Source organism: Hibiscus syriacus, unplaced genomic scaffold (assembly GCF_006381635.1).
Source record: "Hibiscus syriacus cultivar Baekdansim isolate YM2019G1 unplaced genomic scaffold, ASM638163v2 tig00110239_pilon, whole genome shotgun sequence".
Lineage (NCBI taxonomy): Eukaryota > Viridiplantae > Streptophyta > Magnoliopsida > Malvales > Malvaceae > Hibiscus > Hibiscus syriacus.
In genome coordinates this window covers 333,754-405,842 of record NW_024062641.1, presented here as the reverse complement: position 1 = coordinate 405,842, position 72,089 = coordinate 333,754, and the positions used below count along the sequence as shown (strand labels likewise).

General features: G+C 33.8%; 1 non-coding gene and 1 pseudogene across 1 annotated transcript; both read right to left on the bottom strand.

Moving 5' to 3' along the window:
* Positions 1-28,586: 28,586 nt before the first annotated feature.
* Positions 28,587-28,659, bottom strand: TRNAE-CUC. Its single transcript has one exon. It is a non-coding gene; the product is annotated as a tRNA-Glu (tRNA).
* A 920-nt stretch (positions 28,660-29,579) lies between these two features.
* LOC120114639 lies at positions 29,580-38,726 on the bottom strand (annotated as a pseudogene).
* Between the last annotated feature and the right edge of the window lie 33,363 nt (positions 38,727-72,089).

Here is a 72,089-nt window from a genome sequence, read left to right as displayed (position 1 = left end):
AAAGCTAGAGTCTCTAGGATACCAAAGTCCTAAACTATGAGTGTCCTTAAGGTATCTAAAGATTCTCTTAATGGATTTTAGATGTGATTCTTTAGGGCATGATTGAAATCTAGCACATAAGCAAATACTAAATATAATGTCTGGTCTACTTGCGGTTAGATAAAGCAAAGAGCCAATCATAGACCTATAAAGTTTAACATCTACACATTTACCTCATTCATCTTTGTCAAGCTTTGTAGATGAGCTCATTGGAGTGGCTTAGGGTTTGAAATTTTCCAATCCAAACTTCTTGAGCATATCCTTGACGTATTTTTCTTGATTGATGAAGATTCCATCTTTTTTTTCTTGATTTGGAGCCCCAAGAAAAAATGAGAGCTCCCCCATCATGCTCATCTCGAATTCACTTTGCATTAGCTTTGAAAATTCTTGGCAAAGAGCATCATTAGTAGAACATCATCAACATAAATTTGAACTACTAATAAATCTCTACCTTTTCGCTTTAAAAACAATGTAGTGTGAACCTTCCATTTTGAAAAACCTTTTTCTATTAAAAAATTTGACAATCTTTCATACCAAGCTCTAGGAGCTTGTTTTAAACCATATAAAGCTTTTGTCAAACTTAAAACATGGTTTGGAAATTTTTAATCTTCAAAACCAGGAGGTTGTTCCACATACACTTCTTCTTTTATAAAACCATTTAAAAATGCACTTTTAACATCCATTTGATATAATTTAAATTCATTGAAACATGAAAATGCTAATAACATTCTAATTGCCTCCATCCTAGCTACAAGAGCATATGTTTCATCATAATAAATTCCCTCTTCTTGAGTATAGCCTTGAACAATGAGTCTAGCTTTGTTCCTCGCTATATTACCATTTTCATCTAATTTGTTCTTAAACACCCATTTAGTACCTACAGTAGATTTATTACTAGGCCTTTCAACTAATGTCCATACTTTACTTCTCTCAAATTGATTTAACTCTTCTTACATAGCCATAATCCAATTTTCATCATCTAATGCTTCTTGGATATTCTTAGGCTCTATGCATGAGATAAATGCAACATAATTACATACGTTCCTAAGAGAAGATCGAGTAGTTACCCCTTTGGATGGATCACCTAAAATCTCACAATCCTTGACATAGTTGAATTCTCTTGGGTATGTGATTTCCCTTTCTTCAATGGTTAGATTCTTGAAGGCATCTTGAGTTTCCTCATTCTTCACCTCTTCTTTTGATGATGGTTCTCCAACGTCATGTTCAACATCATTTGTATTTACAATACCTATGTCATCATCAACACAAGAATCCTTCCTTAGAAGAGGATTATCTTCGAAAACAACATGTATAGACTCTTCTACTACTAAAGTTCTTTTATTAAATACTTGATAAGCTTTAGAATTTAAGGAATAACCTAAAAAAATTCTTTCATCACTTTTATCATCAAATTTGCCAAGTTATCTTTACCGTTGTTTAAAACAAAAACATTTACATCCAAAAGGATGAAAATAACTAATGTTAGGTTTTTTATTTTTGAAAATTTCATAAGGTGTTTTCTTCAAAATACGCCTAATCATTACCCGATTTATAATATAACAAGCGGTATTTGTGGCTTTCGCCCAAAAATATTTTGGCAAATTGTTTTCACAAAGCATGGTTCTAACCATTTCTTCTAAAGTTCGATATTTCCTCTCAATAACATCATTTTGTTGAAGAGTTCTAGGTGTTGAAAAATTATGGCTAATTCCATTAGAATTACAAAACTCAATAAATCCAAGATTTTCAAATTCATTACCATGATCACTCCTAACACTGGAAATGGAGTAACCTTTTTCATTTTGGAATACTTTTGAAAATGTGATGAAATTTTCTAATGCTTCATCTTCAGTACTTAAGAATAGAACCCAAAGTATATCTAGAATAGTTATCTACCAATATAAAACCATATTGTTTTCCACCCAAACTAGTAGTCCTAATTGGCCCAAAAAGATCTATATGGATCAATTATAATACTCTACTAGTGGATACATCGTTAATAGATTTAAAGGAAACTTTATTTTGTTTTCCTTTTGAGCATGCATCACATATTTTATCTTTGTCAAATTTTAGCTTTGGCAATCCTCTTACTAAATCTCCTTGAATTAGTCTTTGTAAAACACTCATGCTAGTGTGTCATAGTCTCCTATGCCATAACCAACTATCATGTTCATCCTTAGAAACTAGGCATAAATTAGTCATATTTAATGAATCTAAATGCACCATGTATATGTTTCCTATTCTATGACCAATGAGCATAATCCGATTAGATGAAATGTCAATAACTTTACAACCATTTGATTCAAATAAGACATTGTATCCTTTATCACATAATTGACTAATACTCAATAGATTATGCTTTAACCCATTCACATATAATACTTTTTCTATTTGTATGGAAGATGTATTACCTATAGTACATATACCTTCAATGTAACCTTTTGAGTTGTCACGAAAGGTTACCACTCCCCTATTTTTATTGTTAAGCTCTATAATCCGGCTCTTGTCTCCGGTCATATGTCTTGAGCATCCACTATCAAGGAACCATGAGTTTGAACTTGTATTTTTAGCAATGCTCTTTTTCCTACAAACAAAGATTAATTTTTTATTTTTGGTACCCAAATTCTTTTGGGTCCATATTTATTAGTCCCTAAAATCCTAGTCCCCTTGGGTATCCATTTATTTAGGATATCCTTATCTTTAGTAGTATTGAGTCCTTTAGGAACCCATATACTTCTAATGATTTTACCATTAGAGGTTCTTTGGGGACCTCTATGATTGTAGTTTTTAAAACTCTTTCTAATATAGTTGGATTTTGAACTTTCTCATTTTTTAAAACGTTTTGTTCCAACTTTATCGAAAGAAGCTTTACAATCATTAAGTTTCTTTTGACGATCGTCATTTACTATTGAAAGTAAATTATGCAAATCAGAATTTTTCCTTTCAAAATCTTCAATTTTGATTTGCAATTCTTTTATTTTACTTTTAAGATCATTGTTGGTCTTGGATATGAGACCATTTTCGTTTTTCAATTTTGAAATATCTTTCTTGTATTTTGAAAATAATTTCTCATAATCCGAAGCCAACCCATTGTATTCCTATAATAACTCATTATAAGAATAATCTTCTAAATCAAATGAGTTAGAGGCTACCTGAGAATCTTCCCGGTGGCCATCAAGCATAGGTTCACTACTTCTTGTTCCTCTTCATTCGATGATTCATCATCATCACTCCAAGTAGCCACGTGTGTCTTGTGCTTCTTCTTTGATTAACCCTTCTTCTTTAATTGTAGGCAATCGTATTTGGCATGCCTGGGTTTTTTGCATACATAGCAAATGATAGGGTTCTTCTCATTTAGTTCATTTTTGAAGCCTTCATTTCGTTTGAATTTTCTTCCTCTGTTGGGCTTCATTAATTTTCTGAACTGTTGGGTAAATAATGTCATTTCTTCATCATCGTCATCATCATCAGAATCCCTCTAAATTTTTATGGATTTGAGAGCAACTCCAACATTTTTTTTTCTCTGACTCTTTCTTTGTCTCGTCCTTCTTTTCGAGGTGTACCTCATCTTGAATCATCATTTCATGAGTGAGGAGATAACCAATGAGCTCATCGAGAGTTAAAGACTTTAGGTCTTTAGCTTCGATAATCGTCGTCTTCTTCGATTGCCAAGCTTTTGGAAGAGAATAAATTATCTTCCTCATAAGCTTCTCGTTTGGAATGATTTCTCCATATGCCTTGAGGCCATTGACAATCACAGAGAATCTATCCGTCATAGCTTTGATGTCTTCATCCAGTTTCATCCTGAAATTTTCATAGCTATGAGTAAGAAGACTAATTTTGGATTCTTTTACCTTGTTAGTGCCTTAATGAGTGACTTGTAATTTATCCCATATCTCCTTGGCGGTTGTACAAGATAAAACTCTTCGGTATTCATCTAGTCCAAGTGCACAGAAAATAATATGAATAGCCTTTGAGTTGAGCTGAAACATTCTTGTCTCTTATTCACTCCATAAAATTGGATCTGTGGATGGTTCAGAGTATTTGTTCATCACGATTTTCCATGCTCCCATGTCACTAGATTGAATTAAGTACCTCATCCTATTCTTCCAATAAGCATAGTTAGCTCCATTGAAGAAAGGAGGCTTGTTGACGGGCAAGGACTCAAGAGCGAAATCGAAGTTTGATGTAGAGGCCATTGATGACTTGAATATCGATATAACTCTTCCCGAATCGACTCAAGAGGTGGTAAAACCTTCAAATGAGTGTATCTATGATACCAATTATTGAGTTAATCAATCAGATGAATCGGCTAAGAGGGGGTGAATTGGCAATAAAAATTTCGGTGGAAGCTTTTACAGAAAATTGAAAAGATTTGCACAACGATTTAGAGTGGTTCGACTTTCTCAACCAAAGTCTACGTCCACTACCTTAGCTATCCACACTAAGGATTTTCCACAAATTCACTAATTTGTCTTTCTTTTGAGGACAAAGAGTAACCTTACAAATCCCTCAAGAATTATACCCCAAATTCTTGAGAACACTCTCTCCCAAATAGAAAATTACAAATTTTGTAAACTTACAGAAAAACCTCACAAGGCAAGATGTTTGCACAATTCTAGAATAAAGAAAGAACACTAAAAAATGAATATAATTGAGAATAAATAGTGTTTTTGAAATCAAAATGAATATTGAATGGAAATAGGGCTTGAATTGCTATAACAATAAGTTTAAGGCTTTCTATTTGATTCTCTAGCTTCTTTTATTGATCAATGGCTTCAAGACTTGTTTAAATACACCTTGGATCAATTCTGAACGTTGGGGATCCTTGGTGAATTCAATAGAGCCGTTGTTGTATGTTTTCCATTTAAATAATATGTTGGGAGCGTAGGGGTATCGGTACACCTGCAAAGGGTATCGGTATACCTAGTGTAAAATTCAAATATTTCGACCGTTATTTGACCAAGTGTATCGGTACCTCCCAGGGGTATCGGTACACATATTGCATTCGATGTTTCTCGGAACCATTTATGACATGAGGGGTATCGGTACATTCGGCTGTGTATCGGTACCCTTATTACATTAGAAATTCAGGGGTATCGATACATCCAAAGAGTATATCAGTACACCCCTATTTAAAAATTATTTTTAGCTCGATTAAGGTTCGAAATACTTTATAAAAATTGTATCAAAAATATTTTAAGATTAAAACAATACTTTACACTTAAGTAAGGATTAAAATTGAAATTTGAAAACTTGGAGTAATATTTTTTATATTCGATTATTTTAATCGAATATTATTTTTGAAATCGAATATAAAATTTTAAAATTCATTTACACTTTATTTGTTATATTGAAACAAAATGTTTTCAACAAGGTCACACCCCAATTAAAGTCAAGTGGGTGAACAAGACGAAGACCAACAAAAAGGTAAAATCAAGAAATATAAGATGAGACTAATTGCCAAAAGCTACAAACAAAAACAAGGGATAGGCTCTTATAAAGTATTTGCTCTAGTGGCAAAATTTGAGACCATTAGATCTCTCACAACAATTACAGTACAAAACAAAGGGAAAATTTACTAGATGGATTTGAAGTCAGCATTTCTAAATGGCTACCTGGAAGAAGAAGTTTATATTGAGCAACCACCTCGGTACATTAAAAAGGACATGGATATAATGCTTCGATTGAGGAAATCTCTATATAGATTAAAGCAAACTCCAAGAGCGTAGAACACAAGAATAGATGAATACTTTCGAAAAAATGGGTTTATGAAGAGTTCATACGAGCATGCCTTGTATACAAAGAAAAATGAAGATGGTGGTATCATGATTTTGTGCTTATAGTTGAACAACATGATTTTCACAGGAAACAATCTTGGTATGTTTAATGATTTCAAGGAAGCTATGACTAATGAATTTGAAATGACAGATATTGGTGAAATGTTATACTTCCTTAGAGTCTAGGTGAAGCAAATGCAAGATGGAATATTTACATCTCAAAAGAAGTACACGGAGTAAATTTTAAGCTAGTTCGGCATGGAAGATTGCAATCCGATAGCCACTCCAGCAAAACCAGACATGCAATTAAGTGTTGATTCAATAAGAGAGATGATAAATCTAACGTTGTTTAAAAACATCATTGGAAGTCTAAGGTATATGACTATTACACAACCAGACATAACGTATGTTGTGGGACTGTAAATAGATTCATGGAAAAATCGAAACAAGATCATTGGCTTGTGCCAAAAAAAATTTAAGATATATTAAAGGCACAATGAATCATGGTTTGTTCTACATACATTCAAGAAAATTCAAGGTTACTAGGTTATTTTGATAGTGACTATGGGGAGGTTTGGATGATCAAAAAAACACTTTTTGATATCTATTCCACATTGGCTTTGCAACATTTTTATGGTCTTAAAAAAAGAAACAAACGGTGGCTCTTTCAATATATAAAGCATAATATATAGTCGATGCAGTGTGTACTTGTCAAGCAACATGATTAAATAATATTTTGAACAAGTTAAATTTGGTACAAGAACCAACCACAATCTATGTTGACAATAAGTCTACAATATCTTTTGCCAATAATCTAGTCTCCCATAGTCAAAGCAAGCACATTGATACAAAGTATCACTTTATATGAGAGCAGGTCAAGAAAAAAATATGGAGTTGATCTACTGTAGAACTGAAGATCAACTTGCAGACATCTTTACAAAGCTATTAAAAGAAAACGTCTTCAACAGACTCAAAGAAAAGCTTGGAATGAAAAATCAGGTTTGAGGGGTGTTAGAAATCAAACTAGAATTTTATTTGTCAGTAGCAAACATTTGGCAAAATATGATGGAAGTTCTAAGTCGGTAAAGCTGGAAATTGATAAAGCTTAAAATGTGGCAGCAAAATCATTGAATTTGTAGTAGCAAACTAATTTGGGAGAAACTTGAAGATATCGTGGCAGAAGCACGAGATATTAGCGGTAAACTAGAAACTTCCTTAAGATATAATTTGATGATTTGGCTGGAACAAATGAATTACTTATCAATTAAGTTGAAGATAATGTCGTAAAATTGAAAATAAGACTGCAACAACTAATAATTCCTCCACGATAAGGAAGTTTGAAGCGATAAATCATGTAGCAAATTAGGTGGTTATTTTCCACTATAAATATGTGCTCTAACTTTAGTGCAATGTATGTGTAAAAGAAAAAACACGAAGTGGGGCTTAGCAAAGCTATATTGTTATTAAAGTTTGTAAACTAACTGAAACTAGTGTTTATCAAGTGTCCATTCACATTTCTAACATTTCTAACATTTCATACTTTAAGGTTGCTTCTTCTAATGTGCAAAGATTTAAGAGCCCTTTAAAGGTGCAGTGGGAAAAATCGCAAAATAGAGTCATTAAAATAAATGTAAATGGTGCATTTGTGCATGAAACAAAGACAATATGTATTAATGTTGTGGCTAGAGACTACAATGGCATGATTACCAGGGGATATGCGTAAAGTATTATAGGTTCATAGTTGGCGAAATTGGTTGAAGCGAAAGCTTTCTTGGAAGGTATTATTCTAGCTGATGAAAACGGGTGAATGAATGTTATAATTGAATGTGATGTTTCTATTGTGCACATATTTGCTATCCCGATGTTGGACTTATCAATTATTGCACTTCACTCGAATGAAGCACGTAGAAGACTCACTATAAAAAAAATTAAATTACCAAGGGAAGAATTCTGATAAATTTAAAATCCATCATAATTTATCGATGAAAATAAAATATGTTGTCATAAAATTGTGATTTGATTGTAGTTTTCGACCAAATTAGTTTTTTTTGTTAGAAATTTTGTATATTTTAATGAAAAATAATTTAATTTATGATGGAATAATGATTTTGACAAAAAAAATTGTTTTAATAAAAAATATCAATTTAATTTATGATGGAACAATCAATATGTCAAAAATGTGTGTCATATTTAATAGTCATAATCCAAAAAATATCAAAAACACTGAGTATAGTTTTAATTGTGTGTTATCTTTAGGAGTCGTATTTTAATTTTTCCCCATTATTTTCATCCTTCCCGCTTCTTCCCCTCGATAATCAGTTTGAACCTTAAAATTGTTTCAGGTTCTAAAAAATGACTCAAGATGTGGAGATGAAAGACAACCAGCTCCTTCCAATTCCGTTACTTCCTCTTCTCCATCCACTTTGCACCGTAAGCTCACTTGTGGTAGAACTTTGATTTGCTATTTTCTAATGTTTCTGAAATGGGAACTTGTGGGATTTCTTGGATTTGAATAAATTCTTCTGGGTTTATGTTAGATTTGAAGGAAATTGCATTTTAGACTAGCCATTCAGGATGGTTTCAATCCTGGAGCCATCTAAGGTTGTAAGTTTCCCTTTTGTTTTTCAAGTTAATCTGTTTAGGGTTTTCAATTTTCCAGGAATCTGATTGGATCCTGGTAGATTTGGAAACTGATTCGTTCGTATTTTTTACAGAGTTTTTCCCCGGCAATGAACAATATTGGGAGAATCGCGAATTTATCTCTCACATTTCCCTCAATGTTCGCCGCCTCTTTGAGTTTCTCCTTCAATTCGGTAAACTTTAGTTGTTTTCCTTTGTCTTGACTTTTCATTTTCATGCTCCATTTTCTTTTTCCTTTTTTTAAATGTTAATTGTTTGATTCCAGAGGCTACAACGAAGAGCAAATTAGCATCACTGAACGAGAAACTTGACACCCTGGAGCGTCGTTTGGAGCTTCTTGAAGTTCAAGTTGGAATTACTTCCGCTAACCCTTCTCTTTTCAGTACGTGATTCACTTTGTTTGTGTGTACAATAACATTGTTGACTGGTGAAATTTGTTGTTCGTTTCTTTCGATTCTATCTTATTTGTTAGACATTAGCATCTCGTCGCTGATTTATTCTATAATTTATCTTTCCCTTGATTGTATAAATATTTGTTTGTATAGCTTTCTTCAATATTTTAGTTGCTTAAAAAGCATTAGTTCTTTAAAAGAAGATTTTATGGTTGTGACCAAAACATTAATATAAGGCTAGCCAGATTTTCCTCAAAAAACAACTATTCGAGTTCAAATAATTATTTTTCCAATTTTAATGGTCAAACTTGATTGAATACCCTAATAAATATTGGTTTATTGTATGGCATCTTTGAGGAAGATGCTGAAGTAGTGTTTGGCAGTTGAAAATTTTGACTTCCACCGTGATAGAAAAAGGAAAGTGAATTCAATTGTGATGGTGGGGTTATCTTCTTAACTAGAAGAAAACCAAAATTGTGGACTTGACTGGATTCTAGATTTGGATATAATCCAAGAAAAAAGTAAAAATATTTTCTTTATGCAGAGAACTTGGTGTCAATTAGTTGCACTGTTGTGTTAAAAGAGTCTTCTTCATCTAAATTTAGATCTATTGTACTTGGACTTTTCTTCTTGTATGACTTGCTAGTTAGCTCAGGGATATTAAATAGATAACCAAAATGGCTTCTTTTGGCTCTCTTAGCCATCAGTTCATTCATCTTTGAATTGGTTATAACTTTTAGATGTTCAAAAGGTCTCTTGTATGTTAAATGTCAATTTAAACTTTCTATGTTGGCAATTGCTATAACATCTCCTACAATTGATTTTTCAGTCGATCTGGATTCATAATTGAAGATGCATTTTTTTATAGCATGGTTAGTCATAAGTTGCTTAACTTATCCACAATTAAGATATCATGGTTTGCATATATTGTAGTATATATTGCTGCCCCAGTTGGTGGATTCTAAGATGATGACTTATCAGATCCTGGTAGATTTATCCCAGAGTTTTTGGGTTCCTTCCTACTCAGGTTTTGATTTAATGACTCATGTAGTGAGAAGAATAAGTTGATATTCAAAAACCAATTTCTCAACCCCCTGACACTTTGGACACAATCAAACATGAAGTGGGAGGCGGCCGGGCTTCTGCATAACCATATGCAGTTGTCCCTACTGAAAGAAAATTAGTTTCTAGCCAAGATTTAAAAAAATAGTTTTGGAGATTTATATTCCTTATACCGGTCAATTTGATTAGTTCTTTCTATTACTTATGGCAGCCACTGAACTTAGTAGCACTTTCATGCAAGGAAAGACGTCAAGCAAGTCTTTTGGAGTAATGAAAAACATGCAGAGTGAGTCTGCCCAACCTTCATCTGCTGCAACCTATGGTTCCTCTTTGAGTCAGTCTTCATCCAATTATGGTAGCCGCTCACAAGTAATTGGCCCTCAGAAAGGTATTTTTGAATGAATATTGTCTTGATCAATGTTGTTTTGTAACTTTTCTATATATTGGTAATTGTTGATGAAACTTAGATGGTGTTTTATTGGTTTTATGGCTTAATTGGGTAAATCAAGAGAAACATTGTGGATTTTGTGCTATAATCCTTCTGATACACTAAAAAAAGTTGATTTTTGGCTTTTTGCTAGACTGTACATGGATGCTTAAGTTGTCTCAGTCTAACTTAGATATCAAGATATGTGTGTTATTTGTTAGATATGGTATTTATCTAAATTCACTTAGACCAGGAAAGTTTAGTTTAATGCCCTCCTTTATTTGATTGATTAAGGATGTTCAGAGTTCAAACCCACTATGTTACTCCTTATAATCATTGGAATCTATAACTAATTTTGGTAAATGGATATCAATCACCTTTTTCTCTGAGCGAAATAGAATTCAGTAGCACGTTTGTTGCAAGTTTGAATGAAAATCATCATTATAACTGAGAAGGATGGGTGAATTACCCATATGTAAATAGAAGTATCCCCTTAAATAACAGTGTAACCATGAGAAATGAAAAGTAAAGCTTTTAAAGCTTAAGATACTTTTACCACAAATTTACTTGATTTTTCTTTTTTTTTTCATATTACTTAGTGATGAGTGATGACTTGATAACCATAAATGAAAATGTTTGCTCTTTACAAATGTTTGGACTACTTTATGTTCTCACCTGAAGATAGTTGATGCTTGATTAATATATGCAAAGTATTAATTCTTATATGTCATCAGCAGTTGGTTCAAATAAGGAGTGGAAACCAAAGGTGATCAGCTCTAATTTTGGGAAGGGTTCGGGAACAGTTGGTGCATCTGATCTTCCTACTAGTTCAGTTGAAGCCAATGCTCATTCGCAACCTGTTTCAAGAGTTCTCGACTCTGAAGAAGCAACTTCAAAATTGCAGAAGAAGCTAGAGGAGTTGCATCTCCCGCAACGTCGACATGTTTGATATCCGCAAAGAATGGGTATCTTATGTGGAAAACTTTATTATGCCATGATATTTTGTATCGACGTATGATTACAATATTTTAGATAACTTAATGTTAATATATTGTATACAAATGGATTGCTTATATATAATATGATATATATATATATAGTATTATGACGCATTAAATGTGATTTAGTTTGATTATTTGTCAATCTACAATATATATATATATATATATATATATATATATATATAATTTACGACATACAATCACGACACACGAATGTGTGTCATCTTTTCTAATGACGTGTGCTTCAGTGACACGTAATGTAAGTCATAAATGCATGTCATAAATTTATGACACACAAATGTGTGTCGTCTTTATTTATGACGGGGGCTTCAAAGACGCGCAATGAGCGTCATAAATGCGCGTCATAAATTTATGACGTACAATTGCGTGTCATCTGAGTTTCATGTCGGTGGTTTCAACGACATGCATTTGTGTGTCATCCGTTCCCATAGATGACAAAATACGCGTTATTAAAGGAATTTTTTCTAGTAGTGTCCTTTCATTTCCATTGTTGTTTGCCATTCCTCACCCCTTTGTTACTTTCACTTTGCCATCTACATTCCCCCACCCGATGTCCCATTTGTTGCTTGGAGTAGTGGCATCCCTGGGGACCACAAGTTTTGCTTGAAGACGTGGCACTTCTTGAGACCATTTGCTAGTATTTCTTCAACATGTTTTTGTTTTTATTATATATTTTATAAAAAAAAATTCTTATATTTTCTTCTTCTTTTTGCATAATTTAAATATTTTACAATGATTGAATTTTTAGGATGTAAATTGATTCATGTAAGCCTTTCTTATTGTTATTTTATATTATGTTAAACATTTAATGTTTCTTTTATATGTCCACTTGAAATTATAATATACTGATTTCTATACATTTATCTTTCTTTTACTGATTTATATGCATTTATCTTTTGTTTTTGTTGATTGTTATATTATAATTCTAGATTGAAATCTATCGTTTGTCTTAATGATTTAGCTATTTACTTTCATAGCTTATACATAACATACTCGATCATCTATTCATTTTGTCAATATATTTATCTTAATTTTAAGAGTTTTTGTGTCCATGTTATTTGATATAAAAATTTTGGATTCTGTTGTATTATGAGGAGCTTTATTATTGTTTTTGTTTGGTCTATTGATTGTCAATTGATGACGACTTTGTTAGGTTAAAGTTCAAACTTAAGTTAATGTTATAGAGGATGCACTTGGAATTGAATTTTTGTTGTTGTTAAACATTTATTTATTTTATTATGTAAGTCTGTTATCATTTTTCCATTTGTGAACCGCTAATTAGTTGTGGTTTTTTACTATATTAATAAAAATGAGATTTTTCCTCTAAAAAGGTTACTGTTTTGCATGTTCAATGAAAATATAATGCAAGTTGCTTTTTTTTAGTTAGTGCAAGTTGTTTCGGATTAATTAATGAACATCATTTTAAAGATATTGATAATATATCTATTATTTTTTACATTTATAAAAAATAATATTTTAATTATTTTAATTATTTTTTTGCATAACTCTAAAATTTTCTACGGAATTTACAAGTTAAGGTAAGTTTTAATTTTTTTTAAACACAATGCTATCAATTTTTAGTATTAACCTTTTAATTGAAAAAATGTAAAATATATCAAGAATAAAGAATATATTTTTGCATGTAATATAGTTTAATAATGTCTAAGTTCTACTTGTATAATCTAGAAATAAAAATAAAAATTAGTAATATATATTAAAGTAAATACAATGTTTTTGCATATAATTTAATATAATAATATCATAAGTACTAGTTGTTATTTTTTTAGAAAATTTGAAAACATGTAATTAAAATTTATTATTTAAAACATTATTAATTTAAGTATCTTAAATTAATATTATAATAAAAAACAGGTTTTACATATTCAGTACGAATCGATCTTGGATATACAATATTGTTAGGTTAAAATGAGCACATTACTAGTCTTGATTTTGATCAACCATTGTTGGAGTTTTTCACATTTACGATAATTAATCCTAGATTTACAGATCAATGAAATCTTAGGAGTCCATGTAATTAGCCTAAATACAAAAATAAAAGTTTTCAAGATCTAGAAATGGTTAAAGTCCATGTGATCACTAAAGGTTTGTTCCGAACTATTACAATTTAGTGCATCATCGAGAGTCATGTTTTTTCTCACGGGTTACTATAAACATATGACGGGTTCTAGTACTTCAATTGCAAAGTATGCATATGATCTGTGTGGTAACAATCATGAATCCCATGAAGTAGATGTTGTTCATCCTGAATTAAATGAATTATTGCAGAAGATTATCAACCATTGATGGATTCAACGTAGATGTTATACAACAAACTTGGTGCTTTTTCTGAAACGATATGGCTCAATAGCAATGAGTCCAAGTTATCAATGGTTTTTTAATTAATACACTTGAAAGCACGATATTGGATTGATAATGCATGCTACGATGACCTTTGTTGGATAATACAGAGGTTAATGCCTGAAGATAGTGTCATGCCCTAGAATATTTATGAGACAAAAAAATAGTTCGTGATATGTGTTTATCGATTAAAAAAATCATTATTGTAGAAATGGTTACATGATTTAATTGGGTTGTGATTTTGAATTGAGTGAATATAGGTTTTCTAATCATCCTTAGTACAAGGATAATGCAGACAAAGGATATAATGACAAAAACGCATACTAAAATATGTATTACATCCCCTTATTTCCTCAATTACAAAGATTATATGCCTCCAAAGCTACTGCTAAGCATATGAGGTGGCATAATGAGCATCAAATTGATGAAGTCGATCTCATGTGTCATGTTTCTGACACTATTGCTTGGGAACATTTTAATCAAGAGCATCCAATATTTTCGTATGAGAGTCTTAACGTCAGGCTTGGGTTATAAACAAATGTTTTTCAACCATTTGGTTAACCTAGGCAACAATAATCTATATGGTTGGTTATAGTAACACCATGCAATTTACCTCATTTTATGTGTATGAATGATGAGTTTATGTTCTTGACAATAATTGTGTCGGGTCCTAGAAATAAAAAATATAATGTATTTGTTTACTGTGTATGACATGTTGTTGGGTTTGAGTACAACTGGAAGAATGACTTGTCTATATTACATGGAAGAATTTGAAGCATTTACTCTTTAGCATCATGGGAAACAATCTTGGTTTGATAATCATCATAAACTTTTAACTCATAATCTTCATTTCAAAAGGAATATTATAGCTTTCAGAAAAAAATAAAAAGGTTTTGAACAATTCTCCTCGAATTAAGTCTGGAATGAGATACTAAACAAGTTTAATTATTGGGGTTTTCTAAAAGTGATTGAGTTGGACACAGTTGAAATTATTGGCCAATTGGCATAATTATGCAGTTGAAAAAATGTAGTATCTTTTGGAACCTACCATAATGGTCTTCAAATTTAATCCGTCATAATATTTATGTGATACATGTGGGGAAAATAATTTTGAGAATATATTCAACACAATAATGAATGTTGAAGGTAAGACAAAGGATGATGTAAAATATAAAGTGAACTTACAACATTGTTGTGGTCATCCTAAGTTGGCAAATCAAGATGACTCATAAAGCATGTTACACACTACAAAAAAAATAAAAGACAAAAGTGTTATGTGCTTGGGTGAAAAATTTAAATTTCCCTAATGGCTTTGCATCAAATATTTGTTGATGCTTTGACATGAAAAAGCTAAATTTATTATAATGAATAATCATGATTGTCATATTTTCTTGCAAAGGTTAATTCTTATAGCTTTTCAAGAGTTATTTTTGACAAATGCGTGGGATACATTGACAGAGATGAGTGTTTTTAAAGACTTAACATCAAATGTGATCAAAGAGGAAAACATGAGAATGTTAGAAAAGGATATCCCGACCATTCTGTGCAAATTAGAGCGATTTTTTCTTCTAACTTATTTTATTCACTAAAACATCTATAAATACACATGGTATATGAAACAAAGATTGATGGATTAGTACATTATCATTGAATCTATCTATTTGAAATGTAATTTTCAATGAAACGTCTAATTTTTTTTCATTAACTAATGTAACTTATTTTTATTTAATAAAACAAAATATTTTTTGTAAAACAAGTATTTGAAGACATTAACATCAGTTCAGGAGGTTGCAAGTGTGGATGATTTATCTTCAGCGTCAGTTTACCCAGATAAGATGTTTTTGGAGATTACTGGTGGACTAACCTCAAATGGTCGGGTGTTTGGTGTTGGGTCCGCATCTCTCATATACTATAAACATGTCTCAAACTTGTAGTTCTTCAAAAAGGTCACCGCGAAATCTAGAGCAACAAGAAGAGATCAATACATTAAAGGAGTAGTTTGGACAAGTCTAAGAACGCCAAGATATGCTAATGACATTAATATTGTCACAACAACAAAAACAATAACATGGACCAAAATAGCAACCATACCAATGAACACAACAACTTGGTATGTTATAGGCCAAGGGATTCGTGGATTGGATTAATGAAGTGGAGCGTATTTTTTATTATAAAAAAGTCCTCGATTGTGTGAAAGTAAAACTGATTGCCATCAAACTCAAGGGCAGAGCATCTGCGTGGTGGGAATAGTTACGACGTTCACGTGACAAGCAGGGAAAGACCAAGATCATTGATTGGGAGAAGATGAAGAAGAAGATGAAGGGTCACTTCCTTCCCTTCGGCTACACGTAAACCTTGTTTCAGCAACTTCATGCGTTAAGGCAGGGCGCGAGTTCAGTCGATGATTACACGGAGGAGTTTTACCAATTGGTCGCCTGAAATGATTTTTCTGATACAAAGGAGTAGATGGTGGCACGATATTTGGGGGGTTTACGCTATCCCTTACAAGATTTCCTCAGCCTTCATTCACTGTGGAATGTTTTGGAAGCCTACAAGAATACACTTGCTGTTGAAAAATAGCAAAACAGGAGACCAGTGATCAGGAGCGATCACAACAGTCAGCCAGTTCACCCTCAGGATTCCCGTCCTGCTCAGCAGCCACCGCAAGGTAATTCTAACCCTACTATTAGATGTTTTCGTTATGGTGAACAAGGGCATAGGGCGACTGATTGCAGGAAGCCTGCTAATCAAAAGGGCAAAAATTTGTTGATTGAGGAAAATGCAGAAAACGAGACTGAGGAGATTGGCAAGCCCGTGTATGACGATGATGAGACTAATGATGTACTGTATGGAGATGGTCATGAGACTCTGGCCGTTCACAAGAGTCTATTGACTCCCAAGGGTGATTCAGGGGACGATTGGTTGAGAAGCAATATTTTTCATACGCCTACACAGTTGCAGATAAAGTCTGCAAAATGATCATTGACAGCGATAGTTGTGAGAATGTAGTGTCCGAAGTGGTTGTCCAGAAATTGCAGTTGAAGACGGACCGTCATCCTAGTCTATACAAGTTGTCATAGATAAATAAAGGCAGTGAGATAACAGTTGATAGGCGATTCCTCGTGTCTTTTTCAATTGGTAGAAAATATTTTGATAATGTCTGGTGTGATGTTGTCTCTATGGATGCGCGTCAAATATTGTTGGGTCGACCTTGGCAGTATGATCGCAGTGTCATACATGATGGACAGAAGAATACATATCCCCTTAGCATCAAGGGAAAAAAATATTATGTTGGCACCCCGGCGGAAAGGACTCACTCCTACCCCGGTAACCAATAATACTAATTTGCTTTCTATGTCCAGGTTTTTAGATGAGATTGAGCATGGAGGCGTGGTCTATGCCTTACTACCTTGCGAGAATAGTGCAGTAGACGTGGATACAAATTTACCAGTATAGGTGCAACGGCTGCTAGCAGAATTCTCTAACTTGATGCCAGAGGATCATCCTCTTGGGCTACCGCCTATGAGGGATATACAACATCAAATTGACCTTGTTTTTGGGTCAAGTTTTCCAAATCGACCAGCATATCATCTCAGTCCCAATGAGGCTAAAGAGTTGCAGCGACAGGTGGAAGAGTTATTGGAGAGGGGTTATATCCAAGAGAGTATAAGCCCATGCGTAGTCCCTACCCTTCTAGTGCCAAAGAAAGATGGTTCTTGGCGTATGTGTGTTGAAAGCCGAGTGATCAACATAATTATAGTGAAGTACCGGTTTCCCCATTTAGATGATATGTTAGATCATCTATCCGGTTCTAAGGTCTGCTAAAAAATTGACCTTAAAAACGGATACACCAAATCATAATAAGGCCTGGAGATGAGTGGAAGATGGCATTTACAACGCCACAAAGGTTGAATGAGTGGATGGTCATGCCTTTTGGGCTATCCAATGCACCCAGTACATTCATGAGATTTATGCATAAGGTGTTGCAGCCTTTTATGGGGAAATTTGTTGTAGTTTACTTCGATGATATCCTCATTTATAGTCTGACAAGGTCTTCACACTTCGATCACCTTCGTGCTATTTTTGAGATGCTAAAAAATGAGTGCTTGTTTATCAATCAGAAGAAGTGTTCATTCTTCACTACATCTGTGACTTTTCTTGGTTTTTTTGTGTCTACTGATGGTGTTCATGCAGATCAGTCAAAGATATATACAGTCTTAGAGTGGCCCAGACCAAGGACCTTACATGACATCAGAAGTTTCCATGGATTGGCATTGTTCTACCTCCAGTTCATTAGAAATTTTAGTACTTTGATTGCCCCTATCACATAGTGCCTCAAGGGGCATGATTTCCAGTGGTCTGAGGAGGCATAGTCCAGTTTTCAATTGGTCAAGCAGAAGATGACCGAAGCACCAGTTTTGGTACTTCCTGATTTTGACCAAGTGTTCGAGGTAAATTGTGATGCATCTGGCATTGGCATTGGTGTTGTTCTGAGTCAGGAAGGTTGTCCGGTTGCTTTTTTCAGTTAGAAGCTATCGGGATCAAAGAAAAATTATTCCACTTATGATTTGGAGTTCTATGCCATAGTTCAGTCCCTGAAGCATTGGTGTCACTAGCTAGTACAGAAGGAGTCTATTCTGTTTACCGATAATGGGGCCTTGAAGTACATCAATGGCCAACACAAGCTGAATAGACGTCATGCCAAGTGGGTGGCATACCTGTAAGAATTCACTTTTACGCAGAGGCACCAAGCAGGGAGTTTGAACCGCGTCGTAGATGCCCTGAGCTGTCGTACCTTACTCCTCACCACCATGAGTACCAAAGTTGCAGGCTTTGAGACTTTCACAGATATGTATGCAGCTGATCCTTCCTTTGGAAGGATATTTCATGAGGAAAATGAGGGTCAGAATCATGATTTTGTTTTGCATAATGGGTATCTGTTTCGTGGATTACAGTTGTGCATTCCAGATTGTTCATTGAGGCAGCAAATTATAAGTGAACTTCATAATGAGGGACACTTTGGCCGAGATAAGACCTTGGCCCTTATCTCTTCTGAATTTTATTGGCCCAATTTGATTAGTGATGTGGCCCATTATGTGGGTCATTGTTATGTGTGCCAGCGGTCTAAGGGAGTTATCATCAATGCGGGCTTGTACACTCTCTTACCTGTTCCTGAAGCTCGTTGGTTTGATGTCAGCATGGATTTTTGTATTGGGCTTACCCCGCACCCAAAGGGCCTTAGTTTCTATCTTTATTGTGGTTGACATGTTTTCCAAGATGGCCCATTTTGTAGCTTGCAGAAAGACTATGGATGCTCTCCGGATTGCCCATCTTTATTTCAGGGAGATTGTGCGTTTACATGGTGTTCCTCGATCCATCACTTCAGATCGTGATACAAAGTTCATCAGTAATTTCTGGAAGAGCCTGTGGGGGAAACTGGGAACTCAGTTGAATTTTAGTAGCTCCTACCACCCTAGACGGATGGACAGACCAAGGTGGTGAACCAGAGTTTTCCCCTCCGAATCACTAGTTTTATTTATTTTTTTACTATTTATGGTAATAATTCGCTTGTCAGTTAGGAAGTCATTTTAAACCCGATTTGGGCTGGATTTTTTTGCAAATTGCTTATTTTATTTTGAATTTCAATTTAGAGTAATTTCCAAGATTTTGCTATTTTTGGCAAAATTCGGATAAACACGATTTTTGTCTATAACAGTCCGACTTGTGGATTGATTTTGGGCATTGTTTGATTTTATAATATTTCGTTAAACCCTAGAGACTTTTTCTCTGGTTTTGGGCGATTTTCTCCTGTGAATCATCTGTTGGAACTAGCCTACAGGAAAATCGCTATCCTGTCCGGCGTCAGAGAGCTAGCACAGCTTTGGAACCTTTTGTCTAGTTACCCAACAATCAAGAATAAGCTTATTATCTGATTCCTTCATCACCACAACAACGCAATGGAAAAAATGTGTCTTGAATATTGAATGATATTTGTTTTTATGATTCCAATTTTACTTCAAGTTTTTTAATATTATCTGATATTTTGTTCAACTGAAATGCTTCTATACTTTTATTTTCTTATTGTTAGCATAATGAGTTAGTGAGCATCAATGATCATGCTCTAACATTGCTCGAGCTCTAGGGTATGCTGCATGGTGTGCATGGAGAAGATTCAAGAACTTGTAGTTAGTTCATAGTTGATGGTGTATGCTGGGTTGCAGACAATCAGAACCATAGGTTGTTAGGCTGTTGTTACACGTTATATTTGTCAAAGTCTGTTAGAAGTTTGCTTCTTGGTTCAGCAACCAAGTGCTATAAACCATGTAATTCTTCACTGGTTTGTCAATGAAAATGCAGTAATTGTTTTGATATAATGGCACCTTTCTCACATGGTATCATCGCCGATGATCCTGTGGCCATTTATTCCGCTTGCATTTGTTGTTATTTTCTTTCTAAACACCAATCAGTCACTGAATTCTCAACCACTGCCCGTCGCTATCCACCGTACCCGATCTCAGAGTTGATTTTGTTACGAGAAAATCACTGGGCTTGATTGATTAATCTGATGCCTCAACGCCACTATTTCTTCCATTTCAATTCAACAATGGTCAATTCATATGTTGTATGCTATCTTGAACTCATTCCCTTCTTAATGGATGCATGCAAACTTCATTGGGTTGTCATATTTCTTCAACTGATGTTCACTGGTCTCGGTTTACACCAAATGAGTCTAAGTTTACACTGTTCCTCATCATCTACTGTGTATGGACCTGAGTTTACTAATGAGGTTTGGTATACTGTTTTCAATTTACTGAAGGTTCTCAATCTTGTTTGCTCCGCTTGTGGCAAACCATGCCGATCCAAAACAGAAAGCGATTTGTATACAAAAGGAACAGGGCATACCGAGTTTGTAGATAGATTTTGGAGGTAGCAAAACCAATCAGTTTAGAGGTCCCAAGGTAGCAATGGACTCAGAAGGCTGTTGATGTAGGTAGCACCAGCCAGTCTGAAGAGATGGTTGTGCCAGAGGCTGAAAAAAAACTGCTTGAAGAACTGGAAGCGATGAGTTTCCCTACCGCACAAGCAATACGTACTCTCCACTTTTCTGGTAACACAAGTCTTAAGGCTGCCATGAACTGGGTAGTTAAGCATGAAGCTGATCCAAACATAGATGAGATACCCAAGGTATCTGCCAATAAAAATGTTGAGGCACCTAAACTTTCTCTTACATCGAAAGAGTTGAAGGTCAAAGCACAAGAGCTAAGACAGCGGGCTCGGAAAAAAAGAAATGAAGGTGAATAAGAAGAACGAAAGAAAGCATGCACTTCCGATTCAAATAGAACGGAAGAGGCATCGGCACTTCCGATTCAAATTGAATGGAAGTAGGCATCGGCACTTCCGATTCAAATCGAACGGAAGGAAGCATCGGCACTTCCGATTCTAATCGAACGGAAGATGTATCGCACTTTCGTTTCGGGTGTTCATCTTTTCATCAAGAAGGTTGAATGTTAAAAATTAGTTGTAATTAGTTTTTAGAGCTTGTTGTAATAGTGTGTTCAAGGTCAGAAGAAAAAAGAAGAAAGTAGAGGAATGTTAGCATAATGTTAGTGAGCATCAATGATCATGCTCTAACATTGCTCGAGCTCTAGGGTATGCTGCATGGGTGCATGGAAGATTCAAGAAGCTTGTAGTTAAGTTCATAGTTGATGGTGTATGCTGGGTTGCAGACAATCAGAACCATAGGTGTTAGGCTGTTGTTACACGGTTATATTTGTCAAAGTCTGTTAGGAAGTTTGCTTCTTGGTTCAGCAACCAAGTGCTATAACCATGTAATTCTTCACTGGTTTGTCATGAAAATGAAATAATTGTTTTGATATAATGGCACCTTTCTCACAATTATTAATGAAAATACAACAAGATTAGTGTGATTTTCTCCCTTTAAGACTTAGTGGGAAGTTTTTAGACAGCTATCTTATTTATTTAAAAAAATAAAATTAGTATCACATTGTAAACATATAATATATAAAAAAATTAATTTAGATAATATTTTTTAAAATTATATATTTTATCAGTATCAATTTTACTAAACATTTATTTATTTTTAATAAAATTATATATTATGAATGCTTATATATATACACCTATAAAAAGAACTTTGCTCAAGTCATTGTGAGATCTTGTTCAAAGGAGGGTATGAACAGTTTCGTAAGATGATAGAACAAAATTATGAATTTTTCATATTTTAAACTATTGTTTATTATTTTTTTTAAATAATAAATCGTCTCTATTTCTTTGGAAGAATGCAATACTTGGGACTTATAAGCGTTATTACATAGAGATTTAGTGTAGAGTTATTGGTTGTACGAGAAATTACAGAAGAAACATGTTAATCAGGGGCGGACCTCATGGAGCCGGGGTATCCCTGGGCAACCCCTCATCCAGAGGTGGACCTCCATGGTGCTCGGGGTATCCCAAGCAATCCCTCCACAAGTGTCACCCCTAATCCAAGTGCCACCCCTCAAAAGTGCCACCCTTGGAGCTCTTGCAACCCCTGACGAAGGCTCCTGAGTCCGCCTCTGTTGTTAATCTTTTCGGTTAGAATTTGTTCTACAAAAGACTTGATATATTATAACTAATTTTATATTTTAGTTTTCTTTCAAATTATGCATAATATAACTACGAACATATTAAAAAGAAACAAAGAGATTATTCTTCTATTTTTATTTTATTTGATAATTTTTTATTTTAAATGTATTTTAGACTTGTGATGGCTATGTGAAGCCATCACAAATTTGTGATGTAATATGTGGACTTGTCACATTTTTTGACAGATTCATGTATTCATCACAAATTTGTGACGGGTCCACATGTTTCGTCACAAATTTTAGAAATCTTCTTACCCGCTCACTTCCTCCGATCTTCTTTATTGCAACATAAAATTTTAAACCTATCCTTTTTTACCTTAATTTTTTCCTATTTAAATTTTTCTAAACTCATTTTCTCTCGTTCTTTCATCTCTTTCATCTATGTTTATTAACTCAATTTTTTCTCACCAAAAATTATTCTCTTAATTTCATCTTTTTTTATTATCATTTATCAATATTGATTTAAGCTTTAGTTTTTGTTCAATGTAATTTTCTTAATATTTACTTTGTTTATTATATTATTTTTTTATTAATTACTAACATCTTTCATTATATTTTATAGGTTGCTTGAAAATTTTAAATGATAACAATTCTTTAATATGTAATTTTTTATTTTATTCTTTTTATTATTAAATATTATATTATTTTTTATGTATAGTCTACAATCATATATTCATATTTAATCTTAGCAAACATGGCGAATTTATTTTTCTTATAATATGTTATTATTTTATTAAGTAATTATCAAAATACTATATGTACTTGTTAGTGGAATTATTATTATCTGATTTTTCAAATTAACGCAATTATTTGAATTATATTAAGGGTAAAGTATAGTAATGGTCAATGAACTTTTTCAATACTTTCATTTATGTCCCCCAACTTTTAAAACTTGTAATACAATCCCCCAACATTTAGTCCGTTTGCAATATGGTCCCCCAACAATTACGTCGGGGTCCATATTGCAAGCGGACTAAATGTTGAGGGGCCATATTGAAAATGAACTAAATGTTGGGAGACTGTATTGCAAGTTTTAAAAGCTGGGAGACCTAAATGAAAGCTTTAGAAAAATTCAGTGACCATTACTATACTTTACCTTTAATTTATAAAGATGTTACTATCCTAATACTATGGTTAAAATATGCTCAAAGTTCACGTACTCTTCATACATTTAGAATTTAGTTCTTTTACTTTTATTTTCAATTATTAAATCTCTTTACTTCTCATATTTAAAAAGTCAAGTTTGATTGTTAAACATTAAGTTTTTCGGTGAAATTTGTTGATGTGGCAATTTTAAATAGAAAAGGAAAATACTAATTTTGTAACTATGTAACAATAAATTGACGTTGTAACGAACATTGAATTTAATAAAAGTAAAAATTAGAATCAAATTTTTAAATTTCCAAAAATAAAGGGTTAAATTCCTAAAAATAGAAGAAGAATGACTAAATTTTAAATGTGCAAAGAACACAAGGACTTGAAGTGTATTTTAACCATTCATAAATAGTCTCAAGTATTGAGTGTATTACATTGCTACTAGGATGATCATGGACCGGATCGTGTTCTTGATCTTCCCGAATTCGATCTAGGTTTAAGAAACTTTATTCAATCTAAATCAGATTTAATTTTAAGTAAAAATTGTATTCCACTCGACCTTATATATATCATTTTCATTTGTATTAGGTAAAATAGGGACTTAATTATATATACAGTAGAACCTCTATAAATTAATACTCAATAAATTAATAACCTCTTTAAAATAATATTTTTTTTCTTGATGTGGTAATTTCTGCTAGGGGCCTTTACGCTGAATTCTCGGAGGCCAAGCTTGGTCATTATGATAATTTTCCCCAGACTAGTGCTAAGGCCACAATGTAAAATCCTTCAGCTTCCAGAGCGGTATTGTGGCTATTGGAGTGGTGGCGCGTGATGCTGATGTAAAATAAAGTTCAGTGACTATTACTATACTTTAACATTTATTTTATATACTCTTGATTTATGTCATAAATGGCCCTAGTTTATGAGATTTGCCATTATAGTACTTGTTAATGGCAACAGTTTAACCGACTCTCACTAGTAATTCATTTTTTCTAATTTAAATGGAGATAAAGGTATAAATAAAAAGACATAATAGAGAAGTAAAGGATACAAGTGGTTAAAATCATCTTCTCAGTGAGAATTCTTTCTGAATCATGATTATTATAGTTAGACATAGGGTTATTATGAATATTTTTGTTAAATAAATTTAATAATTGAACTTTGAATTTTGTTATAGTAAATCACGTAAACTTATTAGAGGTTGTATTTTATACATTATAGTTGATTCGAGAGTTATAATGTTCCTTAATCCATAAGATATAAATATTTAATACGAGTTGATAATATAGATAAACTCGAGTATTATTTATAATGTTATATATAATTGTTTCCTCTCTTATGTTCAATCAGTGGTACTCGAGTAAAATATTTTTTACATCTAGTATTAGACCAATGATTGAGAAATACGTCCCATTTTTCTTTGTCATGCGTGGAAACTCTAAGAACAGAAGTAGTAGGATTTATTCTCATAATATAATAAAGTGAAATATGTCATTTTTTTCGAAAATTATCTAATACAAAATAAATCTTCGACAGGAGGTTGTTCGGTTAATTCAATAAGAAATGGGGTTAGCACTTGATTTAATTGGTACCATCCAATTGAATGCAATTCAATTGTGGATTGTTTCTTTATTCAATGAAGGAATTTTTAAGTTCAACCAACCTATTTTCAAAGTAGGAAGTGGATAAAAAAAATTTGAGAGGGTCTTTCGTTTGTCTATTATTATATGCAATATCATTCATATTATCTATGGAATTTGAACCCGAACTCTATTTATGATTTCTTATTTTTATCTTATTTCGTATTTTATTTTAGCATATTGATTTTTTTTTACTTCCAGCCTCTCCCCTTTTCCCATCTATTTTCCTCTTCTTTTTTTAATTTTATGAACGAATTATGTCTATTTTTACATCTAAGATTATATATACAACATATTATTGTCAAGGGTGAATTCTTATTTCTTATTATTGATTTTTAATTATTGAGTTTATATATATATATAATTATATTAGATGTTAGAATATTAATTCTATTATATATTTATATATTTCGGCCTTTGAAACCGGCAGTCATTCGGTCCCAAATTTCATGGGTCACTTCGCATCGACTCCATTAGTCCTAATTCGACAGTTGTTTTATTGAAAAATATCTCAAAACCTATGAATCTTGACTGAAATATTTCATTTTCCTCACTTTGATCTCATATTCGTGGACTTTGGAGTATGTTACGACAAAATGGAGATCAGATTTGGACTCAAGCGGTTGAGGAGAAGTGACCCATGAAAAATTATATAGTGCAAGGATGAGAAACACAAATTGACCAATAAATAATAAGAAAAACTTTGCATATGGGGCTATGGAGCGGCGCTTTTTAGGACTCCATGAAAATTAAAGTTTAGGAAATGTTGAAAAAAGGGGACCACTTTAATGGAATCTCAATGCAGTTAAGGGAAGGATTATATTTTATTTTATGTGAAGAAAATTTTGTGTTAGTTTAGTTTTACTAATGATTTAATTTTACCAAGTGATTCATTGTAGCAAGCCAGGTTAAGTTGATTCTAATATATATAACGTTAGGTTGTTTATATATATATATATCGAAGCCTTTCACTTTTATGTATCAAAGTATTGTTCAACAACTGCATTGGCAAACAAAAGTGCGAACGTCAATGCGATTGGGTGCTCCTAATTAAATTAAAATGACCTTCATTTGGAGTTATATATCTTCCCCCCCCCCCCCCAATTATTCTCCAAGCGAAACTAGGGCTTTGGCATTGTGTAATAGGTCTCTTGAAAAGCATAAAATAAGTGGTTAATTAATATAAATGAGCAGACGGTTTATCTTTTGAATTATAGACCATAAAGGCCTTGTTTATTGGCTTTTGTTTATTTAATCAAATATTAGAGGGTTTCTTTGTGTTCAAGTTGGTTTCCTTTTTGTCCTTGTATTTTGGTTTTTGGGTCTTAAAATCTGCAAATTCAATTGTTCTTTGCAGAAAACATGCAGCCGATGCCAATCATTTTTCTTTTAAGATGGCAACTGATTAATTGATGTATTCAATGGGCACGATCACAGTAATATTCATTCAGTTCTCAAGTATTCAATGTGCATCATGCTCATTTATCAAACTCCTAACCAGAAAAGCTTTTACATGGAACAATGATGATATTCACATTTCTCTTCATCAATAACATGAGCAGTAGTTTTATATATAAAGAAACTAATTTAGGACCGGTACGCAATGCACAAATATTGTGGAATGGATGGATGAACATGAACTATTCAATTTTTATAAATCTTTTTGATAGGACCACAGGTAATAACAGTTTAGAGCAACAATGATATATACATATAGATTTCCAAACTTCATGTAAAAGCTTGATAAAGGCAAGTGAGTTTTTACAGGGAGGGGGCAGAGAAATGATTATCTCCATCAATTTACTTTGTTTTTTGTTTATTATTAATTCTGGATGTTATATAATTAAGCACTAGAATATTCGGAAAAAAAGAAAATGATGAGTTTCATATAATATATTAAAAATATAGCTAGTCATATGAATCGAAAGAAATTGTATAAAATTCGTTATGTTCTTATAATGAGTATCAATTATTTATTATTTTTTATGAAACTCGTCATTCCCTCGTACAATGACGAACTCAGGAAATTTTTATAGATTGTGCCAATATAAACATAACAAAAATTTTATGTATAATAATGTATATATCTTTTAATTTAAAAATATAATAACAATTATATATATATGGATTAAATCTAGAAAAAAAATTAAAATGGATGAATATAATTTTCTTAACTTAAATTCATGCATTTTTATTTAGGGTAAACTGACTATTTGGTCCCCGCCTATTATTTAATTTATGTTTTGGTCACTTAAATATTATTTTTCAAAATTATAGCTAACCTTACATTTGGATTCTATTGTGATCACTCACCGTTAAAAAATTAATAATGATGTTAACATGACATTTCTTTTAATTATTTTTCAATCATGATATGATCATATCTTATAATGACACGTCAATATCACTGTAAAATTTTTAAAAATGAGTGATCAAAATAAAACCACAACATAAATTTTACTTTTTTTTTACAATGACATAGGCTTGGATATGCCCTCCCTCCTAACGAATTTTATAAATATTATAATAGATTATCTAAATCTCAAATAATTCTTAAACATCTGTGTATATATATATTTTTTGGGAAAAAAGGTTTGACCTAAGTTATTTGCCAAAGGAATCTGGAGTTTCTTACCGTTTCTTTTAGATGTTTTTCTTTATATATTATCTATATAATTTTTAATATTTGTTAATGTGAATAAAATATTAATAATTTTTTAAAATTTTATATAATCTATATAAAATCTAATAATAAAGAAAAGCAAGAAGAATGTGAATAAATTTTTTTATTTAATTTTAGAATTTATATTTTATAGAACTTTAAATATTTTGTTATGATTTTTATAATATATTATATTACATAAAATTTATTTTAATAAATATTTCAAATTTGATATACTTTTGGATTTTAAATATTTTTTGTTATGATTTTTTGAATTTTATGAGGTGTATATAAGGTCATTAAAGTCTTAATTCATTGATAAGTACATTCGTATTTTGATATATACGATGATCAAGCTTAGGACCTCAAGAAATAATGACAAATCTATCAACTATTGAGATGGTTTGATTAGTGTTGTGAGTAAATTTTTCATTGCTTCAATCCTGACCCAAAACTTATAGGTTTATATCTAATCCCAACTCAACTTCTGTTTTAACCTAATTATAAGTAAAAATATGATCTAATTCTAAAAATTTTAATTAAAAATCTTAACTTGCTATGTCGGACCTAAAAATTTAATAAATGTACTATATAAAAAATTATTTTAGCAATATAATTAGACATGATTCGGCATGTGTTACTTAATCCTGATTTTGCCCGCCTCAACTTCTCTCCACTATCGAATTGAGACCAATCGCGCTTAAAAAAATTACCATCTCGAATTGGTCTCCCTACTTGATCAAATTTGGATCAAGTCTACTTTATTTTTTTAAAAACATTTTCTTTGTGCTTGTTCAATACGGCTCCATAGCAAAAATAATTTCCGTTGCCGGGACTTGAACCCGGGTCTTTCGGGTGAGAGCCGAATATCCTGACCAACTAGACTACAACGGATTATTGACCAAGTATATTCTAAATATATATTTGCTCGTTTTATATAATTATTGTTTATTGTATGATTTCCGGCATTATAATTCCGAGTTTGGCATCTCTTTTCTATATAATAGTTTTGAATTTAGTCCCTATATTTTCATTATGGCATAATTATGTCATCTGTTTTAATAATGTCCAAATAATGTCGTTAAATATTTCAGTTAAAAATGCTAAAATAAATTTTTATCTTTAAAATACTTGTTTTAACACACACAAAAAATTTAAGATTGCATGACGAGTTAAAATGAGTTTTTTTTTTTGGTTAAAAGAAATTCTATGCCAGTGTCTTAACAGAGACTGTTAAATCTGTTAATTATCTGGATTAATTAAGTAACAACTATTTAAAAATTCAATTATGCTAAATTAAGCACATGAACCAAATTCCAAATTCGAACACAAGAGTGACTGAAACCACAAATTTGATATTTTTTCAAAGTGTAGATTCAGCTTAACATAGGTAGTAGATAGCTTTTCTGGAAACAGTTGATTGTTGTATTATCATTGTTGCATGATGAGGGGACTGATCATGCAGCTGAGACTGCTCATCTTGGTTTGTTATACGAATATGGCCTACTAAAATTGCCCCATCCACAATGTTATTCAATACTCGTACATCGTATTGTAGTTGAAGCAACTCTTGAAGAATGTAATGTTCATCATGTATTAAGCAAACCAAATCCCTTCATTCCATTGTTTTATGCTTGGAGTCGGCACTTCAAATACAATAATAAGGAAAATAATAGTGTATATATATATATATATATTGAATCTATTACTAAAATCCTGATCAACTTTACATGCAACTTGCGATTTTATATTATGAGTTAGAAAGAAATGTGAAGATTTCATCACCTAGATTGTGTTGTGCTGCTCTCTACCTTCTATAGCAAAGGAGGAAGTACGTTCTTCCAGTCTCTGGATTTTCGGGCAACAGATCTGGGCAAGATGCTGAGTCCGACTACCTCCTTGGGTGCTTGACCCGGTTCTGCGAACCCTAGCAACTTCGCCACTAGTGCTGCACTCTCTTTCACATGCCCCATGCCCTGCGTCTTTGTCCATATACGTTGCGATAGTTGTAAGCTCCTCTGCTTTGAGTTCAACTCGATTCCCCACTTCTTGTACAGTTCCTCTTTCTGTTTTTTAGAGAACATCTTTTGTATTTGCTTGCACAACATTTTCCTTTCACGACCCAAATCCTTCACACTGCCACCACAGAACAAATTCGCTTCAATTCAATCGGCTCAAAAGCTTCCTTGTTTCTAAGTTGTTCACGTTTTAAAATTTAGGCTACTTTCAAATTTTAATCAATTTTGGATTTAAATTTTTTCGAGTTCAATTCATTCCATTTTCGAGTCATTTCAAATATAAATTACCTTTAATTCAAGTTTGAGGTTAAAATCATTTCATATTTAAACCATTTTTTATTTTTATTTATGGTTATAGTTTTTAGGTTTGGTTATTACAAGCTCTATTCATTTAAGTTGTATTCATTTTATGTTCTATTCTTTTCGAGGTGATTTATCTGAGTCATTTTAGAAACAAATCAATTTCGGTTTGGACCGGACATGTTAACATTTTATAATTAAATCGGATTGAATCAAAGTTGGGTTCGAATTGATCATTTGTTTCTTGAGAGGAATTCTAGAGTTAAATGTGCGTTGTACTGTTCCAACTAAAAAAATCTAAAATTCACCTTGAAGCTGCAGTGTTAATTGGATAATCTTTGGAACCATTGCTTCCCAATGGCATTGAGTTCTTTAGAAAAGACAATCTTCTGAACACTACCTCCATATAAATGGAATCAGAAGGGTCGCCTTTGAAAAGCATGATGAAATATGTTCTATGGATTAAAGGTACATTGCATGCATCCCATAGTTCGATTATCTTTCTCTGCAAATTCTCGAATTCAACGGGTCAACTAGAGTGCAGTGTCACGGAATCGTTGCTTTCTGCGGAATTCTCGGTCTTATCCTTGGTTTCAGGTGCCTATCATCCGTTTATCATTCAAACAGACAAAAAGGACAGATGCTAGTATCCAATAATCATCTGGGATGAGCTATAAATATGTAAAAATGGATCATACTAGGTCTTCTGGGAACCTGAGTCATATAAAAGATGTATTTCATGTAAAAAAATAAGAAGAATGAAGAAAGGAATGAGGTTCATCACCAATTTCTTATCGATTTCTGTTTCTACTTGCATTTTTGTCTCGCTGCCACCTTCAGAAAGATCAGTGGCACAGGTAAATGAATTTTGAGAACGACTCCTGGACATCTCTACATTTCTGTTGTCACCTTTCAGTTCAGAAAGCTTACGGGAAAGGGCTTTTTGCTTTTTGAAGGAAGCCCTTTTCAACTGTTGTGGAAGGAGGTATGCTTTCATTATGTTGTGGGTTCTCAAAGTTAGGTTAAGATGGCACAGTTGTTATAATCGCCCTGCAGCTTCTGCTTCTGCTCATTGCCGTGCCACCAGAGCTAGTTCTACTTTTATCTAATGCAGAAGGCGAATCCCCTACAGTGACTAGACATTTGATGGTCTTCTGCAGCTCCTGTAATTTTTGTTTCAACGCCTCGATAGTTTCATCTTTATAAACATGACCTGATCTCAAACCTTCCTTTTGGGGGGATGATACTACATATTCTTCTTTCATGGGCTTAGTCACGACTAATTTTCCTTCAATACCCTCAGGAGCACCGAGGGATACCTTTTCTTCCTCTTTCTCAGGAATAGCTGATAAATGATCAGCTTCTATTTCCTTGATAATGAACTCCTCCATGGCTGGTTTCCCTTCCTGTCCTCCGAACCAATTGATAATTCTCCTTCATTTTTCCCAGAAATCAAAGAGGAGACATCTGCTTTTTCATTCATCTTAATGTTCGAGTCCTCGAATTCAATGCATCGAACTTCCTTGCGGTCATCTTCTAACTCTTCACCCATTTTTAGAGCAACCTCATTGAAGCCGTTGCTTGTATCAGGTCCAGCCAATAATGGAGTGATGCCGTCGGGATGGTATTCCTCTTCATAGCTCTCTAGAGGAATCAGATATTGGTTGTTGGTCATGCGCACATTTGGTGAAACAGTATACCTATGCTTGCTGTAATCAACAGTAGAAGCATTGAGCACTTTAAATGAATTTGATGATGAATATTCTGCACTCGTTAGCATTTGAACTTCTCTAACTGATAGTAGCAAATTCTCAACTCGCGATTGAGCAAGATCACGTTGTCGAGTAATTCTTCTATCTCTTTGGTCATCTGTAAATTCTCAAAACAGAAAAAGCAAGGTTAACATGCGTAAATCGTTTAACTGAGGGCATCCTGCAACTTGCTTTATCTTATTTTCTTAAGTCCTTTTTATTTCTCTTTTGGATAACAGCAGTTAAGCATACACGTTCTCAAAATCACTTGTAGAATCTATACAACAAATCTAGTGAAAACTACAGAAAGCCAGGGTTTATACTGATATTTAAATTAATGGAAACTAAAGAAGTCGTATAGTCACCTGCTCAATGATTTGCTCTTTCTCTCTCAACAAACTAGCCATATCAAGTTTGAGGGATGATGCGCCCAAGCATTTCATTTCGTTCTCCAGTCTAGCCAATTCTCTTTGCAATTGCTTTACCAATGCTTTATCTGACATGACTAAATTCACTTGTGCATTGGTTGTTACCTTTTGAGCACAGCTTGCAAACGAGAGTGTTTCTCCATTGTTCAACATGAGTACGGTCAGGACTCATAGTGCAAATGATGGCTGTTCTGGCATTGCCTCCTAAGGCATTCTGGAGTATGCGTGTTAGCTTAGAGTCTCTGTAAGGTACATGACTATTTCTTCCTTTGCTGCAAAATATATTAAGGATACGGATAATATTTGTTTAAAAAAATTGGAAAAAAAAAACAAAGTTATTCAACCTTAGTTTGCAAAACCACAGTTCCAAGAGTTTGTTGGATCATAAACTTGATCCATTATGAGAGCCTAAAACTAAACCCAAACTAAGTTGATGTCATTGCTTATATCAATTAGGTGAAGATATCATTACTTACATAAATTTAGTTAGGTGAGAGTTAGACATGTCTCATTTTTTAATGGTTTAAATTAGTTTATTTGTGTGGTGTAGAATTGTTATTAAGAGCATAAATACCTCTACCCATTTTAGTTTAAGCATCAAGAAAAATCAAGAGCTTCTAAGTGAGTGAAGAAGCAAAGTCTTATAAAGAGTGAGTTGTAGTATCTTGTTTTTGAGTGAGAGTGTTCTTGTAATATTGGTTTGAGTTTCAATAAAAGTTGTTTGTGTGAGTGTTTTATTTCCAACAAAGTGGCATCAGAACGAGTTGGAAAGATCGAAAGTTTCGACGAGAGGAATCCGTCGCCGCCATAATCTTCACAATCTGAGTTCTGACGCACCACCGGAAGACTGCTGCAAAAAAATCAAGTTAATTCACCGAGTTGAGCCGAGTCAACCGAGTTGGAGCCCCTTGACCGAGTTGTCCAAGTCCCTCCCAAGGTTTTTCGGTGTTCCGGATTCATCCGTGCAATTGGATTTTGCAAATTCTCATTATATTGAGAGATATGGAAAATGGTATGGCACAATTCTAAGTCTCGACACTCAACAACAGCAACTGTGACAATTGGAGTATCAAAATGAAAGCACTTCTTGGATCACAAGATGTGTGGGATATCATAGAGAAAGGCTATAACGACCTTGCAGATGATGTTGCTTTTGCTACTCTTACACCAGATCAAAAGATAACTTTGAAGGATTCAAGAAAGAGAGACAAGAAGGCTCTCTACCTCATCTATCTAGATTAGATGATGATGGTTTTGAAAATATTTCGAGTGCAAGCTCTAGCAAGGAAGCGTGGGAGAAGCTGCAAACCTCTTACAAAGGATCCGAGCAAGTGAAGAAGGGTTCATCTCCAAACATTAAGAGGTGAATTCGAATCCTTACACATGAAAGCATCTGAGTCTATTTTAGATTATTTCTCAAGAGTAGTAGTTGTTTTTAATCAATTAAAAAGAACGGTGAAAAGTTAGAAGATGTGAGGATAATAGAGAAGATACTTCATTCGTTGGATCCCAAATTTGAGCACATCGCCACGATTGAAGAAACTAAAGACTTGGAAGAAATGACGATCGAGCAACTTAAAGGATCATTGCAAGCATACGAAGAGAAGTATACGAAGAGAAGCATAAGAAGAAACATGGGTTTATTGAGCAACTCCTCAAGCTGCAACTCAAGGATATGCATGAAAGCCAACGCAATGATAGAAACCAACGTGGCCTAGGCAGAGGTAAAAGCCATGGACGAGGTGGAAGTCGCGATCGTGGACGAGGCTAGAATTACAACAATAACAATTCCAACAACAACTATGAGAAAGGAGAAAGTTCAACACGAGGCCGTGGAAGAATCGATACGAACTCAAAGTATGACAAATCTCAAGTTCGATGTTATAATTGTCAGAAGTTTGAGCATTATGCTTCATAATGTAGAGCTCCTAATAACAAAATTGAGGAGAAGACCAATTACGTGGAGGAAAAGAAAGATGGCAAAGGAACTCTTCTTCTAGCACGAAAGGAAACTAACGGTGGCCAAGCAAATTCCTAATATCTTGACAGTGGTGCAAGCAATCACATATGTGGAAGAAAAGATATGTTCGTGGACCTAGACGAGTCAGTAAGCGGAAATGTTTCGTTTGGAGATAATTCCACAATAGCAGTGAAAGGGAGAGGTAACATCCTTATCCGTTTGAAAGATGGGAGACATCAATTTATTTCAAATGCCTACTATTTGCCCAATATGAAAAGTAACATCTTAGGTTTAGGGCAACTGGTAGAGAAAGGTTATGATATTCATATGAATAATTATAATCTTTTTATAAAAGATGATAAGAATAACTTCATTGCTAAAGTGCCAATGTCAAAGAATAGAATGTTCTTGATCAACATACAAAATGATGTTGCAAAGTGCCTGAAAGCTTGCTACAAAGATGCATCATGGCTTTGGCATCTTTGATTTGGGCATCTCAATTTTAGAGGTCTAAAGCTACTATCTAAAAAGGAGATGGTGAAGGGACTACCTCGCATCAACCATCCTGACCAGCTTTGTGAAGGATGTCTAGTCGGGAAACAATTCAGGAAAAGCTTTCCAAAAGAGTCAGAGACAAGAGCCAAAAAGCCATTTGAGCTCATCCATACCGATGTGTGTGGACCGATCAAGCCAAGCTCTCTCGTAACAGTAAATATTTTATTCTCTTCATTGATGATTTTTCAAGAAAAACCTGGGTATATTTCTTGAAATAGAAATCAGAAGTTTTTGAAGTCTTCAAGAAGTTCAAAGAGTAGTGGAGAGAGAAAGCGGTAGAAAGATCAAAGCATGAGATCCGATCGAGGTGAAGAATTTACTTCCAGGGAGTTTCAAGAGTTCTGTGAAGCAATTGGAATTCGTCGACCAATGATAGTTCCCAGAGCCCCCAGCAAAATGATGTTGTAGAAAGAAAGAATAGAACAATCCTCTACATGGCACGAAGCATGCTCAAAAGCAATAAACTACCCATGGAATTTTGGGCAGAAGCAGTAGCGTATGCAGTCTACTTGACAAACCGATCTCTAACAAGAAGTGTTGGGGAAAGACACCGCAAAAGGCATGGAGTGTAAGAAAGCCTGGCATTTCCCACTTGAGAATCTTTGGAAGTATAACCCATGTTCATGTACCAGATGAGAGAAGAACAAAGCTTGATGATAAAAGTGAGAGTTTTATCTTCATCGGCTATGATGCAAATTCGAAGGGCTACAAGCTGTACAATCCAGATAAGAAGATTGTGATTAGTCAAGATGTGGTCTTCAACAAAGAATGAGAATGAGATTTTAACTTTCATGCAAATGACTTTAATTTCTTTCCTCAGTTTGAAGAAGATGAGCAGACAATGAGGTAACAACTAGGTGATCTTCAACAAGAACTTGAAACTCCACTCACTTCACCAACATCAACCACTCAAGGAGACTCATCACCTTCGACATTGTCAAGTGGGAGTGAAAGTGAAAGAGTTGTGCAACATACAAGACGCCTTAGAGATCTTTATGAGGTAACTGAACGACAAGATAATCTTACATTATTTTGTCTGTTTGTTGATTGTGAACCAATGAGCTTTCAAGAAGCAACTCAAGAAAATAAATGGAGAAATGTGATGGACGAAGAAATCAAGGCCATCGAGAAGAATGACACATGGGAACTTACCTCACTTCCCAAGGGACATAAGGCGATAGGTGTTAAATGGGTGTACAAAACAAAGCAAAACGCCAAAGGAGAGATTGAAAGGCACAAAGCGAGGCTAGTTGCTAAAGGTTATAGTCAAAAGGCTGAAATTGACTATGATGAGGTATTTGCTCCTGTTGCTCGATTGGAGACTATCAGACTAATCATTTCTTTGGCAGCTCAAAACAAGTGGAAGATACATCAAATAGATGTAAAGTATGCCTTCCTAAATGGAGTTCTTGAAAAGGAAGTTTACATTCAGCAATCATCAAGCTATTAAGTCAAAGGGAACAAAGACAAGATGTTGAAGTTGAAGAAGGCTCTTTACGGGCCAAAACAAGCACCAAGGGCATGAAATAGTCGAATCGACAAGTACTTCTAAGAGAATGGCTTCAACAAATGTCCCTACGAGCATACTCTATATATCAAGATCAAAGATGGAGATATTTTGATCGTGTGCCTCTACGTGGATGATTTGATTTTCATCGGAAGCAACCCAAACATGTTTAATGAATTCAAGGATGTGATGATGAAAGAATTCGAGATGATAGACATGAGACTCATGGCGTACTACCTTGGCATTGAAGTTAAGCAAAAAAGGATGAAATTTTCATTTCACAGGAAAGTTATACAAAGGAGATCCTGAAGAAGTTCAAGATGGAGAACTGTAAGCCAATAAGCACACCGACAGAATACGGGATCAAGTTATCCAAACATGAAGAAGGCGAAAGTATAGATCCAACATTCTTCTAAAGTTTGGTGGGAATTCTACACTATCTAACTTGCACGAGGCTCGATATTCTTCACGTAGTTGGATTGGTTAGTCGCTACATGGAATCTCCAACAATCACCCATTTTAAAGCCACAAACAGAATTTTTCGCTATCTGAAAGGTACAATTGACTTTGGCTTGTTCTATTCAGTTTCTAATGATTACAAGCTTGTTGGATATAGCGACAGTGATTGGGGTGGAGACATAGATAATCGAAGAAGGACTACTGGATTCGTATTTTTCATGGGAGATACTGCTTTCACATGGATGTCAAAGAAACAACCGATTGTCACATTGTCCACTTGTGAAGAGGAATATGTTGATGCTACCTCATGCGTTTGTCATGCAATTTGGCTTAGAAATATATTGAAGGTGATAGATTTGATACAAGAAGAGCCTACCAAGGGGTATGTCGACAACAAGTCAGCCACTGCCTTAGCAAAGAATCCAGTATTCCAAGATCGAAGCAAGCACATCTATATTTGCTACCACTATATAAGGGAGTGTGTTGTAAGAAACGATGTGGAAGTTGAATACATGAAGTCACAAGATCAAGTTGCCGATATTTTTACCAAGCCACTGACAAGCGAAGACTTCATAAAATTAAGAAACTTACTAAGGGTCACAAGATCAAGTTTAAGGGGGGTGTTGGATCATAAACTTGATCCATTTTGGGAGCCTAAACCCAAACTCAAACTAAGTTGATGTCATTGCTTACATCAATTAGGTGAAGATGTCATTGCTTACATCAATTTAGTTAGGTGAGAGTTAGACATGTCTCATTTTTAAATGGTTTAAATTAGTTTATTTGTGTGGTATAGGATTGTTCTTAAGTAGTATAAATACCCCTCCCCATTTTAGTTTAAGCATCAAGAAAAATTAAGAGCTTCTAAGTGAGTGAAGAAGCAGTCTTATAAAGAGTGAGTTTTAGTATCTTGTTTTTGTGTGAGAGTGCTCTTGTAATATTTGTTTGAGTTTCAATAAAAGTTGTTTGTGTGAGTGTTTTACTTCCAACAGAGTTAATAAACTCGATTTATATGTCAGCCTTCTTTCAATCTTTCACCAACAGATAAGGTCTGAGAGGCACGCTCGCTTCCAGCTAAATCAACAAAATTATGCATAAGAAACCCCATTTTGACTTTTCTTGTCATCCAACTTACTACTTACGATTTTAAATTGAATAATATTTTGCTTGTGTCTCATTTCATTGATTCCCATATGAAACAAGACAAGTGTTTTTTTCTTTAAGAAGTTAACAATATTATACCACGGAAGCTGCTAGAACGCTTGAATTTTTGGCTCCAGCATATTCATGAGCATAACTTTCAGATGTCTGCAAATAACATCATTGAATACAACTATAAGACTGGCACAACATAGATAGTGCAAGTTATTCAAGTTGGGATGCTTACCAGCAGCAAAATCTGATGTGATCTCGAGCTAGATTCATTCAAAGTGGTATCTCCTATCTGCCTTTGAGCTGTTAAAAAATATGCCAAAATGTAAATAAAATGTCATCCAGTGAAACAAAGAAAATGAGATGGACCAATGGCGTTTTATAAACGCTTAACCTTCACAGATTAAAAGGAGCTCCTGAAGATGTTACTTGTCTGTTACAGTTTCCTTAGTTAGTCTCTCCACAATGGTTCCCCTCTGTTGAAGTGAAAACAACGCTATAGAAAGGTTAATACTCATGCAAAATGACGACCAGAAAGATAAAGAAGGGGAAACTTTTGACATCTGGATCATCTAGGAGTCTGAGTGGGGTAGTATCCGAGCTAAAGAGGTCTCTCACAGCTTCATTATATATCTCCATGGCAGAGAATTTCACCAAAATTTCTCTTTCTTTATGCTAAGATATTGGTCAGATCAAAATGTCATTTCCATGCCACATAAGAGTATGAAAAGGTTATCCAAAATTTATCATTACCCTTTCTATGTAGTCATATATATCCACTACTGCATAATCACTGATCCCCCTCATCGTATATGTCTTTCCACTGCTTGTTGCCCATATGCAAAAATGTTTGCTGAATAAAATAAAAAAAATCAGTAAACACATTTACAGTATTATATGATAATAGATACCTGGAAATGGGGATTTTTTTGGGGGGGCGTAGTTGAAGAAGAAGATTACTTACAATTAATGCCATGTAGTACTGAAAGTGCTACGTCTTTAGTTCCTTCCTCATGTACTTGACTCCTAGGGCAGTCACGGTCAAAAACTCTGTCTATTCATAAAAAAAATTGAGAAAATTACAATGATTAGAAGTCAATCTCAATTCCCAAATAAAAAACAAAGAACTGCATGTGTCTGGTCTAGCCCTTTGAATCTTGTCATGTATGCATAATATGAAATTGTCCTTTAACCTTGAATACATCTCCATGAATTTGGACCCCATATCCTTCCTAACACACAGGAATACATTCCAGATAACAGATACCAATTGTTTAACATTGATGAACTTATGAATACTCAAACAAGACAATTCCTAATTATGCATCGACAACATGATGCAACGAGTCTTGGGGTCGTAACAGTTTAATAATTAAAACACAAGCAAATCTTATTCACAATGGACGATGAGGGAAATGCTTACCAAATGTGTAAGCGGCAGGTTACATGGCGCGTTCAGGCAAGGTGTTCTTGAAAACGATGGTGTCATTGTTAATGCATTCCCAATCAGATGTAGCGTTCCATGCTCTCTCTTTATTGCTCAATGGCCTTGCTCTAACGGAAACCAAAATTCTCTACCCTTGTTCTTGAATTAATTCCGCTTCCTCACTCATTGTTCCCGTTTCTATCTTATCCTAACCCTTCTATTTCTCTTTCTTTCTGAACCATCCTAAATTTCCCTTTAAACGCACCGTATCTAAGCTTTAGAATCAGAAATCATGCCATTCCTCCGTTTCCAAACCTTTTTCTCTATAGTTCCATCTCTCGGGACAAATTTCAAATATTTGTATGTCCCATTCATCCTTCAATACTAATATGGTAAATGAGAAGCAATTCAAAAATTTGAACATAGAAATGAAATTAACGTGATTCTAACAATCCTCTTACAGTGGCGCCTCGATTCAAGAATTGAAACATAAAGAGAGAATAATATCGAAAACGGTTCAACTCTCTATTCAAATCAATCAACAATGTGCCAGTAAAGAAAAAGGATGAAAAATGAAAAGAAGGGATGAGGGTTTACAAAACTTCAAATCCTCTCCCCTTCTTATTAAGAATGAACCCAAAAAAGGTCCTGAAATGGATGAATCAAATCCCGCGAAATCGGAGAAAAACAAAAAAGAAAGAAACGAATGATTAACTCAGCAAACAGGTAAAACCTAATCTCTATCTCTCTGACATAACATTACGTTTTGCGTAAGAGAGAGAGAGAATTGAAGAAGAAATTGACAACGGCAATGCCAACGCTAAAATGCAAGGCCGTTGTTCTTTCCCTCTCTTTCTGTCTTGGATCCGTTCCGAGCTTTCAAAATAGCGGCTGATTCTAATTATAATATGAACATGAACGATTACTGTTTTGGCCTTCATAGCGTCTCTTATTAACACTCCTACCATCCCACAATCTGAGCTTTTATTTTTAATTTTTTAATTGTATATTTTTGGGTTATATTAACGGGTACACTACGTATTTAATATATAAACTATCAGTTTTGATTCGTTTCAATACTTAAGTTTTAATTTTTTTCAAAATCATATCTAAATTTTAGTTTTTGTTTCTTTTTAGTATCTGTCGTTAAAAACTTAACGTGTTTAGCACCTAAACAATTAGTTTTGGTTCATTTTAATACCTAAACTTTTAATTTTTTTCAAAATCTTAACATTAAATTTTGAACGGGTACTAAAATGAAATAAAAAACTAATGCTTTTAACAACAGAGTACTAAAATGATACAAAAACTACACTTTAGGTATGATTTTGAAAACCTTGAAAGTTTAGATAATAAAATAGAACAAAACTCATAGATTAAGTACTAAACTTGTAATTTACCCTAAATTAATAAAAAGATCTAAATTACAGAATGATATTGTAATGATTTAATTAAAATATTTCAAATTTAAGGAATCCGTTAAAATTGTAGGAGATAATTTTGGGACATCCTATACAATTAATCAGAAATATATGACGTGGTCATCTTTTGTTACTGAAAATTTTAAGAAAATAAATTTGTTAATTTTATTGAGGTGTTTTTATTCTAATGGTTTATGGAGGCCCACAAATATATCAACCCTTTTTTTTTTGGGGTCCTTACTCCTTAAGATCAAAATGAGGAGCCTTGAAGGGACCGTTAGAGGCCCAAAGTTATAATAAATAACACAAAAATATTAACGTCATTGCCGGGTCACTCGGGTGACTGGCGGGAATACTCACCACCATACTTCAAAATTTCCCTTAATTTCTCGTACTTATCAGATTCCTTTAAAAATTATATGCTAGCGTATATGGTATAACATACATTTTATTCCACCATGTTATGTTGAGTTATTCTTTTTCAAATATAGAAAAACCAGAGATATTATTATTTATTATATTTATGATATAAATAAAAATAAAAAATAATGTAAAATTATATTCGTTCAGTAAATAATTATAAGTAGAGTGATAATTAATTTAATGTGTGGCTTTAAGTGATAATTTTAGTTATTTTAAATATTACGTAAAAGTATATAAATAGAAAACATTTACATTGATTATCGTTTAAAATATTATATTTTTAATTTTTTATGGATCTAGATAGATACAAAGTTATATCTGTTTAAATTTTTAATATTTTTTCAATTATATTAATAATCAATTAACTCATGGAACTAACTTGATTACAAAATTAATAGTACAGATGATATAAAGGTTTACAACAGATCAAAATCATATAACATCTAGGGGTGATAAAAACTCGACTTGAGTCGAATCGAAAAATCGGTTTTTTCGACTCGAATTAACTTCGAGTTGTAATTTTATAAATTCGACTCAACTCGAGAAAATTTCAAGTTCAAATCGAGTTGTATTTTATAACTCGAATAACTTGAAATTTTTAGTAATTAGTAGATTGATTTTAAAGTTTGAGTTGTTTCCTTCAATTTTGTATGATATATATTGTTTTTGAAACAATGTATTCATTAGATTCCAATGGCATCATCAATTACAATCGACCTAATACATTCAGGCTCGTTATAGTAAAACCAAAACGGATTAAGATTTGACAAAGCCCATTGAGAAAGACTGTGAGCTACCATATTTGCCTCTCGCTTAACATAGAAAACTTTAAGCCTAGTATTGGAAGCAAGCAATCCTCGAGCTTCGTTGAGTAACAATATGACAGTGTACACATCTTCCTTGTAGTTAGCGAGCCTTTTAACGATCGCGATCGCATCACCTTCTATAATTGCTTTGTCCCAACCATTTTCGATAGCGAGTTTGATCCCTTGTGAAAAGCCTCGGATTTAGCCAACTCAACGGTAAAGGGGTAAGGGATATGTCGATACATTCTACCAACCACCATACCGTGAAAGTCATTTGCGACAACTCAAACGGCTGCAACGTTACAAGAGGTACTACATACTCCATCCACATTGATCTTAATAAAAGAGCTTGGAGGTTTAGTCCATACTCGAGATCGGAAGGAGGTATTCTTTTGATGTGTCCAGCTCTCAGTAACTTTAAAAAAGTCTGAGCAGACATTTTTTGCTACAATGACGACGTCTCAGTCCTTTTGTACCTCTCCATCATGAATGAACTTGTTGCGCCTATTCCAGATATTCCAAAAAAACACAACCAAACGGGCTAGCCCTATGTGGTCCAGTTGAAAAGCATCCCAATCCAACCAATCCTTGCACGTATTTCCTTGCCACTCGAATATATTGTGTTTGAGACCTGAAATTTGCAGAGTATTCCTCGCCTTAGGACAATATTTTAGAACATGAAGCAAGGTTTTGACAGTGTCCTTACAGAAAGGGCTATTTCCTTTAGAAAGACGGGCTTAGATGAGTTTCTCTCTGGTTGGGATGACGTTGTGGTATATTCTCCACCCAAAGATCTTAATTTTTGGAAGAATTGGCAGTTTAGTAAGGGTATTCCAAATTCTTTCATTATCTATTGAACCATGTTTTATAATGTTTTGATATAACAAATTAAGACAAAAATGTTTTTGGACTTGAATTGAATTTATTCAAAGTTTTCAAATGTTTTTCAAAAATAATTCAAAGTCCAATCAAACTAGAATTTAAGCAAAAACAATTTTTCACGAATGTAGTATCGATACTGTTCTTACAGTATCGATACTATATGAATAGTTTCCGATATTGTTCATGTGGTACCGATACCAAAGGTAAGAGAAGTATTGATACTTTCTTGGTAGTATCGATACTGCTAGCTTGCTCAAATTCTAGAATACAAAATAGGTATCGATACTCAAAGGAGTATCGAGACTACTTTACATAGTAGTATCAATACAATGTGCATAGTATCGATATTGGTCAAGCCCAACGACTAGTAACAACTAGTTGATTTAAAAATTATAAAGAAAGTACTGATACTCATTAAATGAGTACTGATACTCCCTGTACTGGCAGTTTTATTTTGCAGGGTTTTTATCCCCAACAGCTCCAAATCATCCCCAATGGCTAGAAACGATCACAAACACATTCAAACATATAAATACAAGTTCAAGACACTTGAATAAAGGTAAGAACACTTATCCAAGCAATCAAACACAAGAAAATAGCTTTTCACTCTTTATTTTCTCTCTCGTGTAAATAGTTGTGTTTTAGTGAGCTTTAATTTTGTAAACACCTACCTTTTAGATGTTTTCTTATTTACATTTTTTCCTTGTAAAGGGGTTTTGGTTCTAGTTAAGCCTTTGAAAAGCTAGGGAGTTTGTAAATGTTATCTCTTTATCCTTGAAAAAAAAGAACAAATTAGTGGATTTATTAGAAAACCCTTAGTTAGGAGCTAAGGTAGTCGATGTAGACTTGGTTGATAAGTCGAACCACTATAAATCACTGTGCAATTTTTGCTATCCTTTTACTCCTTACTCCCTAAACTCTCAAAAAGCTAGTTCACCTATTCTTGGAAGTTTTCAGTTGTCAATTTGAGCTTCATAAATCCCAACAATTGGTATCGAACCTTGACTTATTAGAAGGTTTAACCACCTTGAGACGATCCTAGAAGAAACTCTATCCATTTTTGAAGCAACCAAAAAGATGACTTCCACCTTCGGCTAGTTTCATATGGAAGACTCCCAACCAATCAACAAGTCTCCATTCTTTAATGCAGCCAAATACCGTCATTAGAAGAAATTAAATGAAGCTTTTCATCCAATCCAATTATCTTGATGCATGGGAAATGATCGAGAACGTCTACTATTCTCCAAAGAAAAAGGAGTGAATTGCCCAAAAACGGAATAACGCTCAATAAAATGCCAAGGCGATGTTTGTGAAGGAGTTTCTTCTTGTTCAAATGCCAAGGAGCTTTGGAATAAGCTCGAAGAGATCCATGGAAACAAGAAAGAAGAACCAACAAAGGCGGTGTCCTTAATGGCTCTTGAAGAGCCCAAGGTATCTTCTAACTTAAATGAAATAAATTCATATTATTTTGATGAGTTACAAGATGCTTATAATGAGTTTATTTGGAAAATGAGACCATGAATTCCAAATATAAGAAATTAATTTCAAAACTTAAAGTTGAAAATGATTTGGTTTTGAAAACAAAATGAAACTTTGAAAAATAATTTAGAGCTTTCAAAAGTCAAAATCAATGATTTAGAAAAAGCAAATTTTAATTTGAAAGTTAAGCTTGAGAGCTTAACAAACGAAAAAAATTAATTTCTAAAAACAACTCATTATGTTTAAAAATGGAAAAATGCTCATATTGCCATTTTCATGGTCATTTGGAATGTCCTTTAAAGAAAGAAAAATGTTTTAAAATCAAAAAAGTATGGATTTGTAAGGGAACAAGGGGCATTGAAATTAACGTTCAAGGATCCAAAGCAATTTGGATACTAAAATCCAATTGAATGTCTCTTGTAGGTGTAGAGGAGCAATGGTGATGAAAGTGAAGATATCCAAATTCTCTAGCCACACTTGATATGTGATAGGTAACCTCTAAGATTATTTTAATTATCTTGCATAATTGGTTGCTCATTTGTTTTAAGCATGCATGAGTTTTGATTTTAAATAATTTTATGTTTTTCATCTCATGTATGTTGAAAAGTGTATTATGATGGACATTTTAAAGTTTTAATGATTTTTCATAATTTTAGTTCAGCATAATGAATTTTAGTCAAATTTGGTTTAAACTGCAAATGATATCTCTCTAACAATTGATATCAACTTTTCAAATGCTTTAATTTTACAAATTTTAATTTTTGACCTAAATTTAAATGCTTATGCATGTGGTTTATTGCAAATGATATCTTTCTAACAATTGATATATAATTTTCAAATGCATAATATTTTTGGATAGCTTTATGCATATGCACTTAAATTCAACAATTGGTATTGCATAAAGTATTTTAGACTTGGATATATTGAATTTCATGTGCTACTAACATGTTTGTTCATCTTTGTTGAAATTCATATTTTAGTGTCATGCTCTTTAAAGTCAAAGTTTTTGTTTGGAATGCACTTATTGAGGGAAGATTTTTTTAATGATTTTAATGTCAAATTACCACTTACTCTCCATTGTTATTTTTGAACTTTAACGTTGAGTTATTTTTTATATAACAAAAAGGGGAGAAGTATGGTTTGAAAAATTCAATTTCAACTATAAAAAAGGGGAGCTTTAATCTTTTCCAAAATATGTCTCTTTTTCATTAAAAGTTTTTATTAAGGGGAATTTTGACAAAAATGATTTTTCAAATGTTTTTGTTATATCAAAAAAGGGGAGATTATTGAACTATGTTTTATAATGTTTTGATATAACAAATTAAGGCAAAATGTTTTTGGACTTTAATTGAATTTATTCAAAGTTTTCAAATGTTTTTCTAAAATAATTCAAAGTCCAATAAAACTAGAATTTGAGCAAAAACAGTTTTCCATGAATGTAGTACCGATACTATTCTTACAATATTGATACTATATGAACAATACTGATACTGTTCATGTGGTACCGATACCAAAGGTAAGAGAAGTATTGATACTTTCTTGGTAGTATCGATACTACCAGTTGCTCAAATTATAGAATACAAAATAGGTACCGATACTTAAAGGAGTATCGATACTACTTTACATAGTAGTATACGTACCATATGTATAGTATCGATACTGGTCAATCCCAACGGCTAGTTGATTTAAAAATTATAAAGGAAGTACCGATACTCATTAATGGAATACCGATACTCCCTATACTGGGCATTTTTATTTTTGCAGGGGTTTTATCCCCAACGGCTCTAAATCATCCCCAATGGCTAGAAATGGCCACACACATTCTAACATATAAATACAAGTTCAAGACACTTGAAGAATGGTAAGAACACCTATACAAGCAATCAAACACAAGAGAATATCTTTTCACTCTTTATTTTGTTTCTCTTGTAAATAGTTGTGTTTTAGTGAGCTTTAATTTTGTAAATACCTACCTTTTAGAGGTTTTATTGTTTACATTTCTTTTCCTTGTAAAGGAGTTTTGGTTCTAGCTAAGCCGTTGAAAAGTTAGGGAGTTTGTAAAGGTTATCTTTTTATCATTGAAAAAAAAAGAACAAATTAGTGGATTTGTTGGAATATCCTTAGTGAAAAGCTAAGGTAGTAGAATGTAGACTTGGTTGATAAGTTGAACCACTATAAATTGCTATGCAATGTTTCTTATCCTTTTACTCCTTACTCCCTAAACTCTCTAAAAGCCAATTCACCCATTCTTGACAATTTTCGGTTGTCAATTTGAGTTTCATAAATCCCAACATTATCTATTGGGATCACTTTTCGGAGTAATAACCAATTATATCCCCATTTTACTGAAAACAATCCAGATGAGTGGTGGCTCCAGATTAGTTTGTCCTCACAAGATGGAGCAATCAAAGTGCTCAACACCTTATCCGTGTCCGAGGATTCTCCTCAACTTATGTTCATCCCATCTTGGTACCCCAGGAAACATAAAATCCGAGCATTTAAAAGGTGTGTCACCATTGTTGGCATATGAGTTCGACCAGTAGATCTAGGATGAATCCCATAGGCATTCTAAAAAAACCTTGTATGACCGTCGAAACCTATTCTCTAGAAGAAACTTTCCTTGAGAGTCTTCTTGGCTTTGAATATGATTGCCCACGCGTGGGAAGGTCGGTTACCAAGATTGGACTAAAGAAGACCATGATTTGGAAAATATTTCGCCTTTAAAACCTTGCCTATTAACATGTCTGGATCCTGAAGAATCCTCCAGACCTGGTTCCCCAATAGATCAATGTGAATATTTTAAGGTCACAGAAGCCTAATCCTATTCCCTCTTGGCTCTACATATTTTTCCCATGAAACCATCTCCTAACCTCTCTTATCTTATTTGTATGACCACCAAAAAGAGCAAATCTATGAGGTGATGTCTTCAATGATGTCCTCTAGAAGTAGATACCAAGACATGGTATAAGTGGGGAGGGCTTGCGCAATTAACTTGAGGAAAACCTCTTATCCTCCAAAAGAGAGCAGATTCTTGGTCTAACTCTGTATGTATTTGGCAGTTTCGTTTCTCACAAAATTGAACGTGTTGATTTTCCCTTTACCCACTACCAATGGCAAACCAAGATAGTTTCCTGTTTTTTCTTTCTCAGCAACTGCGAAGATCCTAAGAATGTTGTCACGGTACTTATGTCGCGTTTTTTTGCTAAAGTAGATACTCGACTTGTCATAGTTAATCTTTTGATTGAATGATGTCTCATAAGTACTAAGAATACTTTTGATCTTTTGGGCTTTATCCATCGAGTTTTTGAAGAAGATAAGACTATCGTCAACATAAAAGAGATGAGTGATTCGTGAACCTCTGATGTTGGCAAAAACTCCTTTAATCATCCCTTTGTAGTGAGGGTCGTTTAGTAATGTCGATAATCCCTGTGCACAAAATAGAAATAATTATGAGGAGAAGGGATCTCCTTGTCTGAGTTCCTTCTCTTAGGTGAAGGAATTTGAGAGTTGGCCGTTGATACTGACTTGGAATGACACAGTGTATATGTATTTCTTAATGATTGCAATGAAAGGTTCATTAAATCCTAATCGTTCCATAATCGCAAACAAAAGTTCCATTCAACCCTATCATAAGTTTTCTCCATATCTAATTTGAGAGCGACCCCTTTATTAGGGCCGTTTTTAGAGCCTTTAAGATAGTGGATAAGCTCATGAGAAACAAGGAAGTTATCATAGATTCTCCGTCTTGGAACGAATACACATTGATTGATCGCAATACATTTAGACATAAAAGGAATAAAACAATTGACTATCACTTTAGACATTATCTTATAGACAACCGTGCAAAGACTAATAGGCATAAAATGTTTCATGGTTCTTGTATTAGAGATTTTTGAAATAAGGACAATGATCGTTTTGTTGATATTTTCAAAATTAGTGAGACCATTTAACAAGTCAAGGCAGAGTGAAATAATATCAGGGCCAACAATATTCGGAAAAGAACGATAAAAGAAACCAGAAAGACCATCAATACTTTGAACTTTGGTTAGGTTCATTTGAGAGAAAGTACACTGATCTCCCACAGAAGGATTGCATTGTCTTATATTGAAACACATCTCTTCTCGACGTTGAGGATTATGCTAGGTGGCTCCACCTTGAAGAGTTGAAGAGTGAGGTAAAGTACTCAGTGGAAACATTGAAGACTTCGTCCTGATGTTCCACCCATCGACTTTTGTTATCTTCCAACCCCTCAATTTTTTTCTTGTTCTTCCTATTGTTAGCCCAGAGATGAAAAAAGGAAGTATTCTTATCTCCATTCTTGAGCCAAGTAACTATTGATCTTTGCATCAAATAAGTCTCGTCTTTGTCAATTAAGTCTTCCAGTTCTTGTTTGGCTTTCAGAAGACTCTCAATTGAGTGGTCCGTGATCCATTCATCCTCTAGAGTTTTGATGAGCGATCAAAGCTTTCTTTCCTTATATTGCCTTTATTGGATGCTCTTTCTACCACAGGTCCAATCTCTAACCAATTCCCATAATTTTATTAGTTGTCAGCCCTATCGTATCATTCCAAGTGTCACCCACTATCTTCTTGCAAATATCCTCTTTTTCCCAACACATGTCAAACTTAAAGTAATCTCCATGTTGATAATAAGAATTCGGGTTATGCATGCTGAAAGGGTTCATAAGAATAGCCGTCGTATGATCAGAGTAACATAAGACTTCAGTGGTCACAATACAATCCTTAAAAGATTGGAGCCAACTTTGGCTAGCCACAAAGCGGTCAATTCTTTCCCTAATATGTTTCTTCTCGGTTTTTCTTGAGCTTCAAGTGAACCAGCCAGATTTGGGCTTGACATCCCAAAGGTCGGCCCTCTGAAGCGTGTCCTTAAAATCATTCGTATCCACTCTCAATCTTGTACACCCTTCTATTTTTTGGTCAGGGTGAAAGATTTCATTAAAATCGCTTCCCATCCATGGAAGGAGAGAGATACTTGAGAGGTGGTTAATGAGATCCCACTTATCTTTTTTCCTTCCCCAACACAGTTGCCATAGAACCTAGTAAAACGAAAGTGTGAATAGTTTCACATGACTTCAACATCAATATGCACATATGAGTAACCAACAAGGGTAACATTGATATCATCCTTCCATAATAAAAACAGGCCAGTACAAGAGTCTGATTTTTCCACAATAAAATAACTTGACATTCCAAGTCTAATCCTAAGTCTCTATGCTTTATGCTTGCGGAGTCTAGAGTCAGAGATAAAAATAAGCATTGGGTCTTTTGCAGAGACTAACATCCTAAGTTCACGAACTGTAGGTGGGTTCCTAAGCCCCTGACAGTTTCAACATAAGATACTCATGGTGATCGACAGGGCTGTTCCACAACCTCCATCGCTGGTACATTGTAAAATAATAAATAGTTAACGTTGGATAATGACCATGAAAGATAGGAAAAAGGTAGTAACCAAAACCTATGGGGTGATAATCAATGAACAAAATCATGATGGACATTAGTCCAATTCCAAGTAAAAATGTTTGTACTAATAGTAGACTTATGGTACCTCTTGGGGTGATGTCTTATCAAATGTCCTTTAACTTGTTTAGGAAGAAAATAGTACCATATTGAAACTCTAACCTTGGACTCAAGAGGAAAGCAAAAACGATTGTGGGTCTTTTGGAGGTAACTTGTCATAAAGTTACCATTTATGCTATTACTTCCCCCAACAACCCCCATGACAAGTCAAGGAAGGTACAAACTCGGTCCCCACTTTTAACCAAATACGAAAACAAGGTACACTCTGCCTTTTCTCTCGGTGAGCGCATAGTCTACCCAAATAAGGAAAGGTCATTCTCGCTCCTTGTACCGATGGGATAACACCTAGTTAGACAAGACCACGAGCAATCCTCTTTTCCCGCCCAAGATAGATGAGACAAGGGGTATTGTCCTTGAGCTTTGCATCTTACTCGAAGATGAAAAAGTAAAAACTTCTTTTTCCTTCTTGCTCTTCTAGGTTGCCCACCATTTTGGGAAAGGTCAAATCGGCTACAATCTTCCATGGTATCTTCTCCTATAGGGGTGCATTGCCTTGTCCCATCACTATTATTGAGAGTTTCCCATGAACAAAACTTACCAATTGGACGTTTCCGATCAACTTCCAACCATCAGTTGCTTGGCATATTAGGTAAAAGCTTCTCATTTCCTAATCTCAAGGTGATTGGAGCATGACAGTGATGGGAGTAAGGGAGATGTTCTGATTTCTTGCCCTTGTAGGAGACTCTCAAGATGAAGAAATAAGATTCCTTCCATAGTTTTCCAATGGTTTATCTCTTTCTTTCTTTCTCCAACTCTAAAATGTTAAAACATGTCTTATGAGCTCGTAAGTTTGTTTTCTTCTTCTTCGTCTTCCTCATTTTAATGAGCCATTGAGTAACACCACCTCTCTCACCTACTCTTTCAAGGATGTAATCACCTAGATAATCGTACAAAGCCACTAAAAAGATGATGTTATAACTGAAGACAAGCTTACCTTTTGGTAGACACGGTTGGGAGAAGGTTGATCCATGAGGGAGTAAACCTTAACAAGAAGTGAGGTGAATGACACATTTTCCACAACGTAAAAAACAAACCCATGGCAGTAAAACCCGATGTAAGAACATACAAAGAACAATAAATATTTCTTTTGTTTTGAAAAGTCCTCAACATCTCTAAACTCTTTGTAACACCTATAACCACTAGAAGACCTAAGAAGACAACCATAACCATACTTTAGGAGACAGCTAAAGGACGGAGAACCATTTGACTTCCTAAACCCATGAAAGAAACCAAGATGAAATCTTAGAGATAGGGAAGAATGAAAGAATAACAAAAAAGAAGACTGATTTGCGACATTTAATATAGATTTAGTCTTGACCATAAACCAACCATTACCATGAATGCCACCCTGGAATTTCCAAAAGGAAGCTTTTTCATGGTGATGTGAATCTAGAGAGAAGTCAGAGAAAACTCTATCTCTACAACCCATCATACATCAGAACCCTTTCAAAACAAACACGTATGATATATGTATATCACATATGAAGAAATAGATTTCCATTATATATATGGTTATAGAAAAACCGTTGAAAACATTTTGATATTTCGATATAACAAAAAAATATATTAATGAATTTTAAGATTTTATATGCGATTCAAATTTTATATTCGATCCTATTATTTGAACATTAAAAATATTGCTCCAAGTATTCAAATATCAATTTTTACTCCTTACTAAATGAAAATTTGTGATTTATACTTTAAATATTTTTGAAACAACTTTTACAAAGTATTTCGAACCATAATCGAGTCAAAATTGAGATTTCATAAGGGTAGTATCGATATTGTATTTAACAGTATTGATACCCCAAACATCAAATGCAATTTGGGTACCGATACCCTACACGGTACCGATACCCTTATATATAGTAGTACTGATACCATAGCCAATGGTACTGATACTAGCTCTTTATTTTTTACTATGAGAGATAAGAGAATGCAAAATGGGTACTGATACCATGACCGGTACCGATACCACTTTACATAGCAGTATCGATACCCCCTGGCTAGTATCGATACCGTTGGTTTTGCAACGATCGAAATATTTGAATTTTATACAGGTAGTACCGATACCCTATTAAGGAGTACTAATACCCATACGCTCCCAGCAGATTTTTCAAGTGGATTTCACACCACAACGACTTTATTGACTCCATGATCATTCCCAACGTCTAGAATTGATCTGAGATGTATTTAAACAAGTCTTGAAGCCATTGGTGATTAAGAATTGAGAAGAGAAACAAAAGAGAAAGCCTTAAACATCAATTTTGAGCAATTCAAGCCAAAATCCATTCAATATTCATTTTACTTTCAAGAATACAATTTTTGCCCAATTGTATTCATTTTTTAGTGTTCTTTCTTTGTTCATGAATTGTGTAAACATCTTACCTTGTGAGATTTTTCTGTAAGTTTGCAAAGTTTGTAATTTTCTCTTTTGAGAAGAGAGTGTCTCAAGAATTTGGGGTATAATTCTTGAGGGAGTTGTAAGGTTACTCTTTATCCTCAAAAGAAAGACAAATTAGTGAATTTGTGGAAAATCCTTAGTGTGGATAGCTAAGATAGTGGATGTAGACTTTGGTTGAGAAAGTCGAACCACTCTAAATCACTGTGCAAATCTTTTCAATTTTCTGTCAAAGCTTCCACCAAAATTTTAATTGCCAATTCACCCCCTCTTGGTTATTTCATCCGATCGATTAACTTAACAATTGATATCAGAGCTTGTCTCATTTGAAGGTTTTACCACCTCTTGAGAAGATCCGGGAAGAGTTCAATCGATATTCAAGTCATCAATGACCTCTACATCAAACTTCAACTTCATTCTTGATTCTCAGCCCGTCAACAAGTCTCATTTCTTCAATATAGCTAACTATGCCTTTTGAAAGAATAGGATGAAGTTTTTTATTCAAGCTAGTGATATGGGAGCTTGGAAAATGATGATGAGATGATACTCTGAACCATCCGCAGATCCAAAAATATGGAGTGAAAAAGAGACGAGATTATTCAGCTCAACTCAAAAGCTATCCATATTCTTTTCTGTGCACTTGGACCAGTTGAATATAGGAGAATATCATCTTGTTCAACCACCAAGGAGATATGGGACAAACTTCAAGTCACACATGAAGGAACCGACGAGGTAAAAGAAACCAAAATTAGTCTTCTTACTAATAGCTATAAAAATTTCAGGATGAAACCAGATGAAGATATCAAAGCTATGACAGATAGATTCTCGGTGATTTTCAATAGCCTCAAGGCATTTGGAGAAATAATCTCCAATGAGAAACTTGTGAGGAAGATAATTTATTCTCTTTTAAAAGCTTGGCAATCGAAGAAGATTGTAATTATCGAAGTTAAAGACCTAAATTCTTTAACTCTCGATGAGCTCATTGGTTCTCTCCTCACTCATGAAATGATGATTCAAGATGAGGTATATCAAGAGAAGAAGGACGATACAAAAAAGGAGACAGAGAAAAGGAATAATGTTGGTGTTGCTCTCAAATCCACCAAAGATGAGAGTGACTCTGACGATAACAAGGATGAAGAAATGGCTTTGCTTTCCAGAAGACTCAGAAAATTAATGAAGCCAAATAGAGAAAGAAAATTCCAACGAAATGAAAGCTTCAAAAATGAGTCCAAGGAGAAGGACCCAATCATTTGCTATGAATGCAAAAAGCTTGGGCATGTTAAATAAGATTGTCCACAATTGAAGAAAAAGGGTCTTTCAAAGAAGAAGCATAAAGGACACGTGGCTACTTGGAGCGATGACGAATCATCCGATGAAGAGGAACAAGATGTAGTAAACTTGTGCTTAATGGCCAGTGAGGAAAATTCTCAGGTAACCTCTAACTCATTCAATTTAGAAGATTATTCATTTGATGAGTTATTAGAGGAATATTATTGGTTGGCTTCGGATTATGAGAAATTGTTTTCAAAATACAAGAAAGATATTTCAAAATTAAAAAATGAAAAAGATCTCATATCCAAGACCAACTGTGATCTTGAAAGTAAAATAAAAGAATTGCTAATCAAAATAGAAGATTTTGAAAAGAAAAATTATGATTTGCATAATTTACTTTCAAGAGTCAATGATGATCATCAAAAGAAAATTGATGATCTTAAAGCTTCTTTAAATAAAGTTGGATCAAGACGTTTTGAAAAAGGAGAAAGTTCAACATCCAACTATATTAGAAAGAATTTTAAATCTTACAATCATATAGGTCCCCAAAGAACCTCAAATGGTAAAATTGTTAGGAGTATATTGGTTCCTAAAGGACTCAATACTACTAAAGATAAGGATATCCTAAACAAATGGATACCCAATGGGATAAGTCTTTTAGGGACTAATGAATATGGACCCAAAAGAATTTGGGTACCAAAAATAAAAAATTAATCTATGTTTGTAGGAAAATGAGCATTACTTCAAGGCACGAAATTCAAGCTCAAATTCATGGTACCTTGACAGTGGATGCGTGAGACATATGACCGGAGAGAAGAGCCGGTTTATTAAACTTAACGACAAAAATGGAGGAGTGGTAACCTTTGGTGACAACTCAAAAGGTTACATTGAAGGTATAGGTACTATAGGTAATACCTCTTCTATACAAATAGAAAATGTGTTATATGTGAATGGGTTAAAGCATAATCTATTAAGTATTAGTCAATTATGTGATAAAGGATACAATGTCTTGTTTGAAACAAACGGTTGTAAAGTTATTGACATTGCATCTAATAGGATTATGTTTATTGGTCATAGAATATGAAACATTTATATGGTGCATTTAGATTCTATTAATATGACTAATTTATGCCTAGTTGCCAAGGATGAACATGATAGTTGGTTATGGCATAGGAGACTAGGACATACAAGTATGAGTGTTTTGAAAAGACTAAATCAAGGCAATTTAGTAACAGGCTTGCCAAAACTAAAATTTGATAATAATAAAATCTGTGATGCATGTACTAAAGGAAAACATAAGAAATCTTCCTTTAAATCCATTAACGATGTATCAACTAGTAGAGTATTTACAATTGATTCATATAGATATTTTTAGGCCAATTAGAACTACTAGCTTGGGTGAAAACAATATGCCTTTGTATTGGTAGATGACTATTGTAGATTTACTTTGGTTCTATTTTTAAGTACTAAAGTTGAAGCATTAGAAAATTTTATCACTTTTTCAAAAGTAATCCAAAATGAAAAAGGTTACTCCATTTCAAGTGTTAGGAGGATCATGCTACTGAATTTGAAAAATCTTGGATTTTCTGATTTTTGTAATTCAAATGAGATTAGCCATTATTTTTCAGCACCTAGAACCCCTCAACAAAATGGAGTTGTTGAGAGGAAAAATCAAACTTAGAGGAAATGGCTATAACCATGCTTTGTGAAAAAATTTGTCAAAATAATTTTGGGCGGAAGCCACAAATACCGCTTGTTATGTTATTAACCGAGTAATGATTAGGCCTATTTTAAAGAAAACTCCATATTAAATTTTTAAAAATAAAAAGCCTAACATGTAAATATTTTGTTTTAAACAACAGTAAAGACAATCTTGGCAAATTTGATGCTAAAAGTGATGAAGGATTTTTATGGGTTATTCCTTAAATTCTAAAACTTATCATGTATTTAATAAAAGAACTTTAGTGGTAGAAGAGTGTATTCATGTTGTTTTCGATGATAATCCCCTTCTGAGGAAGGATTCTTGTGTTGATGATGACGTAGGTATAATAAATGCAAATGACGTGGGAGAATCATCATCAAAGGAAGAAGTGAAGGATGGGGAAACTGAAGATTCCTTAAAGAATCTAACCATTGAAGAAAGGGAAATCACATACCCAAGAGAATACAACTATATCAAGGATGGTGAGATTGATTCTTGTGTTGATGATGACGTAGGTATAATAAATGCAAATGACGTGGGAGAATCATCATCAAAGGAAGAAGTGAAGGATGGGGAAACTGAAGATTCCTTAAAGAATCGAACCATTGAAGAAAGGGAAATCACATACCCAAGAGAATACAACTATATCAAGGATGGTGAGATTGTAGGTGATCTATCTAAAGGGGTAACTACTCGATCTTCTCTTAGGGACATTTGTAATTATGTTGCATTTATCTCATACATAGAGCCTAAAAATGTTAAAGAAGCATTAACTGATGAAAATTGGATTATGGCTATGCAAGAAGAGTTAAATCAATTTGAGAAAAGTAAAGTATGATATTAGTTGAAAGACCTTGTAATAAATCTACTACATGTACTAAATGGTTGTTTAGGAATAAGCTGGATGAAAGTGGTAATATAGTGAGAAACAAAGTTAGACTTGTTGCTCAAGGGTATAATCAAGAAGAATGAATAGATTTTGATGAAACATATGCTCTCGTAGCTATGATGGAAGCAATTAGAATGTTGTTGGCATTTGCATGTTTAAATGAATTTAAATTATATCAAATGGATGTTAAAAGTGCATTTTTAAACGGCTTTATAAAAAAAGAAGTGTATGTGGAACAACCTACTGGTTTTGAAGATTCAAAATTTCCTAATCATGTTTTTAAATTGATAAAAACGTTATATGGTTTAAAACAAGATCCAATAGATTGGTATGAAAGATTGTCAAATTTTTTAATTGAAAAAGGTTTTTCAAAAGGGAAGGTTAACACTACATTATTTTTAAAACGAAAAGGTAAATATTTATTGGTAGTTCAAATTTATGTTGATGATATAATATTTGGTTCTACTAATGATGCTCTTTGCCAAGAATTTTCAAAGCTAATGCAAGGTGAATTTGAGATGGGCATGATGGGTGAGCTTTCATTTTTATTAGGCTCCAAATCAGGCAAAGGAAATATGGAATCTTTATCAATCAAGAAAAGTACATTCAAGATATGCTCAAAAAGTTTAGATTAGAGAATGTGAAACCCCAAGCCACTCCTATGAGTTCATCTACAAAGCTTGACAAAGATGAAGAAGGTAAATGTGTTGATGTTAAACTTTATAGGTCAATGATTAGTTCTTTACTTTATCTAACCACAAGTAGACCAGACATTATGTTTAGTGTTTGCTTATGTGCTAGATTTCAATCATGCCCTAAGGAATCACATCTACAAGCCATTAAGAGAATACCTTAAGGACACTCCTAGTATAGGACTTTGGTATCCTAGAGACTCTAGCTTTAACTTGCAAGCCTTCTCAGATGCGGACTATGGAGGATGCACAATAGATAGGAAAAACACCTCTGGTACTTGTCAATTCCTAGGAAATATGCTAATTTCTTGGTTTTCAAAGAAACAAAATAGTGTTGCATTATTTACCACTGAAGCGGAATACATTTCAGTCGGTAGTTGTTGTACACAAGTTTTATGGATGAAACAACAACTTTTAGACTATGGAATTGAAGTAGGTACCATTCCTATCAAGTGTGGCAATACTAGTGTTATTTGTCTCAATAAAAATCCCATCCAATACTATAGAACAAAACACATTGAAATTAGACATCATTTCATTAGAGATCATGTCACAAAGGGAGATCTAGTTCTAGAATTTGTAGATACTTTGCATCAATTAGCTGATAGTTTTACAAAATCTTTGGATAAAGAAAGATTTTGGACACTTAGGAGAGAATTAGGTTTAACCAACCTACCTTGATTTTGTGTTTAAAATAATTTTAGTACTTTTAAGGATTAAAGAAAATGCATGTAAAAATAACATTTTTGAATGCCTTGTATGCTAATAGTTAGCGGGAGTTTATGATCTTTAGTGAAAATTAATAATATGTTCAAATTAGGCTTAAATGTGATTTTATTCATTGAACATAATTAATTTTCGTAATATAAGTTGCCAATACCATTAGAGCTGATTACTTTAGTATGCAAAGTGTTTAAATGCAAATATTTGACCATTTTCTGCAGTTGTTATCGATACTGGTCACCCAGTATCGACACTCCTCTTGCTAGGTATCGAGATACTACTAGTATAGTATTGATACTTCTTCAATAGGTATCGATATTGTTCTTAACAGTACCGATACTACTTTAATGGGTATCGATACCCTTGTATCGATACTACGCAAAAATGCCTTGAAGTATCGATACCCCTCGAGGGGTATCGATACCTCCTGTCGGGTTTACGCTTTAAAATCCCTAAATAACATCATTTTTGCCAAAATCCTAAACTCAAAAACACTCGTCGTTCCTAACCCTTTTTCTACAAAAATCTCATCATTGCTCCATTACATCGATTTTAAGTCGGAAATCATTCGTTCTTCAACTTCTAATCTTGCAAAGATCATTAAATTCGTGCAAACAACACTACATTCCACTCAATCTCGAATTTTTCAAGGTAATTTTTCTAAAAACACTATTTTATTGATTTTGAACATAGGACTAGTTTTAGTTAGTTCTAATTCAAATTAGTGATCGGGCATTACATATATTATAGTTTTATACTAGAATCTACAAGTAATTTTATCAAAAACAATATTTTTCAGAAATTTTTCAAAATTTTGAAATAAAAATAATAATAATTTTTGTTGTTTTTAATTTAATTACATTTTTTCATAAAAACTATACATATTATAATTTTCCAAACTTAGTTTTCAAAATAGTTTTCAAAAATTGCCTACTAGACACTAGTATTAGAGAACCTTGAATATTGAGGACTCATATTGAGGTTTGGGATTAATTGTGTTACATACATATGTTGTTTAATTGCAGGTATCCAATTCCCATTCCGATTTAAACCATGTCTAAACGTGCTAGGTCCTCATCTAGTCGGTCAAACCAACCACAAAACCCACCTCAAATTCTACCTCCAAATCCAAACGAAACCGAAATGACTATTCTCAATTCTTTCTTTAACGAACCTAATGGTAGAGGTTTCTACTCTAGGTACGTTAACCATTTCGAGTCATATAATATTAGGGAAGAACGTATCCCATCTATTCAAGTCATGATTGACATGAACTTTAAATATCTTCCTACCCTCAAATCTTGTAAATTTAATAACCTTTTTAAGGTAAAACCAGTTGTTTATCACCAACTTGTTTTTATTTTCTATTCTAATGTCATGTGAGTATAAAATGAGTCCCAAACTGCGACCGAAAGTATTCGTTCCTATCTCTTGGGGTGATACATTAATATAGACTCAGATATAGCTAGTGCATTTGGACTAGATAACCGAGGGATAGATAATGAGAGAGATTTAGTATCGTCTCCTTATGAAGTCAAGTCTAGTGAGAGTGTTTTAGAATACCAATAACGTTTTCTTCATCTTATTATCTCTTGGTGGTTCAGACCATTTGGAGGAAAATACTCCACGCTTAGAGCTCTTGACTTATGGTGGATACATTGTATCCAACATAATAAGAAAATAAATCTCCCTCAAATTATCTTTGGGGAACTAGTAGACACCGTAAACAACATTCCTTCAAAACGAGTCGAAATTAGTTTATGGTTGCTTACTTAGTAATATATTCATCAAAAAATTTCTTAAGGTAGACCTTGATGTAGCCATCCCACTAACCACCGAAATCAACTTCACATCTCTACAAAAATCGGGATGGTCAGGAGACAAAACAGATTGGGATCACGCAACAAAGAAAACTCCTGGTGCTAGCTCTTCACGAGCTGCTCCGGCTCCAGCTCAAGAACTTGAATACCTCTTACGGGATGTCGACGATCCCGTAAACCAGACCGATGACGAGCCAGCCAGGCAAGAGAGTCTGATGCCTTCATATTTTTGATATTTTATTGAGATATTTGACTTGAGGTTTACATCCTTAGAGTCCCAACTCACGGTTCAACATTTAGAGCAACAAAGGGAAACTCGAGCTCTCTTTGACGAACTCAATGCTAGGGTCGATGCGCTTACACGAGATGTGGCTTCTATACGAGCACATTTCTCCCCTCCCGATCCTCCAATGGATGACTAACATTTTTTGCTAGTTTTCTTTGATTAAACTATGTTTTTAAACCTTACATTGTCTTAACATTTTGATGGATTTGGTTGTTTAACAGATTTAAATATTTGGTTATTTGGATGTTTTGTGTGTTTTGGATATTTGATTAGTATTTTTGAATTTAATTGAATGTTTAATTTTGCACTTATGCATATTTCATATTAGAAATCTTATGACCAATACCTATTTCATATTGTTTATATGGACTAATGGCTAAATATTTCTCTTGGCTTCATCTTAGCAGCTATATGTATACATATATCAATTGCCTATCTTGTTTAAAAAATTTAGTCTTTTTGATTTAACAAAAATGGGAGAATATAGTAAGGGGAAGTAATTTTTCAAAAATGATTTTTGAAAAGAAAATCTTAAAATGTTTTGTTATATCAAAAAGGGATCGGGAGATTGTTGAAAACATTTTGATATTTCAATATAACAAATAAATATATTAATGAATTTTAAGATTCTATATTCGATTCAATTATTCGAACATTACAAATATTACTCCAAGTCTTCAAATATGAACTTTTACTCCTTACTAAATGAAAAAATTGTGATTTATACTTTAAATATTTTTGAAACAATTTTTACAAAGTATTTCGAACCATAATCGAGTCAAAGTTGAGATTTCATAAGGGTAGTACCGATACTGCATTTAACAGTATCGATACCCCAAACATCGAATGCAATTTGGGTACTGATACCCTTATATATAGTAGTACCGATACCATAGCCAATGGTACCGATACTACCTCTTTGTTTTTGACTCCAAGAAATAAGAGAATGCAAAATAGGTACCGATACCATGACTGGTATCAATACCGATACCATGACCGGTATCGATACCGATACCATGACCGGTATCGATACCGATACCACCTTACATAGTTGTATCGATACCCCCTGACTAGTATCGATACCTTTGGTTTTGCAACGGTCGAAATATTTGAATTTTATACAGGTAGTACCGATACCCCTATGAAGGAGTACCAATACCCCTATGAAGGAGTACCAATACCCATACGCTCCCAGCAGACTTTTCAAGTGGATTTCACACCACAACGGCTCTATTGACTACATGATCATCCCCAACGTCTAGAATTGATCTGAGGTGTATTTAAACAAGTCTTGAAGCCATTGGTGATTAAGAATTGGAAGAGAAACAAAAGAGAAAGCCTTAAACATCAAGTTTGAGCAATTCAAGCCAAAATCCATTCAATATTCATTTTACTTTCAAGAACACAATTTGTGCTCAATTGTATTCATTTTGAGTATTCTTTCTTTGTTCCTGAATTGTGCAAATATCTTACCATGTGAGATTTTTCTGTATGTTTGCAAAGTTTGTAATTTTCTCTTTGAGAAGAGAGTGTCTCAAGAATTTGGGGTATAATTCTTGATGGAGTTGTAAGGTTACTTTTTGTCCTCAAAAGAAAGACAAATTAGTGAATTTGTGGAAAATCCTTAGTGTGGATAGGTAAGATAGTTGACGTAGACTTTGGTTGAGAAAATCAAACCACTCTAAATCGTTGTGCAAATCTTTTCAATTTTCTGTCAAAGCTTCCACTAAAATTTTAATTGTCAATTCACCCCCTCTTGGTTATTTCATCCGATCGATTAACTCAACAAAAACATTTAAATTGGAATAGAAATATTATAATATTACAAATATTTGCAATTAAATTTAAACAAAAATTCAAAAAATTGACTCGACTCGACTCGAATTTTATAAAATTGACTCGAAAAAATTTCAAATCAACTCCGAGTTGTAAAATAAGACTCATCAACTCGAATAACTTGAAATTTTTTGACTCGACTCGATCGAACACTCACACCTAATAACATCTACAAATAAATAAGTGAAAACAAAATTTAAATGCTTTAATTACTTGTAATCCATTCGATATTATAATTGTATCTAATTTAATTCAATTTAAACTTACGTTAAAAGTTAGATTAGAGTATTTTTACTAACATTTAATTGTTTAATAAAACAACATTTAATTGTTCGAGTATTTTAATAAAATAAAAATTTTGAGATAATCATGACTCCCTCTTTAAACCGATTATTATAGGTTAAAGAAAAACTTACGATTACTCTGATGCAGTCTATAAAGCTTAAAGTTATGACATTATTTAATGCTTAATTAATGTTTAGGTTATGTTTAATAAATGTTGAAATTTTATTTTCAATCTTATACTATAAATAGCTTTCGTTTACTTAAAAGTTCTTTTATACCTTTAAAAAAAATCAATCATTAACAATACATACACACTTTACAGACGTAATTGTTCGAACTTAAAATTTCTATAAAAAATAACAATCATTTTAATCGCTAAAATCACTTGATGAGTTTAATATCATAAAATTTTTAAAAGATTTGTGATTCTTTTAAGGTGGAAAAGTATAATTTATTAAAATCTTTTACTTCTTTTTATATATACACTTAAAATATTTTTAGTTTCTTTACGATAAAAACAGCAGAATGGATTAACCCAGTTACAAAACTGAATTAAAAGAATTAGGTCCCAAATATCGAGCACATGCAAAACCGATGACTTGAATCATCTATTAGGCATGATGAGATAGACAATCAATTCAAACTCAAGCACTGGCTAATTGTTTCCAGTCAAGCCAACGGCAACGCGATATAAACTCTTAATACTCTTTATAAATTACTATCATTTTTTGTATATATATATAGTGCTATTAAAATGAAAACACATGACATGTAAATACCAGAAGTTGCAGTTACAGCACAACATAAGCATGTGTAGGTTAAGTGGGAGATCAGTGATGCACAATTTTGGTGTGACAATGATGGTTATAATGACATTGATGATCCCCTTGATAGCAACTGATGAATCGTCGTCGTCCTCGTCATCACCAGAATCTCGTCTTCTTCAGATTGAAAACAAGAAGCAGGTGGGAGGGGGCATAGAGGATTATGGGAAAGTTCATCATTTCACAGATGATTATGGTGTTTGGGACCCTACGCCAATATCAGGCGGAGCGTACGGTTCTCCGGTTCCCCATGCTCAGCTGCAGAATATTTCTCCTCCATGCATTTAATTGTAATTCTTTAGACATTATCTGCAATATTCAACAATAATCAATGCCATATGTAATAAACATTTCTATTTGTATGCAATATTTCTAGTTGTGGTATATTTAAAAATTTTGGAAGGGGAAATCACAAATACTGAAATATGAATGATTATTCTCAATATTTGTTGCATTTAAATATGGGTACTACTTTGAAAAATAATAAAATAGCAAATATTTCCAGTAAATGATTTTTTAACTTGTGATATTATAAACTTATAACTACATTTATTAACTTTTTAATTATAAATATAGGTGAGGACGAGATGAATAGGATTTGAATTTAGGGGAGGACGAGATACATTATGCATATGATCAACTTATCACTGCCAAAATAAAATCATATGTTTGATAGAGAGAGGAAGGTTGAGGGAAACGCTCCTTAACTAAGTGTTGATGCTTTTTAATAGATATCCATCAAAGTACTATAATTCAATACAAAATCCGCCTGACCCTTCTGCTAACGTCCCACTTCCTTCCTTGATGATGGAGTGTGATTCTCCATCAGCTCCCCGGCCTATTTCTTATAAGGACATGATTACTGGTTCCAATGGCCTCCCCCAATCAGAAAAAAGCGTTGATTTGGAAGATGATGATATCGATCTTCTTAATGATGACTTTACCATCGGTATGTCTGACGGTATCCTTACCATCGACTTTTCTGATAGAGTCCAATCACTTGTCATTAAAAGCATGGAACTTACTCTTGCTGTCAAGATCCACGGACGACGGGTTGGCTATAATACTCTGTAAAATCGGATCTATAACATTTGGAAACCAGCGTATCCTCTAAAATTGATTGATATTGAGAATGACTCTTTTCTTGTTAAATTCAGTGATCGTGGTGACTACCTAAAAGTCTTGACTGAAGGCCCTTAGACAATTTTCGGTCACTATACCACCGTTGAACCATGGTCATTAGACTTTAATCCTACTCAAGCCTCTCCAAGTCGACCAATGGCATGGGTCAGGCTCCCTGGATTACCGGTTACGCTCTACAAACGTAGTTTTATTGAAGCTATTGGAACGCATATCGGTTCGGTAATCAAAATGGATTTCTCAACCGACAACGGATGTAGAGGCCGCTTCGCCCGTATGGCTGTCAGCATCAATCTCAGGAAACCTTTGGTCTCTAGCTTTTCATCAACGGTCGACTCCAAATAATTGAGTATGAATCGCTTCCAATAGTTTGTTTTCAATGTGGAATTTGTGGTCACCTGAAGGACATTTGTCCGCAGTTACAAGCTCAGAACACCACCAATCTCATGCCTCGGGAAAATCAAGAATCCATAATTCCAGCTCCGACACCGAAAAATCCTGCTCCAGCTGATCCCTATGGACCTTGGATGCTTGCGGAACGCAAAAAGTGGGGACCTGATCAAATCAGCCTGCGAATCACGCTGACAAATCTGTCCAACCTATTATCCCAAGAAAAATAATCCTATTTTTGAAAAATATCCTGCCAACCAACCGAGTGATCCTAATTTGCCGCAATTTCATGAAGTTGCCACGACTATTAGCCCGAATCAAGGTGGTCCATTATCCTCAGCGCATGTCAACTTGGGCCCCACAGTTGAGCTCTCCTCTGCTCTACGTGTTAATGAGAAAGCCGAAGGGAAAGCTCCTTCCAATACCAAAAAATATGCTGCTTTGCATGGTCAGAAAAAAAAAGGTATTTCAATTTCTAAGCCCTCTAAAGTTTCTCAGGCAACCAGCTTGGCTCCCATGCAAGGTGTACATATATTATATGCTCGTAAACCAGAAAGCTCTTCTAGCTCTCATTTGTGCTTTCCACTGGCATAAAAAAAAAAACACAATGTCTATTCTGGATCGTTCAAAACACCAATATATTCAATTGAATGATTCTACTCATCCTCCAATTCCAGCTACTGCTTATACCGGGATGAATTCCGGAAACTGCCAGGTGGCCATGGTTGAATAATCCGCTGTTTGTGGATCTCTTCTTGTTGTTTTTCAATGAATTTAAAAATCATTATGTGGAATACTCAAGGATGTGGTAACCGCAACTTTAACCGTGTTACTTGTCTATTCCTTCGCGATTGTACGCCAGATATTGTTTGTTTTGTTGAGCCTCGAATAAGTTTGAACAATGCTGACAGAGTCATTGCTGGCCTCAATTTTTCTAATTCTTATAGAGTGGAAGCTAATGGGTTTGCTGGAGGGATTTGGCTTTGTTGGTTTGACAACATTGAAGTGTACATTCTTTTTATGCACTTTTAATTTATTTACTGCCGAATAAAGAGTAAAAGTTATCATAACCATTTTTTTTAAACAATTATTCTTTATTTTGGAAAATTGGTGATTTTGAATTAGTTGGGATTAAATTGAATAGGAGTCGTCATCGACTAGGTAGGTCGAATAACTAAAACTTCTTTTAAAACAATTTTTAGAAAAATAATTTTTTAAGACAAAAATTGGTTTGTGTTTACCAAAAATCAGATTTAACGAGTTTGGGAGTCGGTTACTAGTGGGGAAAGATTCGCACCCCTACAACGCCTAAAATTGGTACTTAATCGCTTACACGTTGTCGTAATAGTGGAAATCATAAATCGAACATAAAGTTAAAATATGATCCGTTTATTGAACATTGATTAATTTGTTACGAATTATTTATTAGGAAAATCCTTTAATTCAAAAAGAAATATCGAGATTTGTTCATCCTCTGACGGGAATACTATCTCTTTTTATTTCTTTCTTAAAAGAATATTCCCCCTTGATTTTAAAAAACACAAATCGAATATAAATCAAATATCGACATTTTGCATAAAATAAAATAATTCGCTATGTATAAAAACATGCATTGCATTGTTAAACTTAAAATAAAAATGAATTAATAATTAGCCAAATAAAATTAATTTATTTCAAGTTCGCATTTTGTTCGAATGTCGTATCGGATCGCACTACTTCGATCAAAAAATGCTTTCCACGCCCATTCTAAAAATCTATTGAAACTAATCGACGGATATTCATAGATAATGAGATAAAATGGAAACAAATGATATTGGAAATATATGAAATAAAATATTTACAATAAATGGAGCTAAGAATATTTGTTTTATATATGTCATACTTAAAGGACCAGAGTGAAAAACCAGTGTACATTACAAACCAAAATACAATTAACAAAAATAATTACATTCAGTGATTTAAGAGACCAAATTGACACTAACAAAAACTTGAAGGATCCAACAACAATTATTAACAAACCAATGCAACAATAGAACATTTTAAACAATCATAGGTACCAGAAACAAAAATAACCCCTAAATAACATTAAGGACAAAAATAAACTCAACCATAAACATGAAAGGAAAAATAATAATTAAATCATATGCCAAGCAGTGACTAAAATAAAAGATTTGCAAATATCGTTACCAAAATCAAACATTAACAAGAATAACATAATACATAAGAAAAAATGCCTTAAACATAAATTTTGAAATATAAATGTTCAGAGCAAAAAAAGATAAATCTTCATTCAAGGGCCCAAATGGTGAAATTACAAAGCACGGGGACCAAACCCGTGATTTTCCCATAATTCAAAAACACGAGAATGGGGGACGATGAAACTACGTCGTTTTTCTTTTGATATTTAAGCCCAAACCCAGGCTTAATCCCCCATTCTCCCCATTTCTTCTTTAGCTTCAAAAAACAGAGAGAAGTCTCTTAGGACACTCTCAACTTCCCCTCGTCAAGAGAGAGGGGCCTCCGTTCACCGGTGACATTTCACGGCGACTCACGGTGGCCAGAGAGAACAAAACTTCCCTAAACCCTCATCTCAACCTCCTCAACTCGAATATTAAACCCTTTAGGCCTAAAAGTAACCCTAACACCCTAGATCTAAAGTTTACAATCGAAACAAAAAGGAACCAGCGACCTTCGAGCTTTACTACATTCTTTCGATCAAAGGTAAGGGGTTCTCTCTTTGGTTTTTTTCTTTTTTTGTTTCTTCCTGTTTGATGATAATTATTAAGCCCCTTGAAAGTACTGTGATTTTCTCTGCGTTCAAGGGACAAAAATCCTGATTTTCAGGATTCAATCTATTTTTAATGGGTTTCTTTTTGACTGATTGACTTTTCTTTCACTGTAGGTGAAGCAGCGGTGTCAGAAACCCTCATCATTATAAGGAGCACTCAACGACGGCGGCAATAACAACTACCTAAGGTTATGATGAAACCCTAGGTGAATTGGGTTGGGTCAGCTGAACAGGGTCGAATCCTAGGTCGGGTTGGGTCAAATTCGATTATGAAGTCTGGGCTCCAGTTCGGTTATGGATCCTCTTGGGTCAGGTTGGTTTGTAATAGGCCTTTGGGTGTTGGATTTGGGTCTTTGTGGCTTATATGTAAATTGGGTATGCAATGTAAATTAACAACAACAACAACAACAACAACAACAACAACAATAATAATAATAATAATAATATTAATCGTAATAAGAAAAACCCAGACAAAAATGGGTGTCTACAGCTGCCCCTATTTACTCATTCTTGTGTTAACTAGAATAGGGCAAAGACAACACGTTTTTTTCGGTTCTCATTTTCGCTTTGAAATTTGATAGAAGAGACGACACTTCTCATCCGCAATGATGAGTTTTGGTCATTTTTAGGTAAATTTGGAGAACACGATTCATATGTGATGAGGAAGTCTGGCTATCTAAGGGTGACATGGCTCCTACATGATGAGGAGATCTGGTCGGTGGATGACACAGTTCCTACGTGATGAGGATGGTTGACCGTCTTTAGGGATAATGTAGATAACACGATTCTTACGCGATGAGGAAGTCTGGCTATCTAAGGGTGACACGGCTCATATGTGATGAGGAGATATGATCGGTGGATGACACGGTTCCTACATGATGAGGATGACTAGCCATCTTTAAGGATAATTTAGATAACATGGTTCCTACGTGATGAGGAAGTCTGGCTACCTAAGGGTGACGCGGCTCCTACGTGATGAGGAGATCTGATCGGTGGATGATACGGTTCTTACGTGATGAGGACGACTGGAAATCTTTAGGGATAATGAAGATAACACGGTTCCTACATGATGAGGCTGGCTGGCCATCTTTAGGGATAATAAAGATAATGCGGTTCCTACATGATGAGGAAGTTTGGCTATCTAAGGGTGACGTAGCTCTTACGTGATGAGGAGATCTGGTCGGTGGATGACACAGTTCCTACGTGATGAGGATGGTTGGCCATATTTAGGGATAATGTTTTCAAGAGAAACTATCTCAAGCGAGACATAGTTTGTTTCAAGGGAAACGGTATCAAAGTTATAAGTTTCAAGAGAAAATGACTCAAGAGAGACGAAATTTGTTTTGAAGGAAACAATCTCAAAGATTTTTGTTTCAAGAGAAATTGTCTCAAGAGAGAAAAAACTTTGTTTCAGGGGAAACAATCTCAAAGGTTTGTGTTTCAAGAGAAACTGTCTCGAGAGAGACAAAACTTGTTTCAAGAGAAACAATCTTAAAGGTTTTATGTTTCAATAAAAAATTGTTTCAAGAGAGACAAAACTTGTTTCAAGAGAAACAATCTAAAAGCTTATCAATTTTTTTCCAGTGAAACAATTTCAGAATTTGTGTTTTAAAGAAAAACTATCTCAAGTGAGATGAAATTTGTTTAGAGAACAATATCAAGAGAGATTAATTTTGTTTCAAGTAAAACAACTTTGAAATTTTTGTTCTGAGGGAATTATCTGAAACAAGATGAAATTTGCTTTAAGAGAATAATCTCAATTGAGATCAATTTTGTTTCAAGTGAAACAAATTCAAAATTTTCATCTCAAAGGAAAAATGTCTCAAGCGAGGTGAAATTTGTTTTTAGAAAAATTGTCTCAATCAAGACAAATTTTGTTTTTAGATAAAACTGTCTCAAGAGAGAGAAAATTTATTTTTAACAAAAACTTTCTCTAGAGAGACGACACTTTGTTTCGAGAGAAACAATCTTAAAGGTGACAAACAATCTTCTTGTTTCTACATGTTGAGGAAATGCCTTCAAAAGATCTGATCGTTCACTTTAAGATGTTGAATCTGTAGATGACATTTTTTTTCATGTCAAAGACATCGGTCATTTTCAAACTTTATTTCCTGAAAGATCAATAAATGATGCATTTATGAATGACTATCTTGGATGTTATGACGAATTCCAAGATGAAAAATATTTTATGTGTTTGATTTGATAAATTTTCGAATTTGTCCTCATGAGAGGGGAAAATGTCAAAATTTCAAGTGAAATTTTTTAAAGTATCCTCATGAGAGGGAAAATCGAAGTCTTTATTGTGAGAGATGATGAATGTATGACGCAAAGATGCAAACTCGTGTAACATATATGTATATGTTGATGTATGTTTTCTCGATCTGTAAGGGGAATGGTTGCGTGAGCAGTCTTCACTCTATCCTTGATTCTGTTGTCTTCATTTTCCACCAGGGTGTACTCTTGCAATCTTTGACCTGATGCAATTTGTTTTCCTTGCCCCAAAAATTTGGCTTCCCTTGCCCCAACTTCGATCATGAACTTCAGAGAGATATTTGTTGAATTCCAAGATATACTTCCAGAGAGATTGTCTTGTTGGAAAATATTTTTCTTCTTCTTTTTATTTTCAAAATTATGAAAAATATCAAAAAGAATTTAAAAAATAATGCATTCTTCTATGTTTCACAATTGAAATAAATCTTAAAACATGAGTTCGTTGGATATCAAAAGAATCAACTGTTCTTTTAATCTTTCATAGCTGCAAATCTTTGACAAATATCATGATCGAAAGGTTGGTTTTGAGGTTAGCTACCTAAATTCTATGGTTTGTTTTCTTAATTCTTCATTTTTCCTTTTATTGGTCATTATGAAAATTAGGACATGCCCCTCTTTCTTGGCTTGGCATTTTGATCGGAGGCGGACAAAATGACTCAGCAAGCATAGTCAATTGCTAAACTTTTTAGAACACTTTTATTTCAGTTCTCTGAAATATCCCATTTGTTCAAGCTTCGTAGACTCCTCTAGCCAAGGCAGTGCATAAATATCGGTCTAAAAATGAGATTCCAGAGTGCTCATGTGAAATTGACTATAACAGGTGTTCCTCAAGTCCCTTAGTCCATCTTCACCGAAACTCTTTAATTAGTAAATTCGATTTAATTTACCATTGTTTGGCTAACTGAATTCAACTTTATTATACATATATATTTTATAATTGTCTTTTATCTGGCTAGCTGAAGGATTCATGTCATCACAAAGTCTTTAACTTGACAATCATAGTGGTGCAAACACCGAATTGCCAAGTACCCGATCAATGTCATGGTTTGAATGTAATTTATTCATAAAGCCAAGGCTTTCAAGTTTCCTCTTGAACCAATTACTTTAGCAGAATAGCTCAACTTTGTTGTATACATACATATATACATATATATATATATATGGATTCTATTTCTTAAGCTTGTCAAGAAGAACCTGTTATAGTCCCGGTGTTTGTTGAAGGTAAGAAAATCTCATCGTTAGAGTTCAATTGCCAAGAAACTAACCTAAACTAGATTCACCTACTCGACCATTTCATCTGTGAATATCATGATCATCATTGAACGTCATTAACAGAAGTAGAAACTAATTATCTTTGTTATTTCATGTGCCATATGCCCCATTTTGTCCGCTCCTAACGCATACCTGAATGACAAGCCCTTGATTGACTCTACAAGTGAGGAGAAAGTTAATTTGGTCCTTGCAAGATAAGGGTATGTATTCTGATGTATATTCTAGAGTAAGATTAAGGGTTCTTGTTTTGTAGGGGTTCAATCTTGTCATTTGTCAAAGATTTACAACCTCAATTATTAAAGAACCTTTAATTGAGTTGATATTCAAAGAATTTCAAGATTAAAATTTACTCATTGCTCATTACCTCAGAATGATGTGTTTTATTTAAAATGTTCGGATGTCAAATGACTTACAAACATTCAAAAATAAGATTAACAAAAAGAAAAACAAGTTCAAACAAGATGGAATACTTTTGATGCGAGTGCAACAAAATTTTCTGATGGATGCCACAACCTACTCCTCATCAGAATGCCCTATTACACATCGAATGTCAATGCCCCTAAATCAATCAGATCTTTAATGCCTTACAATTCTCAGTGGTGTGCCTTGAGCTCTCAATATGATAGTTGTATATGGTGTTAACATCATTGTTTTCAGGATATGGGGCCTCTCTTGGTTTAGATCGAACTGGAGTCACAAGATTATTCTCAACTAGCGTTGGAAGTAATTCCTCATAGGTCATTGGAATTGGATCAATTTGACTATTTTCTTGGATCATCCTATAAGGCTCAGCCAAACAATCAACTGAATTGGCTTCCACTGTATTGATTTTAGCTTATTCATTTAATTGTTCGAATATTGCTTCTATTCTCAATGTGATGTCACGTGATTAGAACCACTTCCATTGAATATTCCATGAATTGATTCCATTTTTTTATGATTGATGCTTGTGAAAATTCTTGAATAAATGAAATGCAGATGTAGAATACAAAGATACAAATACAAATGAAAATGCAGATGCAAAGAGATTGATCCCAACGATGAATATCGTAGAACAATTTTCACAAGAGATAAAAGCCTTCACATTACAATACAATCCATTTTACAGACATGCTTTCGCTTGGACGCTGAGTCTAAAGTGGGTTAATATTTCATCTCGGATCTTTATCCTTGAAAATGATGCCCCTCAAGTGCTCTTGTAACCTAACTCCATTAATGCCCCGATGGTACTGAAGTCAGTGTGTCGCTCCTTGATGACTAACGATGAAATAATCGTAGATAAGACTCTACTGTTGGATTAGTCTTCAGATCAATGGATCATCTTTCCAGTCTCGAATTTTGCACGATCTTCGATTAAGTCCTCTTCTTGTACTCTATGAATTTCTTTTAGCCTTCGGTGCATGTATGTGTATGCGACTGCTTGATTGAAAACTTTTACCTTTTCTTGTGAAAATTTTTATCTCGAATATCCCTTTGTGGATCAACACATTCGTATTATGTTATGTTGATGAAATGCAATGCAAAAAGGATGAAAAAAATACACAAAAAAAGAAAATAAATAAGTTAATA